The sequence below is a fragment of the Procambarus clarkii genome, chromosome 41, assembly GCF_040958095.1.
Source record: "Procambarus clarkii isolate CNS0578487 chromosome 41, FALCON_Pclarkii_2.0, whole genome shotgun sequence".
Taxonomy (NCBI): Eukaryota; Metazoa; Arthropoda; class Malacostraca; order Decapoda; family Cambaridae; genus Procambarus; species Procambarus clarkii.
In genome coordinates this window covers 28,635,876-28,707,964 of record NC_091190.1, presented here as the reverse complement: position 1 = coordinate 28,707,964, position 72,089 = coordinate 28,635,876, and the positions used below count along the sequence as shown (strand labels likewise).

The following is a 72,089-nucleotide window of genomic DNA, read 5'->3' as shown; positions in this document are numbered from 1 at the left end:
TGAGGACTATAGGATGAGGACCAAAACAAGAGGATGAGCTGTAGTGTCATAATTGATATGTTTATCCGGCACACCGCCCCTCCCCCCTGTCAGTGGGCAGTGATAGGTTACAATCACATATATTTACTGCTTATAGTTAACAAACTGGGGGATATTTGATTACAATTTTTAGTAGGTCAGTTTGAATAAAATATTTACAGATTTCCTGAACACTTGATAAAGAGCTGTCTCTAAATTCAGGTATATTTTCGCACTCCATCACACACTGACGGAGGGTGTGATAATAATTGTGTTGACAGTTTACATTTGGTCAGGTCTACATCGACAGATAATGAAAATTCCCATAGATACTTACAGCCGAGTCTAAGCCGAGCAGTATAGTAACATCTAGGAGTCTGCCGATTTTATTGGATGATCCATAGATGTGTGGCTTTTCTTGCATGAAAGTATTATAGATGGAATTACTAGTGAAGAATTCACTTTGCTTCAGATCTACAAGGTTTTGATAAAATTCTTTGTGTATTAATGATGTATAACGTTAAAATTATGGCACAATAATCAAGTTTAAAAACACCGTAATATATATGCGCTTTCTGAAGCTAATGACCATTGACATCTGCAGATCATGTGGGCTCCATGGGCTCAAAACGTTGCTGGTTAAGCAAAAACTGTTGCATTTTTGACGTTTCTAACTAGGCAAAATCGTTGTATTGTTAATGTTTCTGATTAGGCAAAACCACATCAAATGTGGCCCATGTCACATAGCGAGATAGGACTGTTGTGACAGTCCAAGCCTAAAATACTCGTAGAAAATACATTAATAAGTCAGTGTCTATCTAAGCTTTTATGGGTGTGAACAATGGAACCTAAAAAAATGCTGACATTGTAAGCTTAATTATGAATGGAGGAGAGTGTAGACGTCTAGAGATAGTGGTATTGACACCAGCTGGCGCACCTGCTGTCAATACCACCATCGTCACACGCCACACATGGTCACTCGCCACACGTCGTTACACGCCACACGTCGTTACACGCCACACGTCGTCACACGTCACACATCGTCACACGTCACACGTCGTCACACGACACACATCGTCCTGAGCCGCTCGTCAACCCGCTCGTATACTTTATTTACCCTCAACTTCCCGGTTTCACGATGTTGGCCACTTATTCTCAAGCCGGTAATTATGTACCAGGTACAGGGTCCTGGAACACTTAAATGCCCACCTACGAAAACTGTACAATTTACCTCAAAAAGGGTCGCTTAGCTTGTACTAACTAAACAGTTTACGGGCTCCAAAGCGCTACGAGGTTGCCATTAATAATAATAATAATAAACTTGGGGTCACGATCGACCTCGTAGCGTTTCCCAGCTCGTAAACTTTTTCATAAATATAGACTACCTTGCCGTGATTGAAGTAAGATGTACAGGTTTGTAAGTGGACACATAAATGGTCGATGAACCCTAGTGCTGGTCCAAGAAAACCTGCAGGAAATTACTTTGTAAGTCATATTAAGATATCTGAAATCCTGTCATCGTATCTATATTTCCATTAAGCAGATATGTAAATTGTAATTACTAAATTGTAAATATGTGTAATTACTTAATTGTAAATATGTGTAATTACTTAATTATACTGCAGCGGTCGACCCCAAAAATGCAGTCATCAATTTTAACATTCTGTGCATTCAAAACAGGATTTTTCTCAAATATAAATTAATATTATTTTATATTACCATATTGTATATATTTAGGCACTGTTTAGGTTAGGTGTTTAGTTCTGTTGGAGAGTATTTGTATTTGTAGTACGTGGGTGAAGCAATTACAGCGTTGTGATTCGAACAAAATTCGTCAGTGAAGCACTTGTTCCGGAAGTGTTTGAACGAATTCAGTTGTAAGTCGTGTGTAAACCGTTTTTCATTCATAAACGGGGGGGGGGGGGGGTTTGGCATGGAATCAATTTTGGGTCTTTGTTCAGAGGACGGGCTGGCAATAACAGCGTTGTGGTTCGAACAAAATTCGTCAGTGAAGCACTTGTTCTGGAAGTGTTCGAACGTCATCAGTTGTGAGTCGTATGTAAACCATTTTTCATTCATAAACATGGGGCTTGGCGGGAGCATGGAATGGACTATATTTGGAGGACGGGCTGAGTATATACAGAATTGCGATTCGAACAGGGCTCTTCGGCAAAGTACTATTCGAGAAATGTTTGAACGTCGTCAGTTGTGAGTTGTCTGTAAAGCCTTTTTCATTTATAAACAAAGGGTTTAGCGGCTGCATGGAATGAACACTGGTCATGCCTAAAGAAAAAATACTATACAGACAGCCCGTCCTCATCAACAAAGGGAAAATACTTGTTAATGCAGCCGCCAAGCCCTGTTTATGAATGTAAAACTGTTGACACACGACTCACAACTGATGAGTCAAAGGCAAATAATCACCAACGGAATCTAAACACCTAGCCTTATCTACGCCTAAATATGCACAATTATACCAATATATAATAATATTAATTTATATTTGAGAAAATTCCTATTTTGTATTAATAGTATGTTAAAAGTGGCCTGTGAAACTGATGAATCCGTCTTTGGGGTTGGCGGCTGCACGAACGCGCACGACTGGAGGATTGGGTGTTGACGTGTGATCCCACTCGCTGTTGTGGTGTGGAAAGATACATTTGTTTGTCGTTTGTCGCGACATCGTTTGTCGTTGTCGCGTTAGTGAGACGAGACGGCACTCATAGCCTGTGGGACTGGATGTCACAGAAGAGGAACGACTCGAGCCATGTTAGTGATCGAGAGGTCGTTGAGGAGTAATGGAGGTAGTTGTGTTTACCTGCTCCGGTAAGTGGTAAGTGCTCCGAGTAAACACACTGGTAAGTGCTGGTAGGTGCTCCGAGTATCCTGGTGACCAGGACAAGGTTGCATTAAGTATTTACCTGTCCACCTGCGAAACCTGTAAATTTTAATTTAATTATGACGTCTTAGTTATTATTTAGAAAACAGATTACGAGCCAAGAAATGTTACGAGGTCGTTCTCAACCCAATAAAAGCAGATTAAGCCTCCATGATCGATGAAAGATGCACAGGTTTCGTAAGTGGACACAATGTTTTACGAATCTTGGCCCGGGATTCATCAAGCACCTCAGTGTCCACCTAAGAGACTTGTACATTTGCCATCAATTATGGCGGCTTAGTTTGGTTTTATGAAGCACTTTACCAACTCTCACGGACTACGAGGTTGTCTATAACAATGCAAATCTTGGATTGCAAAGTTTCGAAGCTCGTAAACTGTTTAATAAATACAAACTAATTCGCAGTGATCGAGGAAAGATGTACAGGTTTCGTAAGTGGACGCATAAATCATGACCCACAAGATACTGGGGGACAAGCGCAAGTAACGCAGTGTACAGTTAGAGCATCAAGTTTAGAGACTGGCACGCCTGCCTTGTCTCAAGTCCTTGTCGTTGGAGTTTGGTGAGGTGGCCTCCACGAGGTCTTGTACCGGGTAGGTGTAGTATTTGCGGTGCGACATTGGAGCTGCTACTAAGATTTCCTCGTCTGAGGAGTCCGTAACATCCGTAGTTAGTGATTTCGTCTTTCGTCTCGCAGCCTGAAGTGCTCCACGACTCCACGAGGTAATCCATGTCTCAGGTGTCGTGGATTAGTGGAAGAAGCTATTTCAAAAGCGTTTGTAGTGATGTTAGTATTTGTAGACAACACGTCTGCTAGCGCATCTGCTGTAATGGTGATGGTAGGAGTGTTGGGAACTGGAGAGGGAAATATCTGTTCCGCCCGGGTCTTGGGTGGTTCTGGAGTCTGTGTTGAGAACGACCTCGTGGTCGTCCTGGTGGTAGTCTCTGGAGTGGCAGTGGAGGCAGTGAGACTTGCAGCCGGGGCATTGATGGAGTCCAGACCATTGCCTTGATTGATGGCCGTTGATTGTTTGGTCCGGCAAGCCTCTCCGCTAGTCGAATAAGACCAGGGATAATGCCTGGAAGTGATGCAAGGGACTGTGAGGGTGCTGGTTGGTTCTTAGGTCCCCAGTGTGGAGGCCGGGTGATCTGTTGTAGGTGATCATGTGTGGTGTTCCGCCGAGGATGAGAGCAGACAGTAAGTGCACGTCGAAGAACATTTGCTGTAAAACAACTAATCGAAAACCATTGCATGTGTAATGCCATGGGGTATTGCCATAGGGTATTGCTATGGGGACGGCTGGAACTCTTACCTCGGTAAGAGCGCCATGCACACGTGGACTTGATGGAATGTTTCAGGCGTAGGTTAGACATTTATATGAATGAGTTTGGGTAAATATAAATATGAAAGGCCTCGTATGAGCCAATAAGCCTTCTGCATTTTCCTTTATTTTTTATATTTAAGTGGTTACAGCTTACAGTACACGATAAGCTTGCACTCCTGTCAGCAAAGACTCGATTCATTCCTTGATCCTGGAGTCAGAATCACAACTTTATTCGTAATAACTTTATGCAAATCGTCACAACTCAGGGCCTTTAAAGTACCTCCAACTTCAAGATTTTTTTTTTTAGAAAATGAAGCTTTAAGTCATGAAAGTCGAGGTTCATGGTTGCATTAGTTAACAAGTAGACTGACTTTCCTAAGTTTAGGTTTTTCTTACCTGACGAGTGAGAATTTGGTGATGGAAGAGTCCTAGTATGTTGGATGGTCTCCTGTCTGGCTCCCTCTCGACCCCCCTTATCCTGCTGGGGACTCCTGCCGCCGGGGACTCCTCCGTGGGTGTACTATCAACCCTCGACCTTGGAAATGTTATGTCCCCGAGAGCTTGTGCTGCAGAAAGACCTGTCACAACGCGAGGTCTTTTGGTATAAAGTGTAGAGTCCACCACGGCTCCTGACGAAGGCGGCCACACCACCACCAGCAGTAGCAGGACTGCCGCCGCGGACTGACGTTGGGTCGCCATACCTCGCGTGACTGATGTTTCTTTGTCTGTAGCCAAACTGGACATAAAGATGATATCACCATCGACCACAGTTATATGTAGCTGACTCCATGCCCTTCCTCTGGCACCATGATGGTACTGGATGCCTCGTTCTGTCCCTCTACGTTACTTCTATCCGCCATCGTCTCTCATGCTCCTAGTAATTCTACTTTACTGATGTCTTCTTTCTTCTCTTTTCAAACTGGGTTTATATTCAGTTATTCTTATGACCCCCCCCCCTCCCCCCCCGCTCCTGACGCCTTCATCCACCCCATCCCTTCCCCCCCCCACCCCGTCCTCCACCCACAACACCCCTCCCCCACGTCCTCCACCCCCAACACCCCTCCCCCACGTCCTCCACCCCCAACACCCCTCCCCCACGTCCTCCACCCCCAACACCCTCCTCCGCGTCCTCCACCCCCAACACCCCTCCCCCACGTCCTCCACCCCCAACACCCCTCCCCCACGTCCTCCACCCCAACACCCCTCCCCCACGTCCTTTACCCACAACACCCCTCCCCCACGTCCTCCACCCCCAACACCCCTCCCCCACGTCCTCCACCCCCAACACCCCTCCCCCACGTCCTCCACCCCCAACACCCCTCCCCCACGTCCTCCACCCCCAACACCCCTCCCCCCACGTCCTCCACCCCCAACACCCCTCCCCCACGTCCTCCACCCACAACACCCTCCCCCACGTCCTCCACCCACAACACCCTCCCCCACGTCCTCCACCCCCAACACCCCTCCCCCACGTCCTCCACCCACAACACCCTCCCCCACGTCCTCCACCCACAACACCTTCCCCCCACGTCCTCCACCCACAACACCCTCCCCCCACTTCCTCCACCCCACAACACCCCTCACCCCCTCGTCCTCCACCCCCACGTCCTCCACCCACAACACCCCTCCCCCCTCGACCTCCACCCACAACACCCCTCCCCCACGTCCTCCACCCCCAACATCTCTCCCCCACGTCCTCCACCCACAACACCCCCCCCACTTCCTCCACCCCACAACACCCCTCCCCCCCTCGTCCTCCACCCCCACGTCCTCCACCCACAACACCCCTCCCCCCACGTCCTCCACCCACCCACCCCTGACACAATTTATGGCAGACGTCTTAAGGAGTCGTATGTTATATTTAATAAGAACTCGAACATTGACCCTTGGATCTACGTCCAAGATGTCGACCGTTGTTATGTCCACTACACTCTAATTCTGCCCTCTAAACACACTAGTTCTGTCCAGCCACCGGCATTGTCTTATACGCACCTTAGGACTGTCCAACCACCGGCATTATGTCCAATACGCCCCCTAGCACTGTCCAATCACCGGGGCTAAATACAATAACCCCCTCCTACCCCCTAACCTTACCCTCATGTGATGCAAACTAATGGATGAGCGTGACAAAGGTCACTTATGTCATGCTTAAGAATCGAGAAATGTCACGAGGCTGGTTTAAGTCTATTAAGACAGCCACTGACAGCTCCTGACAGGCAATAAGAGCGAGTGTCGGGAGTCAGAACACTAAGAGTGTGACACGGGTGTATTACCCTGCCCTACTCTCAGTATTTCTTCACTCTGTAAAATACCCAACTGTCTTGCCTGCCCGTACGAACCCAAGCAACCCACCTAACCACCACCAAGTTCGAGGCACAGACAACGTCAGTATTACGCTGCATTCTATTTTACTATTTCGTCGCATTTCTTCAGACTTTTGACAAAAAATGCGACGTATTAGGGGAGAGGTTTGTGGGGGATGTTTGGTAAATGTCGAGGCCGAGGTAAAGGAGGGGAAGAGAAGAAGGTAAGAATAAAGATTTTCTTTATTCATCTGTAAGAACAAAGATATTCTTTATTCTGCTTCGTGGGACAATAGGCCTTGTCCCACGAAGCAGAATAAAGAATATCTTTGTTCTTACAGAAGAATAAAGAAAATCTTTATTCTTCTTCTCTTCCCCTCCTTTACCTCGGCCTCGACATTTACCAAACATCCCCCACAAACCTCTCCCCTAATACGAATAAAGAAAAATCTTTACAAGGCCTATTTACGTGGGACAAGGCCTTTTGTCCCACGAAGCAGGTGTCCCCATACGAGGCAGGCGTTATTGTTACATACAAGGCAGGTGTTATCCCATACGAGGCTGTGGTGTTTGTGTGTTACTGAGGAAGTCTTGGTTGTAGGGTTGATGTAAAGTCATGACTTGGTTACTGACTTTAATACTTAATATGATTACATGACTAGTAGCTACCAAGCTTGGCGGGCGTCCTGTACGTTCTTGTTTACCTTCTGTCTCTCCCTGGCGTCCCAGCCGCCGCACATAGAAAACGGATTGTACCATTTTCTGTGAACATGACATCCCTCCTTTTCTTTAAAAAGAATGAATACAGGATGTCTACCATGCTTGTAGCACAAAGCAAAGTTATTGACACAAAGTAAGTTATTAACATATCAAGAGATACTGCATACATTTAACATTAATTAAGCACACAAAGAATTTAAACAACTTAATCTTTTCCACAAAGGATTTCAATGTTAAAAATACATATGCAATGTTAAACAAACATGAAAGAAACTGTAATACAAAGTTACAAAATATTGAATGAGATATCTGCATTATTCAAACAATATTAAATTTAGTTTAGCACAATAAGTAAATACTTTTCATTACATAGGAACACAATTAATCATCAAATCGTGTAGGGCGTTTAACATGACGTTTAGGACGAGAGTCCTTAAATGCAATAACATCCCTTGATGAATTGTTTGTCGGGTTATAACTATTTTTTTCTTTTTCTTTTGCACGACTTTGCACTTCATCATTTTCTACACTAGTTGGAATCACTTTGAAATAAGCCATATTACGTGTTATACTATGATCTCTATTACTAGCTGTTACCATAGTTCCTTTTACACTAATCACTTTATATGGTTTTGTATCATACGGCATATCTAACTTTCCCTCTTTTTTCTTTTTAACGAGAACAGTGTCACCAACCTTTATGAACTGTTCCTTTGCACGTTGATCATGAGCAATTTTCATTTTGCCCTTGGCTAGTGCATCCTTCTGAGCGAGACGTTTATCCGTTACCTCGGCTGGCATGACGGGTAGTGCGATTCTCATAGGACGTCCAAATAAAAGTTCGCCAGGCGACTTGCCCAGTGTTCCATGTGGTGTTGCACGGTAGTTCCTGAGAAAAGCATACATAGCTTGTTTCCAGGATCGTCCTTCGGCATGAGCACAGCGTACCGCTTTCATGAGAGGTTGCATGAATCTCTCAACTTCTCCATTTGCTTGAGGATGTAGTGGCATCACACGGCGGTGTTTGAATCCAATATGCTCAGCAAAGTTGACGAAGTCATGTCCATTGAATGGCGGTCCATTGTCTGTCTTGACAACTTCAGGAATGCCAAAGTTTGAAAAGATCTTGTCGAGTTTCGGGATGACGGCCTTTGCAGATGTGGAATTGATGATTTCTACTTCTGGATAACGTGAGTGATCATCAATGACTACCATCAAGTACTCTCCAGTTGGTAGTGGTCCGCAGAAGTCCATCGATACTTCCGTCCATGGTGCAGCAGGTAGTGGTGAAGGTTGTAGAGGTGTTGGTCTTGAAGTATCCACTGCAGCTCGGCAAGGGACACAGGCATCATGCATATCCTTTGCTTGACGATCAATGCCAGGAAACCACACCTTTTCTCGTAGCAGCTGTTTCGTCCTAACAAGACCTTGGTGTCCTTGATGTGCAAGCTTCAGAGCACGTTGCTGGAGAACAGCTGGAATCACGATACGAGTACCTCGCAGCACAGTGTCGCGTTGTTGCGTAACACTTAATTCTGTCTGGATGCGTTCAAGTGCTTTGAATGCATCTTGGTCAACTCCTGAGGGTGGGATGCGTGGAAACTTTTTCTTAGTCAATGCATCCACTGTTGCTTGCAGAGTTGGGTCCTCTAGGGTTGCAGTACGGATTTCATCAAGAGTAAGAGCCTTAGGGACTGCATCACAGGTTACAGAGTGTACATATTCCTCGGCAACTTGCTGATGCTTGGTGATGGTGAAACTGTTTGCAGGATGTCGACTGATGTAATCAGCGGGATTGCCTGCACCCGGCTTGTATTTCACCGTAAAGTTGTATGGTTGCAGACGAAGAGCCCATCTCTCAATGCGAGCTGGTGGTTTGGACTTTGGATTATTGAAGATGGTCTCCAACGGTTTGTGGTCAGTGACCATCGTGGTGAAGGGTGCACCAAGCAGATACACATTGAAGTGTTCACAGCCCCATACAAGAGCAAGAGCTTCCTTCTCTGTCTGACTGTATCGTTGCTCAACATCTGTGAGAGAACGGCTGGCGTAGGCAATTACTACTCTGGAATCTGGTTGACCAGGTTTGTGTTGGGCTAAAACAGCACCTAATCCAACAGGACTAGCATCCACCGTTAACTCAGTGTCCATTGATGGATCAAAGTATGCAGCAGTCGCATTCTCTACTAGTGCATCTTTCACAGCATCAAATGCATTTTGCTCGATATCGCTCCAGTACCATGATGCATTTTTCTTCAGGAGCTCACGTAGAGGCTTCGTAATGATAGCAAAATCTGGAATGAAGCGAGAACAGTAGTTTGCCATTCCCAGAAAACTATGTACTTCAGTGGACGTTGAAGGAGGTGCAGCATTCTTGATATCTGCAACTTTCTTAGGATCTGGAGACAGACCTTTGTCACTAAGTACATGTCCAAAGAATTCAATTTTATGTTGATTGAACTCACACTTTGCTCGGCTTAGCGTCAAATTCTTTTCTCGTAAGCGTTGCAATGTTGCACGAAGAGCTTTGTCGTGTTCAGCTTGGGTACGGCCATAAACAATGATGTCATCAGACATGTTGTCAGCATTAGGTATATCTTGCAATACCTGGCTGATGATGTGCTGGAATACCTCGGCAGCACTGTTGATACCAAAACTCAGGCGCTTGTACCTATACAGACCTCGATGTGTCGTAAACGTTGTGATGAAGCGGCTCTCATCATCAAGTTCAAGCTGATGATAGCCCTTGTTTAAATCTAACTTGCTGAATACAGTTGCACCATTCAAGCGGTAGATCATATCATCTACAGTCGGTGTAGGATGGCGTTCACGCATTATTGCCTTGTTGGGAACACGCATGTCCACACAAATGCGTATCTCATCTGGATTCTTCGGCTTTGGTGGAGTGACAATTGGGCTTACCCATGGTGTTGGGCCTGTTACTGGTTCAATGATATCTAGTTCTATCAGCCTATCCAGTTCAGCATCGACTTTCTTGCGAGTATGGAATGGTTGTCGGCGATGTGGTTGGGCAACTGGAATTACATCTGGGTTGATGTGCAGATGTACTTTGCTATCAGTATAACAACCTATGGATTTAAATCGATCAGAAAATTCAGCAACAATAGCATCAACATTGTTTGCAGATTCCACTGCTACAGCATTAGAAAGCTGAAGTAGCCCCAATTTGGTTGAAGTCTTGTAACTGAGTAGAGACTCCTTTGCATTCCTAACAACATGGAATGTAGTAGTGAGCATTGCACTCTTTGACTTAATCTCTGCAGTGAAAGTTCCAATCACTGGCAAGGCTACCTTTGAAGCATAGGCAGTGGCTTTGCCATTATAGTTTTCTAGCTTTGGGAACTGTTTTTTAAATTTTTTATAGTGGCACTCAGCAATGGTGTCAATGTTTGATCCAGTGTCAATGAGAACTTTGAGACAAATACCAGCAATGTATACACATGTCTCTGGGTTGTTTGGAAGATCATTCCATTCTGTGATTGCTTGTACTCCATAAGTATAATCACATTCACTGTCATCTGAGACTGGTTGTAATGAAATGTTGTCTTGTATATTATTAACATTCTGGATATGAGGTGCAATATTGTGTTTACCACCTCGACCCCTATGACCTGATCCTCGTACAGCGCTTTTATTCATTGACTGTGGTTTCTTTAGTGCAGAACGACACATAGCACCAAAATGACCTAGTTTTCCACACTCATAGCACTTCTTACCTTGAGCAGGACAAACACTACCTTGGTGTGGGTAGTCTCCTCCACAATTGTAACATTTATTGTTGACACCTTCTGATGTGGGTCGTTGTGACTGCTTGAGTCTTGTTCCATGACCCCAGTTGTGACGTGGTTCTCGGCTAAATTTACTGTTAGGTTTGGCATATCTTCTTTGATTACGATGTCCTCCCTGAACTTTACATACCTCATCACTGTTAGTAACAGTGGCAGAACCGTTGTTGGCACTGCACTCCATGACACGAGCATCACGTGCAGCATCTTCCATTCGACGAGCCATATCCAGTATCTTGGTAAGAGAACTGTCATCATCAACAAGTTCTAGAGCTCTTCGACGAAGACGTGTAGATGTGCATGATTCAATTATTTGCTGTTTGATTTCTTTGTCAACATCAGCAAACTCACAATGGGCTGCTAAACCCTGCAGACGGGTGTGGTATTGATCCACAGTTTCATTAGAGAGTTGTTTTGCTCTCCTGAAATGCATAATTTCCATTGCAGTATTTTGCCTTGGTTTGAAATGCTCTGTTAGTTTGGCTTTGGCAGTGTCATAATCTTTGGCACAACCAGTGTCTTTCAGTGTATCAAAGATGTCACAAACTCTATCACCTGCATAATGAAGTAGAAAGGCACGCTTTCTTTCAGCACTTTTGATGTCAGAAACTATCAACAAATTTTCAAACTTTTTAAGCCATTTGACCCACCTCTGTGACAGGTTTGTCTGGTCACAGTCAGGATCAAATGCAGGAAACTGAGGTATATTTGCCATTTTTACTGAATAAATGTAACTTATCACTTAAATGTTCCTCAGAATATTAAACACTTACTGCACTGTATATGTTAGTCAAGAATTCACTGTAATTACTTTAATTTTGCAAAGCACACAAGCATTTTAATGCAAAAGTTCACAACAGTGCACAATATAGCAGCAACTGACTTCTTACCTAGCCCTTGTGTACATGTGTTGTTCCTACTCACAGCAGCAGCACAGCAGTTGGCACAGCAGTTGGTACAGCAGTTGGTGCAGCAGTTGGTACAGCAGTTGTTACAGTGTGATGAATTTTGTAGCACGAAGCGTCGTTTCGTAACCAAAACATCAGGTTTTGTACACATCAAAGCGTCGTTTCGTACATAACGTCGGCAGATTCCTCAGTACACAGTTTCTTCAGCACAGCTTGGGTAGCACACAGCTTGGGTAGCACACAGCTTGGGTAGCACACAGCTTGGGTAGCACACAGCTTGGGTAGCACACAGCTTGGGTAGCACACAGCATAGGTTAGCACACAGCATCGGTTAGCATACAGCATCGGGTATGGCGCTCACAGCTTCTCTTCCTCCTCCAGGCAGCATGCTTCTCCCTTGTGTTTGAAACTGAACAAATACCTGCGTTCACAGTTCATCCTCGTCGCCAATGTGGTGTTTGTGTGTTACTGAGGAAGTCTTGGTTGTAGGGTTGATGTAAAGTCATGACTTGGTTACTGACTTTAATACTTAATATGACTAGTAGCTACCAAGCTTGGCGGGCGTCCTGTACGTTCTTGTTTACCTTCTGTCTCTCCCTGGCGTCCCAGCCGCCGCACATAGAAAACGGATGGTACCATTTTCTGTGAACATGACAGAGGCAGGTGTTGTTATCCCATACGAGGCAGGTGTTGTTATCCCATACGAGGCAGGTGTTGTTATCCCATACGAGGCAGGTGTTGTTATCCCATACGAGGCAGGTGTTGTTATCCCATACGAGGCAGGTGTTGTTATCCCATACGAGGCAGGTGTTGTTATCCCATACGAGGCAGGTGTTGTTATCCCATACGAGGCAGGTGTTATTTCAGGAAACTGGACAGTGGCTTCCTTAAAACTTCACTGGAGGTAATACCAATGTGGTTATCTTCTGGGTTGGATAAAGAGCTACCTATTCAACAGGCGTGCTAGTGTTTTATTAAAGGAATTAAAAGTACAAGAACAGAGGTATTCGAACTAGGCACACCTCAAGGTGGTGTCCTAAGCCCTATGCTCTTCAATATACTTATGCACAAACTTATCCATGACATACCTGTACAATCTACTAAAACTGTTATATGTTATGCTGATGATATTTGTATTATGGCACACAGCAAACCAAGGCTACAAGTGTTACTTTATGCATTTTCCAAGAAAGTAGTAGAATGTGGCCTCATAATCTCTGTTGATAAAACAAGGGTTCTTATTCCCCATTCACTTCATGTTAACTATACTATTAATGGAGTGCCCGTGACGACTTGTGAGTCTTATATATATCTTTGAATCAAGGTTAATGATACAAATCTCATCAGTAATCTTCGCAAAAAAAAAGACTTGTTGAGCGTCTTAAACCTCTCAAAACTCTTGTGGGCAAAGTATTTGGCATTAACATAAAATATGCTCGTAGTTTTTATATTGCCTTTATACGATCTGTTGTTGATTATTATGCCTTGAATCTTGTTAATTTTTCTCCTAAACAACTACAAGACCTAGATGTAGTACAAAATGATGCTATGAGCATCATCCTTGGTTGTCCTAGAACTGTCAGAATTCTTAACATGAGAAAGGAACTAAGATTTCCTTCTATTTACGAGAGAATAGTTCTCAATACAATGTTTCAAAATTTTGAAAAAAAAAGTTCCCCCAGATCTGTTCAAATTAAGTTGAGATCCATTCTAAACAATTCTGACTGTTCACTCAATCTACTGCAAAAAGCTCCTTACAGTGTGTGGCTCAGTTGCAGTGCCAATAATCTTATGAAACTGAATGTCTCTTAGTCCTGAAAAAACTGTTCACTATAGTGCAGGTCACTATACATTGTACAATCATCAGTGTAAAACAAATCTATAACACTGAAACTATGAGATGTATGACACTAGAAGCTGTTGACAGGCATCTTCAAAATCTCAAACCAACTGAATCCTATGCCTTTACCGATGGCTCTGTGCAATTAAGCACTAGTAGAACAGGTTATGCATGTGCAGTATATAAAGGGAATGAAATGATAATGTTTAATACACAGAGATTGAACGACTGGGCAAGCCGACCCAGACTGAACTATTGGGTACTTGTCTAGCCACTGAGTACCTTAAGCTCAACGGGGGTGGAGTGATATTTTTTGACAAAGTACTCTGCAGTCCTTTAATACCATTCGCAATTTATGTCTGAAGTAGCTTGTAATATTAAATGGAATGGAATTTGTGCCAATGACAGGCGCCTGACAGCTGGGTGGACAGCGTTTCGGATTAAATTATTAGTCCTGAGGTTCCGGGTTCGATCCCCAGTGGAGGCGGAGACAAATGAGCAAAATGTTTCTTTCACCCTGATGCCCCTGTTACCTGGAAGTAAATGGGTATCTGTAATTTAGACAGCTGCTACGGGCTGCTTTCCGGGGGGGGGGGTGCAACAAAAAAGGAGGCCTGGTCGAGGACCGGGCCGCGGGGACTAAGCCCCGAAATCATCTCAAGATATGATGATAACTATTGTATAAAATTTGTGTGGATCCCATCCCATTTTGGAGTTGGAAAACGTGACTTTGTAGATCGATTGGCCAATGAGGCTTGCAGGAAAGAAAACACTGATTATGACTTTGGACTATCTAATGCAATTATTAGAAACATACAAATTAAAGAAATTACTTCAGATTTAGAAAAACTACAAAATGCCCAGAGATATGAAAGCTGCAGTATTAAAAGCTATGACAACTTTTGTTGTATTTTGTATAGGTCATATACAAAATATTGCATATTTTGTATTTTGTATGGTCAACACAGTAACCGGACCAGGCAATGTTATGTAGTCATTGCGCGAATTCGCCTTGGCTATAGGCATATTTGGCAGGTTAGTGAGGCTGAGCCACTACCAGAATATTCAGATTGTAAACTCTGTGATAAACCTTTAATGCATTCACTAGAACACTACTTACGGGCTCACCGTGGCCCGTGTTATTTGGAACTTTTTGTTTCGGGTAGTGAATCTTGAACAACAACACTAGAACATTATATTGCTGAATGTAAAATCGTACAAGATTTTAGACCTCTCCTATTGTACCACCAACTGTGTAACGATATAAGTGAATCTGGTGTACTGGACGACATCCTAACAATTTATCCACAATTTGAACAATAATAAAACAAAAGAATAATGCACATGATGGCGAGAGAGAAACAAGCAGGAATAACAGGAAAGGCACTGGAGAGTACGGGAATTCTTTTATATATATCTTTACATGCCAACGGCATGCGACATAAATACAATAAAATATTTGATACCGAAGCACCTCGCAAAACAGAACACAGAACAACACATCACAAAACACAGCACAAGTACATGAGAACACAATTTTTTTCTTCACAGAAATATATAAATAAATAAAATAAATGTTTATTCAGGTAAGGTACATACATACAAGTGATGTTACATTAATGGATCGATATATAGATAGAGCTAGTACATACAATGCCTAAAGCCACTATTACGCAATGCGTTTCGGGCAAAAGAACATAAGAACAGAACACCAACAAAGAACATAAGAACAGAACACAAACACGGGGGTACAAAGTACAATAACAAAAAGTAACATTTCGTTAGTCAGGGAAATCAGTGGCAGTTATCTGGACCATAGGAATGTGTATTATAAATACAGCAAAAGATACAAAAATGATCACAGAAAAAAATCACCGAAGAGCCAAAACATCACAAACACACTAAACAGAAAACACAGAAACGGCTGAACACATCAAAAACTTAAATTAGGATACAGAACGACGACGTAAGCGTCACACACAGCCCACAATTCGTCCGTCTGGGAGGGGGGGGGGGACACTGTCACGCGACCGATACATAACTCCCGGTGGAGTCCGGGATCTCCACCCCCCGGCAGATGCAAATGGGAATCGAGTCCACAACGTCCCAACCCGGGGATCCAGCAACCAGGGATACAGAGGCAACCGGGGAAGACACAGTAACAGGCGAAACGGCTTCCGCACCACCAACCACCGCCACCACGGGAACACGCGCGGCATCGACGTCCCCCACCAGCGCCACCACAGGACCCGCCGCAGCCCCCCACACGGCCACAAAAGCCGCAACAACAGCATTCTCACCACCCACATCAAAATCCTTGGAAGACTGCGAATCGGCCAAGGACACACCACTATGAGGGGAGACACTCCGAGCTCGCCTCGAACGCTTGGAGATAGGCCGCTGGTCGTCAAAGCTATCACACCCATCCTGAGGCATCGCAACAGAACCCCCAGAGGGGAATGCGCAACACCACGTATAGCAGAATCCTGCAGCACCGCAGCTTCGACAAGTGGGGGCATCGAACCACACACAATAGGAGACCGCACATCCACATCAACACGCAAAGAAGACACCTCATTAGGAGACGGGGCAACCACGGGCGCCAGAGGCGGGGAAGCCGGCGATGTGGGCGGGGCCGCACCGTCCACTACCACGACCCCCCACATCCCAAGCCAGGTGGGGGGGACCTGCAGAAACCGGCACCACAACATCGGAAGACCCAGCAGCAGCACTCCGCGCAGGCACATCATCCTCAGGCACACACTCGCCACCACACCCAGAAGGATTCGGCACCTCCAGAAGGGAAAAATCATCCACCCGAAAGAGATTCACTCAGTCCACGCTCCCTGCGCTGCACCCCGCAGCCTGGTGCCCCGACAAACCGCAACGAAGCTCGTATGCGGCTGCCGAACGTAGAATGGCAGCCGCATACGGTGGGGCTACCACAGCCGCTTCCCTGATGTAATGCCCAATCAGCTTGGCATAAGAAGGGCTATTAGCCTTCAGTCACATGATCAGCATGCATATCCCATTCTGGGCACCCTTCAGCCGTCCAGACGAAAGAACGTTCATCCCGACTAAACTGTCCAAAATAGCGCCGCAACAGCACCTCGGGAAACTCGAAGGGAGCTCCGTGAACGCTGACATACATGGACGTGCCACTACGGTGCGAAATAACCACAGAACTCACATCGGAATGCAGCTGGAAGGAGCGCCCAGCATAGCGCTCGATGAAATCCCTGTAGACAACCGGGGAACACAGCTTAACGACCGCATGGTGACTGTAAATTAGCTGGACACCATCTACGTCCGCCACGACAACCGTCAACACGTCAAACAAGGCTACATCCACGAGCTGGTAGTCCACATTCCTGGAAAATTCAAGTCCAAAAGTCAATGAACGTTGCACCGGGGGAAGACACTCCCCCCCCCCCCCATCTCACAGTTGAACGCGGGCTCAAGCCCCCGCGAACCACACCACCAATTTTTAAGAGAGAAGATAGATCACTTGTGTCAAACTATCGGCCAATTAGCTTAACGTCTATTGTGGGAGTTACTTGAATCGATAATTGCAAATTCGTCATCATCTTGAAAAACATAAATTAATAAATGATTCACAACATGGATTTACAATTAGGATAAGGAAAATTATCAGGATAAGGATTTAGGGTGGGACGGGAGGAAGGAATAGTGCCTAACCACTTGAACGATTGGGGATTGAACGCCGACCTGCATGAAGCGAGACCGTCGCTCTACCGTCCAACCCAAGTGGTTGGGCAGGGCGTGGGGAAGATAAATAAAACAGTGTACAATATACCTAATAAAGATACGAGGGGCAAAGGAACGAAGGTTCGACTGAAAAAATAGAGGGGCAAAGGGAACATTATTCCGGACCAAGAAAACGGTAGAGTTAGGAACCACCAGAAAAAGCTGAAGGGAAGGGAGGTATAACCATCAGCTCCTGGAGACAGATCAGAAGTTAAGAGTTCAGGAAAGTACGCAAAGAAACCAAACATATTTCATTGAAGAACATAGCAGACAGGTGAATAAAATAACGGAGAAAACTAAGGCAAAGAACATAAACTAGGGAGGATCAGGAATTGCAGTAAATTCAAGGTGAAGGGAGGGAGATTGGGGGAGGAGTCACAGAGATAACTCCAGCAAACTAGACCAGATAAATCCAGAGTTGAGAGAGCAGTAGGGAGGAGCAGAGGCGAACTCATGGGGGTCTGGAGAGGGAGGAGGTAGTGGAGAGAGGGCGGGTGAACAACGACAGACAACCTGTCCTCGGGATACCATAATACTCATGTCACATAATGCTAATAGTTCCTATGCTGCTAATGTTCACAGTTTCCCTATGGTAGATTTACAGTTATTAGCTATCACCAGGCACCAACCCGTCCTCACCAAGCCATTGAGGAATGTTCCATCTGTAGAACGTCCCATAGTACCCGTCCCGTCGCCGTAGACAGCAGAACAGTCGGATCAATTTTGAACGATAATTATTATTTTCCATTCTTCTGGTGTCCTCACCTAGTTGTGCTTGCCGGGATTGAGCTCTGGATCTATGGTCCCGCCTCTCAACTGTCAAACAACTGGTGTACAAATTCCTGGACCAACTGGGCTCATATCTACCTTACCTTGAGGTGATTTGAAAATCACCTAAAGATTGATCAAATGTGATCTACATTTGAAACTGTGTATGGAGTGTGCCTCCACAACATCACTGCCTAATGCATTCCATCTGTTAAGTACTCTGACGCTGAAAAAGTTCTTTCTAACGTGCCTGTAGCTCATTTGGGTACTGAGTTTCCACCTGTGTCCCCTTTTTTGTGTCCCACCAATGCTAAACACTTTATCTTTATTTACCCTCTGAGAATTTTATAGGTAGTAATCATGTCTTTCCTAACTTTTCTGTCTTCCAGTGTCGTGAGGTTCGGTTACAGTAATCTTTCCTCGTAGCTCATTCCTCTCGGCTCGTGGAATAAACCTGGTGGCATACCTCTGAACCTTTTCTAATTTCGTTTTGTGTTTGACTAGATGTGGCCTCCACGCTGGAGCCGCATATTCCAGTATTGATCTGACATACGATGTATACAAGGTTCTGAATGATTCCTTACACAAGTTTCCTAAGGAGAAATTTGCGTAATTTCCATCTTATTCGAATAGGATCAGCTACATCTTATTGAAGGCTCATAGTTTAGTTCCGAGAAATCTTGGTAGTTCTCAGTAAATAATAATAATTATTCCATGAGTTATTATATATAAATATTTCAATTCTGTAATTCGACCTTGTGGAATACAGAGCTCGGAGGACGGCACGGAGACCTTGTGGGACTGAGCAGTGCTCCAAATTTAGCTAAATCATTTGCTCGTAAGGAGGGAATTGATTACCATCTCTGATTGCCTCTGAGCAACCTGAGGGCAGCAATATTCCGAGAAAATCAAGAAAATATAATTGATTTGAGGCAATGTTAAATAATGAATAATAATAATTAGTATTATTAAAATTATTAATTAAGTTTTATAGTTCACCTATGTATTCATAGCTACCACTTATGGCTCCTTATTTTAATATGTGGATGATTTTTTGGATAGCTTAATAATGAAGATTGTAGTGAAGTTGTCAGCGAAAATGATAGCTGTTGACGGATGAATACTCTCTGTACTAAAATAGTTTACTCTTTACTGAAAATAGTTAAACAAAAAAGTTATAATAAATCTCCATTCTGTGTCAACAAATGTTTCAACCATGATTTAAACCACTATTCTACAGTGCATCCTGTTAAAGGTTAGCACTTAGGAAAAATCTTGGTACTTCTTAGTAAATTATAATAAGCACTCATAAATTATTACTTATAATAATGACGCTTTCGCTAAACAACATTATATACAATAGTGTATGCTTTAAAATCTTAGAGAATGAGTTGTAGGGATGTCAATAGAAAACGATGTGATGTTGGAATGTCTATAGGGTACACTACTGCAAACAGGATGGATATAGAGGCCACAACAAGTTTGTTTATTTATTCATTTATATACATACAAGAAGTTACATTGGGTTTATGAGAGTATATAGCCTGATGTGTTTACAGTCTTGTAAAGCCACTAGTACGCACAGCGTTTTGGGCAAAAGTTTCAGCCCCGCTCCTATGCCAGGTAAGTCCATCACGGGCTCACCATAGCCCGTGCTACTTGGAACTTTTAGTTCCCAGTAGCTGAATCTTAAACAAGAAGAAGTTTCGGGCAAGTCACGCAATGTTTGACGCTACTTGTGCCGAATAATATTCTGAACAATGTCATCCTGGACCTTAATAATTATTATAACGCATATAAATGTCCACACACTTCAATAGGTTAAAATCACTTAATTTGTCATTAACGAGCAATATCTTAAGTCATTTGAAAGCAAATATTTAACACCATCCAGTGTTGTGTTAGGAACTTTGGGTTGTTGGGTTTCTTAGTCTGTTATTTCATACATTGTATATTGTAATTGTTGAGCGGCCATTAACAGTTCTTGACTGATAAACGATTACTACTTCACTGCCAGTCTTACCTGGGACGCGGTCGGGTCAAGATACCTGCTCCGCACCTTCCCCCCCCCTCCCCCCATGCTGGGTACTGAGATGGAGACTCAGTCACCAGAAGACATGGCTACTTCTCACGGCGTTATTAACATGGACCCTGAAAGCAGCCAGTCAGACGAGGAGGGCGAGTATCTAGAAGTTCTGACAAGGAATAAGAAGAAACGAAGAAGACAGGAGGCAAGGCGTAGTGTGGACAGTAATACACTTAACGGAAACGATAAAAGAATGAAGAACGACGCCGAGACTGATGCAGACAAACGGACGGAACGATGTCAGGAAGGTGAGGATCAGCGGAGATGGAGGCTTCTCTTCCCTGCCTCATGCACGCTGGCCTATCATCAGAAGCTGCTGTGGACCGTCAAACTCGGAAGAGAACACCGCAAGTTCGAGCCCCTGCTGAAGGAAGGTGTAAACAGACCTTACTTAACGGTAGGTTCTATGGAGGCAGTGGAGTATCTTACCCAGCAAGGATACGATGGAATTCTTATGGAAATACCGGAGGGGAACGAGAAGCTGACGAAGGTAATTATCTATAAATACCCTCAGATTCTGGACCCCGAGTTTATACTCGACGACCAACGATTTGTGTGGGCCAAGCGTCACCTTATTAAAGGTGAAGCTAGGAGTCAGGTGGTGGCTCTAGTGAGAGGTGACGTACCCGAAAAAGTGTTCATCACCGGGGCTGGCTACAGGCATGTAGCAAAGTATGTGGAAGAGCCCATAATATGCCTGAAATGCTGCAGATGGGGGCATAAATCCTGGAGATGTCAAAATGATCCACGATGTCGTTTCTGCGGAAAGTCTCACCTCTCTACTGTGTGTAGAAACAGACTGAATCTGGGTGAGAAAATAGTTCCCAGATGCTGCAACTGTGGAGGTGTTCACAATGCGAGCTCGGCTGTGTGTAGCAAGAGGCCGAGTATGGCTGTTCTCCGGCCGGTGAATGTTACAGAGCAAGCAAGAGCTCTTACCCAGACACCGGGAGCACAGCAAAACAGTCTGCCCCAAACAGTGCCAGTGAACCGGACGAATGCGTGGGTAAAGGAGTCACCTTTACTTAGGCAGGCTCCAGCAACAAGCAGCCACGCCACCACTCAGGACTCCGGCAGTGACAGTGTAACGGTGAGTGAAGTGGCTACTGTGGCTCAGAGAGAGGGTCATAATAATATGGTCAAGGAAGTGTGGGCTGAACTTAAAAAAGTTGGTGAGTTCCTCCAAAATCTGGGGCAGAGAATCGAGTCCATCGAGGCTAAATTAAACGTTCAGGAGGTCAAGGAAAATCACAAAACGGTGAAGGATAGTCAGGATATAGTGGTTGAGGACAAAAATGAAATATTGAGTGATGAAATGAAGGAAAGTGAAGTGTGTGTGAATGATGGTAGTCGTAGTGAAAGGAAGAACCCTATAATTACACATAAAATGAAGGAATCATTTGGGCCAATAATGGACATCTCAGGGCTGAAAAAATCTCTTGAGAATCGCAATGTCGCTTTTACTGGTGAACTTGGGAGGAGGTGGGAGATGTTATACAAGGTATGGCTATCATTTAGTGAACTTATTGGGGATGACTTAGGCAATGAATTGATTAATAATGGATCACCCTAGACTGAAAGTGTTGTCAGAGGACCCCGAAGGAGAATTCATAGACAGCAAACACCATAGTAAGGCAAACAGACTGGAGGCAAAGCGCCGCCATTTATCAGAGGTAAACAGAAATGAGGCCGACGCCACGCGGCCTCAATATCCACACCCACCGCTCAACCAAGGTAGGCCAAGCTCTTCGGAGTTACAAACCTTTATCATTGCTTTTGAGGGCGAAAATGAGAATATTTTCCGAAATAGTAGGGCACAAAGCATCCTATATAATGCCATTCCCCACAAATTCGGAATCGACGTGCACGATATCAGACCAAACAAACTAAAGAACCTGATCGCAGTGGATCACAAACACAGCGCGGAACTGGAGATTTCAAACATTACTGACATCTGTGGTTACAAAGTTAGGTGCTATAAACCACTAGGAGACAGATTAGTGAAATATGTAATCCGGCATGTTGTAGACATCAGCGCAGAAGACATTAAGGCACAACTCGACACAAATGGCATCCCACTCTATGAAATAAAAAAATTTATGCGACGAACGAACGGAGAACTGAGTGATACAGGCACCGCCCTGCTTACTTTTCTGGACTACGTTCCCCCTGATAGGATTTGGTTAAACGGCTTCCTCCACAAACTAGAGGTGTATGTTCCGCGTCCCACCCAATGTTTTAAATGCAAGGGTTTTAACCATACCTCGAAGGGCTGCACTAAAGATATCAAATGTGGGAAATGCTCTGGTTCCCACTACACACAAACCTGTGCATCGGATACACTCACCTGCTCAAACTGTGGTGGCGAGCATGACATCACATTTAAACAATGTCCCTCTTACGTAGCAGCAGCAGCGAAAATGAAGGTTCCCCCTACCACCAACCTGCTATACAGCAGCGCATTAAAAAAACCTTCCTCAGCTCATCACCAACCTCTACCTCACACTCAACCACAACCTTCGCTTGTACCGGATATCCCTGTCTCCGACAATCCCGCAACCCCAGGGTCCAACCACCTCTCACAAAACGCGCAACTGAATCCTGATTTAGTTGAAACTCTCGTCACTCGCCTCGAAAATGATCTTATTGAAACGATCGTCACTCGCATCGAAAATGCACTGGAAAAGACCCTGGACCGACTCCTAACAAAATTTTTTGCCCAAGTACCACAACCCACCCCTGAGGCTGACCCAACAGACCCCCCATCAACAGTTACGGACACTGACATCCGCCCAAATAAAGCTACCAATGCTGGACACACATTGTTTGATCAGATGATGGAAAAACTCCTAATTACCTCCTTAGCGCGCCTCACCAAAACCACTCCCCAGGCTGACGTGCCACAAACCCCAACCACCAGTACCAAGAGTAAGACACAGCCCCCATCCACATCTAGGTATCCAACTCGTACCACTATGAGCGCACCAAAGAAAACAGACACATCCACAACCCAAACATCCTAAATGGCTCCCCTAACCTTCATGACTTGGAACGCAAAAAGCATCAAAACATCCCTCACAGAACTTAAACAATTCCTCTACTCATCCAAACCGGACTTAGCATTCATCACCGAATCCTGGCTCACTCCCAAACAAAATCCCGTATTTAAAAACTTTCAGATGCAGAGACTGGACAGACCCAACCGTATGGGGGGTGGTATTTTCCTTCTAACACGAAGTAATATGACATGTAAACCTGTAACACTAACGTATTTTGTGAACGGTAAATTAGAAGTTCTAGCATGCCTAATACCTTATAATGGTACACACATATCCTTTCTGGGTATATACAACCCTGGAGGCACCATAAACTCAAATGAACTGGAATTTTATCTTAACCAATTACGACACCCGATCATTGTTACAGGTGATCTCAATGCTAACCACCCCACATGGAGTAGAGGTACCCAAAATACTGCAGGCACCGATTTGTACAACTACTTGGACACTACACCATATACTCTTCTTTCGCCGCCCTACCTTGCAACCTACTTTAACTACAGAACCAATTATGAAGCCTCACTGGACATCTGCTTTGGCTCTGCACACTTTCAACATGAACTACAGTTTCATACTGGACCAGATATTGGTAGTGACCACAAACCCCTCATAATAAAATTTACTAACTTTCACCCACCAACCTACCCGCTTACGCTTCCCAAGTGGAACATAAAGTACCTAGACAAGAAAAAATGGGCTGATATTGTCCGCCTCCCAGACACAGATGAAGTAGACCCTAACAAGCGCCTGTCCACAATCACCTCGGCCATAAATTCTGCAGCCACCCAAATGCTTAAGAAAACTTCAGGACATAGGTCCAACAAACCACTTAAACCGTGGTGGAACGCGGAATGTGCACGAACAGTCGCTTTACGCCGACGAGCCATTCAAAAACAAAGACGTCAACCCTCCCTACAGAACTGGGTCAATCTCCGGCGGGCTACAGCAGCGGCCAAAAAAACCATACTATCAGCAAAACGAGCATCATGGGCAACATTCTGTGATAGCCTCACACCCACAACGCCGCACTCAAAAGTCTGGGCTACTTTTAACAGCATTAAAGGTCGCCCAACATTCCCTTCGTTCCCCCTGATGATCAACGGTTCACTCTGTCAAACACCTCAGGAGCGTGCAAGTGTTCTCGCTGAATGCCTTAAAGTTACCCTCTCAACACCCTTCCTTCATGCCCAAGAACTCTCTCTCAGACAAGAAATTGACCGTGCCATACCGCTGCCCATGCTCGGCGTCGACAACGTGTACACCTTAAGCGAGCTACGATTGGCCTTAAACCGCCTACCTCTTGGCAAGGCACCTGGAGAGGATGGAATTCCATATGAGCTCATCAAATATCTTCCACCGACTGCACACAGCACTCTTCTAAACTATTACAATCTATGCTGGACTCACGGAAATATTCCTTCACAATGGCAGACCAGCATTATTCTTCCGTTCCTTAAACCAGGAAAAGACCCATCCCAACCTGCGTCATACAGACCTATCTCCCTACTATCATGCCTCAGTAAAGTCATGGAAAGGCTAGTACATACTCGCCTCCAATGGTACCTAGAGTATAACAATATTATACCTTCACTCCAAGCTGGATTTCGACCGCAATGCTCCACGCTAGATCAAATACTCTGCCTTGAACATGAAATCCGCACCTCTCTCAGAAGCAGTAAATATTGTCTTGTTGTCTACCTAGACCTCAAAGGAGCTTTTGATAGCATTCCTCATACTTGCCTCCTCGCAAAGCTTGCACGTTTAGGCGTACAGGGAAGATTACTTTTATGGTTACAGTCCTATCTCACAAACCGGACCTCCAAAGTCTTTATACAAGGCGAGTTTTCCGATGGCATCCCAATACAAACAGGTGTCCCACAAGGCTCCATACTAAGCCCAACCCTATTTGCCGCATTCTTAGCAGATTTGCCTAACACCCATCCTGTTCACCTCTCGGCGTACGCCGACGATTTAACATTGTATTATTCAGACAATGCCCTACCAAATACAGTCTCTACAATGCAAACAGCACTGGACCACCTCATAGATTGGACACAACAATGGGGCCTTCAAGTCAGTACTACCAAAACCTGCTATCAGATTTTCACTAAAAAAAGACTACTTCATCTACCCACCCTCACAATACACAACACTCCCATCCAACACGTACGAGAACATAAATATCTTGGCATGCGCTTAGACTCCCCCTTACTTACCTGGAAAGCACACATTCAACACCTTAAACAGACGACACAACCTCGACTCGCCATACTTAAAGCCCTCACTGGCACCACCTGGGGAGCACACCATAAAATCTTGCTCCGTTTCTATACAACCTACATTCGCAGCCAACTAGACTATTGTTGCCAGGCATATGCGTCGGCGGCGCCCACTAACCTACAGAGCCTCGAGGTCATACAAAATAATGCCATGCGACTTATATGTGGCGCAATGCGTTCAACTCCAATCCTCGGACTTTACGGGGAAACAGGCCTCACAAGCCTAACCACCAGACGAGACATTATGTGTGCCAACTATCTGTCACTCTGCACCACTGCTCACCAGACACACCCATACAGATCAAAAATTAACCCAACAGTTAACCCATATAACCCCCGCTCCCCAACCATTCACTCGCAACCTTTCCTCACACGGGCTACAAATAACCTCAATATAGACCTCTCCCTACTTCAAAACTGTGAAACCCAACCTCCTGTTCCCCCCATTCCACCTTGGCTTTATACAACTCCTAATACAGCAATACAACTCGAGGACAACATTCCAAAATCTGCACCAAACTCAGCCATAGCCTCAGTCTTTGTCTCAACAATGAAAAATTGCTACCCAAATACCACAGAGATTTACACAGATGGGTCTCGCATCTTCACGAACAACGTACCCTCGGTCACTTGCGCTGTATGGATACCGGAATACCATCTCAAGCAGGGATGGCGGTTACCAAACCAACTATCTATTTTCACAGCGGAATTATATGCCTTGTATCAAGCTCTCCAAATCATCACAACATTACCAGTTGGGATATATACAATCTGTAGTGACTCCAAGAGCGCGATTCAAGCAATTTCGTACTCTTCGAAAACATGCAAGGAGATTGTCTACCCATGCCTTCAACTTCTTCACAAACATCAATTGAACGGTTATGACACCTCTATCCAATGGGTCCCAGCACATTGTGGTATTCTCCATAATGAACTTGTAGACCAACTAGCCAAAGCAATGCACGACACGCCTCACCTCACCCGTCATCCAATTCCCCATGTTGCACGTAAAGGAGCCTTCAAAGATACCATCTCCCAGGATTTTGCAACAAACTGGAAAACGTTATGCTCACCTTTGCACTATGGGTCCATTAAAAAGAAATGGGAAACTTGGAAACATGTCCGATATAAAAGCAGAGAAATTGATGTAACGATGACCAGATTAAGGCTGGGACACACCAAACTAGCAGCACACAGCTCTAAGTACAGAACAGACATCAACGAACTCTGTACTCACTGTCAGGTGCCTGAAACAGTCGAACACTATCTCCTGCACTGCTTCCGACATTATAGTGCCAGAGTAAATTTCAAACAAGTCTTTATCGCACTTAAAATACCCTTTACCATCGAGCATATATTAGGAGGCGGTGACCACTCGTCACAAGAAAAATACCAAATAGTCAGAGCACTGGCTAAATATCTCCAATCGACCAACAAATTGGGTCACATCTGACCCGCGCCACATTTATACCTGGCGCCACCAACAGCTAAACACAGAAAACAACTACCTCGTCGCAACACCAAGGATCAGCTGACGCCATAAACACAACACACCGCCCTACGGTGCGGCAAGTCTCCCTCTAACACACACCTCTGTTTTAATCACCGTTCCTCTATCTACAGCACAAAGCAACAAGCACCTTGGTAGCTCCGATCGTCTTCAACATAAAAGCGTCCAACAACATCAGTACTGGTGCAGTCATCGGGAGGACAAACCCTTCATGCAAACTGCACCTACTATCAACAAGAAGAAGAAGTTGTCATGGAATGTTAATGGTTTGAGAAACAGGGTTACAGATGTTCATTGTTATGTGATGGGAAATGATATTGATGTTGTAGCTCTCCAAGAGACAGGGGATAGGAATGAAGGATTATTGAAATTAAATGGCTATAAAGGGTTTCACCTCTTCGCTGCAAATAACATCAGAGGCACGTCAATTTATGTTAAGAACTCCATACCAGCAGAGTTAGTAGAACCGCCATCAAAAACGCAAGGTATAGAGAGTGTCTGTGTTAAATTATCATTAAGGGAAGGGGAATTTATTGTAGTTAATTTGTATGTATCCAGGAACTGCTTCGACGCTAACTATTTACCTGACTGCATTTATACTAATCCTTCACTGGTCATTGGGGACCTTAATGCTCGGCACACAAGCCTTGGGACAGTGGGTAGTATTAATACTAATGGGGTCAAGTGGTTACAGTTTCTACAAGATCATCCAGATACCTGTCTATTGGGAAACAATGAACCAACTCACATCAGGGGAGGACGGCTTGACTATGCCTGCGTTTTAAACTCTCAGGGGATTATGGGGGAGGCTCGGGTTGTTCGGGAACTACTTAGTGACCACTTTGCCTTGAACGTTGAATTACCACTGGGGAAAAAACAAGTCCACTTTCAAAGGAAAAGGCTAAATATTAAGAAAGATATGAAAAATTATTTTATTCAAAATATGGGAGATTGGTATCAACATTACACGCCGCTCTGCGTTGATAGTTTTTACGAGGACATGGTCGAGAACATAGAGAAATTAGTACAGAGGGAAAATAACGGGGGCAGGGGAAGCAAGACGCACGGACCTAAGAAATTTAAATATTCCAATGATCAGCAAGTCAAGGGATGGGAGAGAATGCTACGGGGTGCGCATAAAGCATGGTTAAAAAATGGAATGAGGGATGAAGAGAAAAATACAATGTTGGAAGTGGCTAGGGAATGCAGTCAGGTGAGGAAGGAGGCGCGGGACAGATACTGGCAAGACTTTGCTCAGGCCATTGGTAATACTAAGAACCTTAAAGACATATGGAGAGCAGTAAATAAAGTCAGGGGTTGTAAGACTAAATTCATTGCTCACTCAGATCCAGGGAAAGTTGCTAATGAGTTAGTAGATAAATGGGCAAGTGCTGCTGGTATGGAGTCCTTACCTGCAGACACGAGAGTCACCATTGAGTCATGGGAAAATATTAGAAATGGAGTAACTTTATGTGCCTTAAATACAAGATCTATAGCATGCACTGAGATAACCCACGATGAGCTACTGGATGCTATAAAAAGTGGCAGCTCCACTGCTCCGGGAAAAGATGGAGTAACGTATGACATACTTAATTATTTAGCCGGTATGAAACCTAATCCCTTACTTGATTTGTTTAATATGAGTTATAGAGAGGGAAAGTTACCAAGAAAATGGAAAGAGGCTGTCATCATTCCTATCCCTAAGTCAAACGGAGGCTACAGACCTGTCTCCTTAATATCCTGCTTTTGTAAAATGATGGAAAGGATTTTGTTAAATAGGCTACTCTACCTTGTAGGTGATAACATGTCCAATAATCTCTTTGGTTTTATCAAAGGCAAAAGTACTGCGGATTGTCTCTTAAAGTGTTTGTCTAATGTGGATGACAATTGTAGAGTTTTTGTTGATCTACAAGGAGCGTTTGATAAAGCCAATGGGGAAGTAATCTTATACGAATTAGCCAATCTGGGAATAACCGGGAGATTGCTACACTGGATAAGGGATTACCTGCAAGGCAGAAAAGGTCAGGTGTATTACCAGGGATACATGTCTGAGGAACGGAGGTTTCAGTTAGGTACCCCACAAGGGGGAGTATTAAGTCCCACCTTATTCAATGTATTAATGAACAGATTAGCATCAGAGATGTATCCTCCAGGGGTCACGACGATCATATATGCTGATGACATTCTTATACAAGGCACTTCTGGGAACAAAATTCAAGATGCTCTTAACATACTTGGTACAACCTGTCACAAGTTAGGCTTAGTTATAAATGCAGATAAAACCAAATACGAGTATAGGAAACGAAGAAATATAACACTTACTCTAAATGGTGTGGAACTGAGCCGTGTACAGAAGTACAAGTATCTGGGCATGTATGTTGGATACACATGTGAGAGTAAAAATGCTGAAATAAATCATATCAGCACCTTATGTAAAGCCCGTCTGCATCCTCTAAAAGCACTGGCTTTTTCTGGTAAAGGTGTTGGGGTACCTATCTTGCGGATGTTATACATAAGCACTGTTCGATCCCTGATAGACTACGCAGCACCCGTATTGTCTTACACAGGCCAAGGCAGAATTCAAAAAATAGAGCTGATACAGAACGAGGCTATGAGGATTATTCTTGGATGTCAAAGAAATGCAATGATTGAAATAATGAGAATGGAATTAAATTTACAGAGTGTGTGTGATAGAGTCCGTGACATTAACACTAGAGTATCTATTCGTTTCATGCGGAGAAAAGGAGGGGATAAGCTGTTTGAGAGCGTTCAGACCTGCTTGAGTGACGTACACACTTCCAGGAAACTGAGGGAGACTCGCTATACGAGAGGATTAGCTCATGACCTCAGGGAATACGACGTACTTGACTGCTGTAAACCCTCTCGAAAGTGTAATATGTCTGCTCCCTGGAAAGTACAGAAAATAGACGTCGAAATTGTACCCCTCAAGGTGAAAAAGATTCATCATGAACCGGGACAATTACGGTGTTTGTATGGAAGCATGATATCTCGGTTACCAAGAGGCAACAGTTTACATGTATATTGCGACGGGTCGGTGGCGGAGGATGGCAGGGCAGGGTGTGGTGTCCTAATAAGGGATTATACGGAGTTTGGGACTGTGGACAGGATAATTGAACTCCGGCTTAGTAATTATATATCATCCACACAAGCTGAACTGCAGGCCATTCTGGCGTGTTTGGAGGAAGTACGTCATGACGACAAAAATGTTTTTGTATTTGTCGATAGCCGAGGAGCACTGGAGTCCTTAAACAGTAGAAACCCAGTCTTCATGTCTATAGTGGAGGACTGTAAGAGAAGAATAACTGAGATACAGCTGAAAGGTTATAGTGTGAAATTCATGTGGATTCCATCTCATGTTGGAATAGTGCTCAACGAGGTGGCGGATGACTTGGCCAAACGTGCCACATCAAAACCACAAGTTGACATTGAATGTGAATTCACAATGAGACAAATAAGAAGCAAAATCAGAAATATTCAGGCACAGGCGGGAGTGGAGAGGAGAGAGATAATGTATGAGAGTAGTCAAACCATGCAACACTACATGTATGTGAGTCAAAACACCCATTTCACTTATGGTAAAATGAGAAATGCTTGGAGTGACTCTGTGTACATGCGGCTCAGGCTTGGGTACAAATATTACTGGGAATATGGGATAGATGTTCATGGTAATGACACGAAGTGTAAACTATGTGGCATGTTAAGGTCTCACACCCTTGCCCATTATATTCTTGATTGTCCGTTGATTAGTGTATATAGAAACACTGAGATAAGGACTGTTCCTGAACAAATAGCCTGGATGTGTCACAACGGAAAGGTTGATGATATTCTTGAGAGATATAAGAATTTTGCACCAAGATTGTAATATTTTGTTGAATTATCTGCAGGTGTCTTGCAAATCGTCTATACAGTATACCTAGGTCATAAAAGTATTTGTGTGTACGTCTGATACCATACTCCTTGTGAGGGAGGAAATGTATATTTTTACCTCTCAGAATGTTTGGTAATATGTTTATTTGTGATGTGTGTCTATGTATGTATTAACACGTTGTACTGAACGGGGTGAGAATAGCTTGAGCTACCTCATCCCTTTGTGTGTATTTTACCTCAATAAACTTATTTCAATTTCAATTTCACTTCACTGCCGATTCTATTGCAAATGTTGTTCTGTTGTACCTGTTGTTCTGTTGCAACAGTTACAATAAAATGTTCTATTTGGTTTGTGAATTAGATCCTGGTTTAGAACTATGAATTTAGTTCTATAATTAGTTCTATAATTTATTTAGTTCTATAATTAGAACTATGGTATTTGTGCTTGGGGCTCTACTACCCAAAATCATTTACGTCCTCTAATTACTCAACACAAAGCTGCTATTAGGACAATATCCAATTCTGGCCCCAGACATCACTCGGTACCCCTATTCAAATCCCTGAATATGTTAGACATTAAGTCACTGCACATTCTCTCATGTGTACTATACATATACAAAACGCTAAATTGTAATGCTAATCCTGATCTCAAAAGCTTCATAGAAGGTTGTAACAGAACCCATGAGCATCACACCAGAAATAAATACAGTTTTGATATTCCTAGAGTACGACTTAATCAAACCAGAAATGCTCTACAAATCAAGGGGCCCAGAATGTGGAATGACCTTCCCAACCATGTTAAAGACAGTACCTCTCTCAACCAGTTTAAGATAAAAACTAAACACTACCTAATAAATTCCCTGTAACCTACCTCACTCCTCTATTGTCAACCCATGTCTGTTATTTTCTTTTTTTTTAATCAACACTGTCAACCTATTGTATTTGTGCTGCTTTTTCAGTCATGTTCCCCCTTTTTTTATCTTTATTTGTATTTGTTCTCAACACTTTTTATTCTTTATGCTCAATTAGTATTAAGTTCTAGATATTAATGTTTTTCTTGCCCGAAACGCATTGCGTAATAGTGGCTTTAGGCATTGTATGTACTAGCTCTATCTATATATCAATCCATTAATGTAACATCACTTGTATGTATATACCTTACCTGAATAAACATCTGAATCTGAATCTGAATCTGAATCAGATTTTGAAATTAACAACTTCAAACATTCAAGCTGGGGATCATTATTCAACCCGTCCTCGACTCGTCAAAAATTCAAATTAAAAAATTCAAATGTTTATTCAGGTAAAGTACATACATACAAAAGGTGATACAAAAATTGATAGATTTATAGATAGAGCTAGTACATACAATGCCTAAAGCCACTATTACGCAAAGCGTTTCGGGCAAACGCAAAACGCAAAGCGTTTCGGGCTGTCAACTAATGTTTCAACCCATGATATAAACCAATATTCTGCAGTGCATCCTGTTAAAGGTTAGCACTTAGGAAAAATCTTAGTACTTCTTAGTAAATTATAATAAACACTCATAAATTATTACTTATAATTATTACTTATGCAGTCTCCGTGGTGTAGTGGTAAGACACTCGCCTGGCGTTCCGCGAGCGCTATGTCATGGGTTCGTATCCTGGCCGGGGAGGATTTACTGGGCGCAATTCCTTAACTGTAGCCTCTGTTTAACGCAACAGTAAAATGTGTACTTGGATGAAAAAAACGATTCTTCGCGGCAGGGGATCGTATTCCAGGGACCATAGGATTAAGGACTTGCCCGAAACGCTACGCGTACTAGTGGCTGTACAAGAATGTAACAACTCTTGTATATATCTAAAAAAAAAAAAAAAAAAAAAAAAAAAAAAACTTATAATAATGACGCTTTCGCTAAACAACATTATATACAATAGTGTATGCTTTAAAATCTTAGAAAATGGATTGTAGGGATGTCAATAGAAAACGATGTGATGTTTGAATGACTATGGGGTACACTACTGCAAACAGGATGGATATAGAGGCCACAAGAAGTTTATTTATTTATTCATTTATATATATACAAGAAGTTACATTGGGTTTATGAGAGTATATAGCCTGATGTGTTTACATTCTTGTAAAGCCATTACATCCAGCGGTCGACACCACAGACGCATTCGTAAATTTTTACGTGCTGTTCATTCACAACGGAAATTTTCTCAAATATAAATTAATATTATAATATATTAGCATATTATGCATATATTCGCACAGGTTAGGTTCGGTGTTTAGGTTCTGTTGGCGATTATTTGTTTTTGTAGTACGTGGGTGAAGCATTTACAGTGTTGAGGTTCAAACACAATTTTTCAGTGAATCACTTGTTCCAGAAGTGTTCGAACGTCAACAGTTGCGAGTCGTGTCAGCTCGTCCTCCAATCAAAGACCCAAAAGTGATTCCAAGCACCCGCCTGGAATCGGCATGTGCATGGAATGGACTTTGATCTTTGTTTGGAGACGGGCTGTGGAAGGTGGTAAATGATCATCGGAGATACATGAGGATTACTTGTCGCCACAAATAGAAGTGCAGAACGGGAGTTAATGGAACTGTCGAGGTTTAAGTTTGAAAATTTGCTGAACAGAGGAAAGGCAGAGGTCGAAAAGTGTCGCAACGCACGATACTTAAAAAAAAAAAAAAAAAAAAAGGTAACTATTAGAACGCATAAAGCCGTTATGACTATTGAGGGAATGTGTGTGCAAGGATTTATGATAATGATGCCTGACCACTTAGACAGACGAAGATTTAACGCCAACCTGCAAGGAGACACCATCGCTGTACCTTCCAGTCCAATGTTAGTGTTAAATGTTAAAGACAGCTGACGTGGCACAAACACTCGGGGTAAAAATGTCTTCTCTCCTGAGAAGAGACCGCAAGTGCGCCAGTCAGAGGAAGAGGACGCGAGACCCTCACCATTTGGCCCTTCTTATGGGTTTGCCGTATGAAAATTCAACAACGGTCCTTAACACGAGGGCTGGGGTTGGAGGAAAAAAATATTGATGTAAAAATTAATCTTACACACCTGAGTGCATTACCACGGTCCGATAATATTTGTCCATTTGAGGTATTACGCTATTGCTATTTGTGTATTGAATTAAGGGCAGAGGTAGAACACCTTGACAACCCGGATGCATGCGGGAATTGTGTAAAATCCCAGTTTTTCCCAGAGGCTGCGGGATCCCTATGAGTGCAGTAGCACTCCATGTTGCAATTCTTTTGACCATGCCGTTGCCCAACCGACTATGGCGCATCTGGGATCATCCCAGACGTTAGGTTTGAACCCTCATCACGGCCCTTGTGGATTTGTTCATTTTTTTTTTATCAGAGTCCCTTACTCTCTTCAGATTGGAAAAACAAAAGGCAGTTGTACACAATGTTTATTCTGGCATCCAAAAAGTCTTTAATTATTTACATAAAATTTTCTCTATCATCCATATCCATAATTTATTTATTTATTGCAATACAGTATTATAAATTTTTCATTAGAGCCTATTTCAATTTCTGGCACTTCATTACACCAAACTAAGAATAAACTTGGTTCTTTTCATACATAAATAGAGTACACTTACATTCTAAAGCATTCATACCAAACAAAAAAAAAAAAATAATAGAATTCAATATATCTTAAGAAAATATTGAAATTGCACAGGTTCCTCTGGTACAGTTGATTGTACACAAGCCCGAGGACTCAAGATGCAGGTTCAATCCAATTGTATGACTATTTTCTGTTAAACTGTACTGTAATCATTATGAATGGCCATATTGCTTGTAATATAAAAAACAAATTTAAACATTGTCTTTATATAAAGGTTTTATGAACAAATCCACAAGGGCCGTGACGAGGGTAGTGGATGTGTTCATTTGATGCATCGACGCTATTCTGTGTGTAAAGGTTTTATATAAATGATCTATATTAGGACAGCTGCATGTACATAAAACCACTTAGAAGTATTCCACACACATTCCCATTCAAATGATTCTTACATACATATACATACCAAGAATAATTCAATATGTAACACCCAATGCTCTTCCACATCAACATCTGGAACACCAAAAAAGTTGCAGAAAGGATACTGTAGGAACTGTAATGGCCATCAATAAGTCTCAAATGCCTAAACCATTGACGACTTCAAATTAACATTATTAGATTAAAATAAATAATTTAAATTACCATTTATGATTGTGTGAAAACCATGCAAAACTAACAATTTTCATTTTTTTTTTTAAACACTGGGATAGTATTGCATGAATTAAATAAGGTACCCCTTATTATCCTGCAAAATTTAATTGCATTAATATTATACAATCGGTATCTCGAATGCCCTACTGTATACATAACAGAAATTGGTATACAGGTATATATATTATCCTCAATATCCTTCCAGCACCATAAAGGTTAAGACATACCTCGGCTACGTCAGTAGTAACCACTATGAAATGCCTTCAGTAAACAAAAATTAGTTACAAAATGTATTTAAACAGATATGAAGTTTTTCCTCCCGGGACTAACAATGACTTGCTCAGATTTCATAATTATGGCCAATTATCAAGATATTTAATAACACGCGAGACTTCATGGACGGCACAATCCCATGATGTCTAAAAAGCTTTGCGTTATGCATTTGACAAACTCTCCACTTGTAGCGAATTAAATTATTAGTAAATTTATGGGGGCAAATTATTCTATAATTTCCATGATAGACAGATGCACTATTCCACATCTATACTACAGTGAATTGTTTGGCATTTTCTTTAAGTTGGTTTCATTAATCCATCTTAACCACCCCATCCTCTCACCTAATACTACTGTACATAGCAGTTTTAACAGAATTGATCTGTTAAAAAAAGAGAGGCATTAGTAAAAATTAAAGTAACGTAATAGTAACACTTTTTAAGCCTTGGTCTTGATAGGTTAGGTGGGTTGCTTAGGTTCTGAAGATTCAGGTTAGGTAAATTTAAAGAAAATAACCGACGCTATGGATCTTCAATAATTCCTTCGGCACAACAACGATTAGCTTGCTCCGAACTTCAATTTGTCAATTTATTTATCTTGGCAAATGAAAGAAATATGCAAGAAATTAAAATTCCTTGAGTTTGAGAAAAAACAACAAAACCTTCCTAAACTACATCCTTAATAAATTACACAGTGGGTGTAATTTTTAAGAATTCACACAAATCTCAACCCAGTTTCAATGGGGTGTAGAAAAAGCAGCTGTACTAATGTGCTCTAATATGATGCGAACTATTTTACATTAGCTTGTGTGTGCATGTTCATTACTTTCATATTCTATAATAACAGGCTCCCTGGGGAACAACAAGTATACTGAACATTGCAGATTAGAGGTTTTGCTTTATACGGACTGAAAATCAATCTCACTGCCAAGATAACAGCAATAATGACTGGTTCGTTCTTCGATGCCTAGGAGGAAAATCTTTCAAATGTCAATCTTATAATGTATTTAACATTAAAAATATATAATTCCTGTGTAGCCAAGGACTTTAAAAATGCTGGGAAATATACATCATTTTAATCTGAGAGATGATCATCCAATTGTACTGAGAGCAGATACATAATCCACAACCAGAGTAAGACTCTGATCTACTTTTCTTCTTCGGAATCGGTCTCTGCTGCTGCAGATTTTGAGCGACTACGTGATTTTCTCTTCTCTGGGGTAGGGCTATGGGAACGAGACCTGCAAAGAACAGAAAAATAAGAAACTGCAGGAAGTGTATTGGCTCATATAGAGGTAACTTAAATTTATATCCACCAGAGCTCATTCTACATCTTTTACCCAGTAATTTGCTCCATAAATCAACTCTTGCTTCCAAATCTGTACTTACTCAGGGTTTTTTCCAATTCTAAACTTGCCCAATTTATGGAACAAATCATTGGTTAACAATAGAAGTAAGTAAGTAATTATCAAAAGAAGGCACCAAACCGGGAAGGCTATGTAGCACCATCAAATACGCAAAATAATCAGAGGGCGCTAAATATCACCAAGGATGCCAATACGAGAACAAAAACGCATAAGGCGAACGATATCAAAAGTATCCGAGTCACCAAGAATTCTATCGAGGGACAGGTGACCGCGAGGGGCGGTCGGAAAGCAAGACACACGCTCGTCCTGGAAGTCAGGACATTCAAGAAGGACATGCACGACCGTAAGAGGGACAATGCAACTAGGACAATAAGGAGCAGGGCGGCGCTCCATCAAGTGACCATGGGTTAAGCGAGTATGGCCAATACGCAACCTCGCTAGAGCTGTTTCCCACCGCCGGTTACGGTGGAAGGAGGACGGCCACGAGGAAACACAACATTTAAGAGTACGGAGCTTGTTACCAGTAACAGACAACCAAGAAGCCTGCCAACGGGTAAGGACTGAGGAATGGATAACCGGGTAAAAGTCGGAATACGGAATGCCTTTACGAGAGATGGGACAAGAGCGGACAGCTTCCTTAGCGGCAGCATCCGCACGCTCATTTAAAGACACGCCAATATGGCTGGGAACCCAACAAAACTCAACCGACTTAAATTTACTGTGAACGAGAAACAGCCAACGCTGGATCTCGACAACTACCGGATGAACTGGATTAAAGCACCCGAGAGCCATGAGGGCACTACGAGAGTCAACAACAACCACAAAGGAAGACTGACAACGAGAAAGCAGGAGACGAAGAGCATAGAGAATAGCATAAAGTTCCGCTGTAAAGATGCTAGTCTCCGGAGGCAAGCGACACATATAAGTGCGATCAGGAAAAACAACAGAGTAGCCAACACCGTCCGCTGACTTAGACCCATCGGTGAAGACAGAAACGGAGCGGGAGTGAGAAGAAAAGTGCTCGAGGAAAAGGCGTTTTAGAACTGTAGGAGGGGTAAAAGCTTTAGTGATACGAGTCAAGGACGTACAAAACCGCGGAAGAGGGACCCTCCACGGGGGCAAAGAAGGAACAACACGAGGAGAAACATCAGAAATACGAACGGAAAGAGAATCCTGCAGGCGAGATAACCGGACAGAAAGAGGGAGGTGGTGAAGAGGAACAGGAACCGCAGGAGGGGTAAAAGTTAAAGCACGACAGAGACGAGAGGAAGGATGTTGCAAGGACCGCGCAAGATAGCGAAGACAGTAGCGATCACGGCGGTCCTGGAGAGACAGGAAGCCAGTGTCAACATACAAGCTAAGGACGGGAGTCGAACGAAAGGCACCAGAACTGAGGCGCAACCCAGTATGGTGCAAAGCATCAAGACGGCGAAGAGTAGAAGGAGAAGCAGACGAGTAAGCAGGGCAACCATAATCGAGCTTAGACAGGACGAGAGAGGAATGTAAAGCAAGGAGAGTGCGCCTATCTGCCCCCCAAGAAGTATGGGACAAGACCCGAAGGAGGGTAAGGGACTTAGAGCACTCAACACGGAGGTAAGAGATATGGGGAGACCAAGACAAACGAGTGTCAAGGAATAACCCCAAAAGCTTCGCGGAATCTTTGTATTCAAGGGGATGACCATAAAGTGACAAAGAGGGACGAAGAACAACCCGTTTCCGCGTAAAAGTCATGGCACAAGTCTTAGAAGTAGAGAACTTGAAGCCATGACCTGTGGCCCAAGACGACACGGCATCAATCGCAAGTTGAAGCCGGCGTTGAAGGAGAGGCGAATCATCACCCTGACAACAAAGGGTAAGATCATCGACATAGAGAGCGGAGAAGACACCAGAAGGAAGAGAGGAAAGAAGACCATTGAGGGCAACCAGAAAAAGAGTAGTGCTCAGAACACTACCCTGGGGCACACCTTCGTATTGCTGAAAAGGGGGAGAGAGAGCGGTACCAAGGCGCACCCGAAAGGAACGACGAGAGAGGAAGCTGCGGAGAAAGAGAGGGAGATGACCACGAAGGCCAAAAGAATGAAGTTGAGATAGGATATGATAACGCCAAGTGGTGTCGTAAGCCTTTTCTAGGTCAAAAAGGACGGCAACAACGGAGGTCTTCGCAGCAAAAGCAGTACGTATATAGACCTCCAAGTTCACCAGGACATCTGTCGCGCTGCGGCACTTGCGGAAACCAAATTGAGAAGGGGAGAGGAGGTGATGGTGTTCCAGGAACCACATCAGACGAACGTTAACCATACGTTCAAAGAGTTTGCAGACACAACTTGTGAGAGCAATAGGGCGAAAGTCCTTAGGGGAAGTACCCAGAGACCCTGGTTTGCGAACAGGGAGGACAACGGCATCGAGCCAGTCCTCAGGGACTGACGACGACTCCCAGATCCGATTATACAGACTCAGTAAATACTGAGACGTGCTCGGAGGGAGATGGCGAAGCATCTCATAATGAATACCATCGGAGCCCGCCGCCGTAGAACCGCAGAGGGCCAGGGCAGAACGAAGTTCAGAGAGAGAGAAGGGATCATTATAGGGAAGCTGAAGATGAGTGCAGAAATCTAAAGGACGAGACTCAAGGACAGGTTTACGAAGAAGGAAAGATTGGGGAAGATGAAGACCAGAGCTAACAGAAGAAAAGTGGGAACCCAGTTCGGAAGCGACCTGCAACGGGTCCGCCACAAGAGTATCATGGAGGTGAAGGACCGGTGAAACATCGGGAACGAACTTACCCGCTATCTTGCGGATACGCTTCCAGATCTGGGCCAGAGGGGTTTCGGACGTAATTGTCGAGACATAAGATGCCCAACATTCACGTTTAGCCGTACGGATGGCCCTACGGGCCACCGCACTCGCTTTCCGAAAGAAAAGAAAAGAATCGGTCGTCTGCCTACGGCGGTGCTTCTTCCAGGCTGCACGCTTACAGCGGACAGCCCGAGCACAGTCCGCATTCCACCAGGGAACGCACTTCCGTGGACCCCGAGAGGAAGAGCGAGGAATAGAGCGGAGGGCAGCGTCGAAGACAGTGTCATGAAAAAGGAGGAGAGCGCGAGAGAGGGGCAGAAGGGAGAGGTCAGAGAGAGTAGCACTGAGGGAAAACAGGGTCCAGTCCGCCTTAGCAAACTGCCACCTAGGGAAAGAGAGGGAAGGGCGAAAAGAGAAAAAGGAAACAAGGATGGGGAAATGATCACTTCCATGGAGGTCATCAAGAACCTGCCATGTGAAATCTAAGTAAAGAGAAGAAGAGCAGAGAGAAAGATCAAGACAAGAAAGGGTGCGAGTTCGAGAGTCCAAATGAGTGGGCTCACCAGAATTCAGAAGAGACAGGGAAGAAGAGAGGAGAAACGGCTCAAGGAGGCGACCCCGGGTAATCGTCAGAACGTCACCCCAAAGAGAATGACGACAATTGAAGTCACCCAGCAGGAGCACAGGCTCCGGCAAGGAGTCTAGGAGGTGTTTCAAATCAGGAAGAGAGAGCGGGACACCCGGGGGGAGATAAATGGAACAAACAGTGTACCATTTCCCCACAAAGATACGAGCAGCAGAACAATGGAGAGGCGAAGGAAAAAGTAAAGGAACAAAGGGAACATCAGCCCGAATCAAGAGAGCAGAAGAATTAGAAGCCCCAGCAATGGCTGGGGGGGGGGAGAGAAAGGAATAGCCACGAAAACGACCAGGACGAGCACCAAGCATCGGCTCCTGGAGACAGACACAAAGGGGCGAAAACCGCGAAACCAGAAGTTGGAGTTCGAGGAAATTGGCGTAATAACCTCGAACGTTCCATTGAAGAATGGACAACGACGAGAAGAGAAAGGACAAAAACAGAGAACAAGGAAGAAACAAAGGCGAAAGACCAACAGAGCACGTTAAAGAATATCAGGGTCGGGATCAGGGTCAGCAAAGTCAGGGTTAGGGGGCATGGGTAAACTGAGCAAAGACGGAGGGAAGGAAACGGGAGAACAGATCAGAGGTGGGCGGGCAGGGTCCGGAGGAGGAGGAGGAGGAGGAGGAGACAACGGAGAGGAGCAGTCAAGGACAGCAGCAGGAAGAGGGGGAGTAGAAAGAGAGGAGTGCACCCCAGCAAGAGCAGCAACCGAAAGGGAAGCAGGGGCCAAAGAAACCTCCATAGCAGGAACAGGGGGCGCAAGCACTGAAACGGGAGTGGAAGGAGCAACAGAGCCAGAAGGAGGAGCTGAGGAAGAAAGCGAAGCCTTCTTACCCGCCGGGGAAGAGGAAGGAGAGGAGCCAGGCTTACGCTTCTGACTTAAAGAGACCGGTGTCCCAGCAACTACGTACCGGGCAACGGATTCCAGTGTCTCAACAGGAGAAGCCGAACGAGAGCACACACGACGGCCGTTAGGAGAGCGATGGACATCCGCCCGCACCGACAGGCGGCGGGGAGAGCCGATAGATGGAGGAAGAGGATGGGAAGGAGGATCGGAGGGGGACGAGGAAGGAGACACAGAAGACACGACAGACCGGGTAGAAGGAAGGGGAACCCCAGACAGAGGACCAGGAGGAGGATCCTTCGGGAGAGAACCCAAAGGGACAGAGGAGGGGGCAGTGGGCGCATCAGGGTCCAAGGCCTGGAAACGGTTGTGAGTCTGAGGAAGGCGGGAAGGACGAGGAGAGGAAGAGCGCAACACGCGAGCATAAGAGATATTAGCATAAGGCGGGAGCCGGCGAACCTGGCGCCTCGCCTCAGGAAAAGATAAACGCTCCCGGTGCTTCAAGTTGAGGACGGCTGCCTCAAGCTTGTAATGGACACACGCACGGGAGAAGGTAGGATGGGCCTCACCGCAGTTGAGGCAACGAGCCTGGGGAGAAGCGCACTCCGACTTAGAGTGACCTTCGCCACCACACAAAGGACAGAGAGAGACAGTCCCGGAGCAGCGGAGGGCACCATGCCCAAACCTCCAGCACTTGTTGCAGAGCCGAGGAGAAGGAATGTACTCCTGGACAGAGCACCTGGCACCAGCAAGAATGACAGAGGGTGGAAGGGTCCTACCATCAAAGGTAATCTTCACAACCCGGAGGGGTTGACGGCGACTACCACGAGGGGGACGAGTAAACGTGTCCACCTGGAGAATAGAATGGCCCTGGGCAGCGAGGATATGTCGAATATCGTCGTGGCAGTCGCGTAGGTCCCGAACACCGGTCGCAACATGGGGCGGGAGCAAAATAGTGCCAACACTGGCATTCAACTGGACGTTCTTCGAGACCCGAACGGGGGTCTCGCCAAGGCAGGATAAGGCAGCCAAGCGGGAAGCAGCATCCTGAGAAGGAGCAGCAACGACACGCGTACCGAGACGAGTGGGGTTAAAAGTAATGGAGGCATCCACGGAATCAATGAGATGTCGATGAAGGGAGAAATCGTCAGGAGGCGCAGAATCAAGAGGGAGGAGATCAAAATATTTGGCCCACGAAGCGGGACCAAACAAGGCTTGATAGGTAGCAGAACTGGAAGGAATCGAGCGAGGGCGGCCGTGACGAGAACGGCGGTGAGAACCCCCAGAGAGAGAGGGGTTAAAAGGCGCAGTAGTAACAACTAGAGAAGGAGCCGCGCCAGGGGACGAGGTAGTCACCACTGGGGGCTTGGGGCTCGACCCAACCACAGAGGAGGGAGGGGAGCCAGGGGAAGGAGTCAGAGAGGCCAAAGGAGGAGCAAGGTCGGGGCCCAATGCAGCGGAGGCTACAGAGCCCGGTCTTCCAATACGGACCGACTCGGGGGCTTGGTCGCCCACCCCACGAGCCTGAAAAGGTAAGCCAGAAACAGCCGAAACAGGGGTTATCATCTTGACGAAATTACGAATTCACTCACGAATGTGCCCCCACACCCACCATGGAGCCACAATTAGAGGCAGGACACCCAACAAGAAGCTATCGCCGATCTTGTCGGGGCCTCCTAGGGGTGCGTCGTGAGTATACGCCCCACAAACGCCACCTTAAGAAACCGACAGTCCGTCGAGATCGGGTTCAGTGACGAAGTGGGGATTGACAATAAAAGGTTCCCCTCGCTCTCGACGTCGGGTACCGCAGTTCTACGGGTGCAAGAGTATGCCTCCTCAAGCACCCGGGCGTCAAAGTAGAAGAAGTCCAAGGGAAGAACCAGAACGAGCAAAAGGTCGGCAGGAAACGGCAAGCAGATAGGAGAAGAGGGGGGAGAAAAACGAAACAGAAGGAAAAGGAAAAGATGCCCAGCAGAATTGGAGAGGACGGCAGCAGGAGCACAAGGCTAGAAAAGGACAGAGGACTGTCCCAAGGAGCATCACACTCCGGCAGCCGCCCACTAAGCCCCCAGACGGCGACAACGAGCTGAGCGGGGAGGGGGGTTAACAATAGAAGTGGAATTGCTCAATTGTTCCAAACATATGCCAAACACACAAGTTGAAGTGGACACAAGTCACCTCTTATGTGCCAAATCTTAAAATGACACCATTCACAGAAAATCTCAAGTTTGACTAACAATCTTGACAAGTCATAGTATGTGCTAACCTAATTGGCTAAACAATGACAGTCTAGCTCTTGACTGTCCTGCCTAGCCTTGTTATACCTGCTGCATTTTTACTTTAAATTGTCTTAATTTAAGACAATTTAAATTAAGTTTAAATTTTGTTCTGTTCAAAAGCTTTCTCGTAACAGGTCCTAAAGTTGTGGATGGAGGTACCATTAAGTGTGTTGACTCCTGCAATAGGTATTTATTTTGGCAGTCTCTCTCCTCCCCATTTTTGTTCTTGCTGTGATTTTCATATTCCACTTAATGTTCTTTTTGTACTTAAAAGTTTACCTGTAGTTGATTATGAGTTCTATTCTCCAAGCTGTGATGACTAAAAGGCTGATGCTTGGAGTGGTCCACAAGGCCTACACACATCCATTACAACCCGGTTAGTCCGGCATTTCCTCCAGAAACATGTCCACTTCTTGATTTTTTTTATCCTACTCTTCTCAATTCATGGTCTATCCTTGTCACATCACCTACTTGCATCAGAAATGTCAATGTAGTGATCATATCCCCCCCCCCCCCATGTTCCTTCTCTCAGGTGTTATGATATTTAGTTTTTTTAACATCTCCTTACTGCTTAATTAATAGGATTAAGCCATGTAATTATGAACAGCACAGTAAGTAATCAAAGAAGGCACCAAGCCGTGAAGGCTACGTAGCACCATCAAATGTACCGAATAATCAGAGGTTGCCAAATATCACTGAGGATGCCAATAAGAGAACAAACGCATATGGCAAACGATATCAAACCTATCCGATTCACCAATAATTCCATCGAGGAAAAAGTGACTGCGGGGGGACAGTCGGAAAGCAAGACACACGCTAGTCCCGGAAGTCAGGACATTCAACAAGGATATGCACAACTGTAAGAAGGACAATGCAGTTAGGACAATAAGGAGCAGGGCGACGCTCCATTAAGTGTCCGTGAGTTCAGCGCATATGGCCAGAGAGGGTAGCACGGAGGGTGAATAGGTCACTATCAAAAAGAGAAAGGACAGCAACAGAGAACAATGAAGAAACAAAGGTAAAGACCAACACAGCATATTAAATAAGCTCAAGAACAGGAAAATCAGGGTTAGGGTTATCTTCTTGAGATTATCTTGAGATGATTTCGGGGCTTTTTAGTGTCCCCGCGGCCCGGTCCTCGACCAGGCCTCCACCCCCAGGAAGCAGCCCGTGACAGCTGACTAACACCCAGGTACCTATTTACTGCTAGGTAACAGGGGCATTCAGGGTGAAAGAAACTTTGCCCATTTGTTTCTGCCTCGTGGGGAAGACAACCGAGAGGGGCTGTCAAGGACAGCAGAAGGGGTGGAAGGTGCAGCAACTAAATTTCGATGAGTGTGTGGTTCGAGTTGTGAAAACTGCTTTGTATGACCATTAATGCTAAACAGACTGACATTAAACTAGTGAAAAAGTAACCAATTACCTGGAGCGTGACCTGGATCTTGATCTTGACTTGGACCTCTCTGAGCCTGACCTTGATCTTGAGCGAGAGCCAGACTTTGAACGTGACTTGGACTTTGAGCGGCGTTTCTTGCTGTGGCCACCACTCCTAGAATGGATCAAAAGTTAGCTTTCTACATAAATTAAGAAACAATTTACTTAAAAAAGCTCTTATTTTTTAATGACAAAGGGCAAGATCAATGATTCTAGCACAAATCTTCTATTTTTCTTCACTTGAGAAGGAAGTTGAAAAATTCCCTCCAGTTATTATTTTATTTAACCCAACGTTAAAAGGTGAACTTCATTAATTCTTGTTAACAGTATCAAAGATATTTTGAATGGTTAAATGGTGGTGGTAGTTTCAGATTCAGTTACTCTGAACAAAATTTCCATGTAACATGGCTATAGTGAGACGTATGATTACATGGTGCTGGTGTTATAGACTCGGCTACTGGTAACAAAAAGTTTCAAGTAGCACGGGCTATGGTGCTACTTGGACTTACCTGGCACATGAGCGGGGCTGTAACTATATGGTGATTGATTGAGAGAGATTAAGCCACCCAAGAGGTGGCACGGGCACGAATAGCCCGTAAGTGGTACATTTTTTTTTTCAGTAATTCTTTTCAGTATTCTGAGGTGGCATATAATCAAGCTGTTATCGAGGGGAAGGATACTGCTTCACAATCTTTATGAGGGTGTCCAGCTGCTGGACACCTTTGTTGACCAGGAGAGTGGCTGTGTTGATGGCTTCAGGGTGGCCACTGCAAGATTCAGGAACTCTCTTAAAGTTCTGCTAAGGTCGTTGGTTGCTTCACATTCCAGAAGATAGTGAAGTAATGGCTTTTCTGTGACAGTTTGGCAGAAGATGCACTCTCTGTTGGGGTTCACCAATCTCCCAGTTGCATCTGTAACCTAGACGTAATCTATATAACCTAACTGCTATTTCCCTGTGGATTCCTGTTGGGATATTTATCCTTTCTAATTTGGTTGCCTGAAGATACCATGTTGCAGAGGGCGAACCTTCAGCTATTCTCTGGTGCAGGTAGGCTTTGTTGAGATGTGAGAGTTTTTTGGTGATGATGTTTTTTATGTTCTCTAGGCTGGGTTGAATTGTTTTATGCATCACTGGATGACGAGTTGCCAATTTAGCAATTTCATCAGCTTTCTCATTTAATGGGATTCCAACATGGGATGGGATCCAGTTTAAGGTTATGTCGAGTCCTTTGCCTTTAGCGAATGCTCCAAGATACAAAATGGTGGTACAGTAATTATTTCCACGTTATCTTTCCACCGTTTTTGTCCTAGTATTTGAAGTGCAGCTTTTGAGTGTGTGTATGATTGCATTTTGAGTGTTTTGTGCAATCACATATGCGAATGCCTGTTGTATGGCAAACAGCTCAGTTTGGGTTGACAATACTAGTCCTCCCAGTCTCCAATATGCCTGTACGCTGGCCGTGCAAAGAGCAGCGCCAGCACACTCATATTCTGTGTCCACCGATCCGTCTGTGAAGATGTGGGTGGCTCCTGCTACTGCTATGCTATACATTTGCTCTTCTATTATGCGCCTTAGGTTTGTCGGATCATAGGCAGCCTTTTTCCATTGGGAGACTTTCTATTACTATTTTGAAAGTAGGCTCTTCCCACGGCGCAGGAGGAGTGTAATTTGGGTGTAGATGATCACCCTCTCTTATCAAGTCATGCTTTTTAAATGTAGTCTGTTTAGGACTTTTCCTGCTCTTGCAGCCCAAGAGTTTCCATTGTTTTGGCCTAGTCCAACCACCAATGCCTGCCGTACTGGGATTGGATCAGAAGAAATAATTATCTTACTGATAATTGTAGCTGTCCTTTGTGATATTCTCTCTTGTAAAGAGGGCAAACTATATGGTGTTATTGCTGTTGGATATAAAGCCAGGAATGAGGTGAAGGTGATGAGGCCCCTCACCTATGGGCCAATATGACTACAACTTTTATATCTTTGCTTCCCAAATGACCAAAATTCAGTCACTTAAGTTTTCAGATTGTAATCCATTACGATGATTTGCATTTTTAACACTATTAAAAATACAAAAAATACAACTACAAACCTTGAACGAGAGCGGCTGTGAGAACGGGAGTGGGAGCGCGACCTGCTGACAAAAAATCAATATAGTGTACATTACTATTACTATGCAATACAGTAAAACTAAAAATATTCTCAATAAAATTTAAGGGGGCGTCTGGTTGGCATCTGGGTCTAAAAATGAAAACTCGTTCGATTTCAATCAAACTTTTTTGACAAGTTCTGTATGAAAAGTGTTTCATCTGGTCCAAGTTTCAGCATCGTAGCATAAATAGGAAGGGAGAAAAAAAATGTTGAAGTAGTTGTGAAAATTATGCAAAAATGGTCAAAATCGATTATCAATCAAAAGTGTCAACTGAAATCATAACTACGACTCTTTGCTATCACAATAGCATATATTAAACAAATATTATAATTAGTTTAATTGGAAAAAAATGTTAAGAAAAAAAAAAGTTTTTTTTTCTTTTCTTTTTTTTATATTTTTTTTCTTATTTTTTTTTGGGCGATTTGCATCAAACTTACACACCTGACTGTACGTAAGCCTATCTGTAAGGATGCCAATTTTGGAGAAAATTGGTTGATGTCAACCTCAGCCACTGATTTTAGAACCTTAGACTTTATTAATTTGTTTTTTTTTCAATTGACACAAACGTTTACAAAACTGATTCCTTTTTTATTCAATTTACATGAAACTTACACAGTATATGTGGAGGGCATGTCTCTACATTGGGGGGCTTTCATTTTTCTCTAAGTTCATTTATTGATTTTATAATAGCAATAAACATGCCATATTTGCAAAAAAAATTTGGGGAACTTTGAACATTTGTATTAGTAAAACTAAAGATGTTTTGGAAATTCTAAATCCCCAAATCCTTTATTATATGCTAATGTGTCAGAAAAGTGTCACAGAATAATTATATCTGAAACGTGTGTTCTGAAGTGTGGACTTGAAAATGTGTAAAAAACGTTGAGAAAAAAAAAAAAAAATCCCTTTCTATTTATGCTGCAGTACTGAAACTTGGGACAATTTAAACACTTTTCATATACAACTAGAAAATTAATATTGGTTGACATTGAACAACTTTCATTATAATAACCAGGTGCCCCCTTAAACAGTATCCACAAACAAAAGGATGCAATTACTGTAGACACTCGATTATCCGGGATTCGAACATCCGGAAAACGCCCTTATACGGCCAAAATTGTGACTGGATAAAGTTCTCAATATCCAGCCAAAACGTCCATGGGAGCCGGATAAAAACTGGTTTAGCCAGATAAAAAATCGGAGCCAGTTTGCCTAGCGGCAGCATCCGAACGCTCATTTAAGGACACTAATATGGCTGGGAACCCAGCAAAACTCAACTGTCTTAAATCTACTGGAGATAATAAACAGCTAATGTTGAATTTCGACTACCACATGATGGACTGGATTAAAGGACTCCAGAGCCAAGATGGCACTGCGATAGTCAACTACAACAATAAAGGAGAATTGACTGAGAAAGCAGTTGACGAAGAGCGTAGAGAATAGCATAAAGTTGTCGTAAAGATGCTAGCCTCTGGAGGCAGGCGACATAGGTGAAGTCGGGAAACAATGGAGTAGCCTACACCATCAGACTTAGACCAATCTTTAAAGACGAAGATGGAGTGTACGTGTAGTGTAAGATGGAGCAGGAGTGCGAAGAAAAGTGAGCATGGAAAAGGCATCTCAGAATTGTAGGAGGGGAAGTAAAGCCTTATTCATGCAGGTCAAGGTTCTACAAAACTTAGGAAGAGGGACCCTCCATGGAGGGGGGGGGGGGGCACGCTCAAAATGACACGAGGAGAAACATTGGCAACGTGAACCAAGGAGAGAACCTTGCTAACGAGACAACTGTAGAGAAAGGAGAAGGCAGTAAAAGGGAACAGGAGGGGTAATGGTCAAAGTACGACAAACGAGAGAGGGGGTCTTGAAGGGCCCGTGCAAAGTAGTGAAAACAGCAGCGATCAAGGCAATCCTGTAGACAGGATGCTGGTCTTATCATTCAGGCTCTGGATAGAGGTTGAACGAAAGGCACCAGTTCCAAGAGGGAGCCCAGAATGGTGAAGAGCATCAAGATGAAGGGCGGAGGGAGTGGCAGACAAGTAAGCAGGACAGCAATAATCAAGGTTAGACAGCACAAGAGAGGAATGTAAAGAGGGGAGCGTGCATCTATCAGCTCCCCAGGTAGTATGGGACAAGGCCTTAAGTTAAGGGCCTTAGAGCATTCAACTATGAGGTAGGATATATTGAGGATCAGAAGGTAGGACCAAGACAAGCGAGTGTCAAAGATTAACCCCAGAGGTTTAGCAGAAGCCTTATACAAAAGAGGTTGAAGAGGATTACCAGAAAGCGACAGACCGAAGGATGACCTGCTTCCGAGTAAAGGTCATGGCACAAGTTTTAGCCAGAGAAAACTTGAAGCCATGATTGGTGGCCCAGGACGACATGGCATCAATCGCAAGTTGAAGCTGCCATTGGAGGAAAGGCGAGTCATCACCTTGAGAGCAGAAGGTAAGATTGTCAGCATAAAGAGCAGAGAAAATGTCAGAGGGAAGGGAGGAAAGAAGATCATTAAGGGCAACCAGGAAAATTAGTGCTCAGAACACTACCTAGGGGCACACCTTCATATGGCCAAAAAGAGGCAGAGAAAGCGGAACCAAGCCACACTCCAAAAGATTGATGAGAGGAAGCTCTGGGGAAAGAGAGGGAGATTGCCACGAAGGTAAAAAAAATGGGGCTGGGACAATATAATATCACCAGGTGGTGTCAAACGCCTTTTCCGGGTCAAAAAATATAGCAACAGCGGAGGTCTTCACAGCAAAGGCAGTACGAATATAGACCTCAAAGTTCAAGAGGACATTGGCCATGCTGCGACACTTGCAAAAGCCCGAAGGAGAAAGCAGATGATAGCGTTCCAAGAACCACATCAAACTGACATTGACCATACACTCAAGAGTTTGCAGACGCAGCTAGTGAGAGCAATGGGGTGGAAGTCTTTAGGGGACGACTCTCGAGAATCAGGTTTCCGAATAGGAAGAACAACCTCATCATTAGTCCCCGAGGACTGGTTTGAGGACTCCAAGACACTATTATAAACACACTGTAAATACTGAAAAGTGCATGAAGCATTTCGATGAGTATCATCCGAGTCCGCCGCTGTAGAACGGCTGAGAGCCAGGGCAGACTAGTTCTGAAGGATTGTTATAGGGAAGCTTAGGAAAACTGCAAAAATCTATGGGAGAAGATTCAAGAAAGGTCTAACGAGTGAGGAAAGGAGGAAGATGAGAGCTGGAGCTAACAGTCGAAAAGTGAGAATCCTGTTTGGTCGCGATCGACACCGGATCCGCCACGATAGAACCACGGCAGTGGTTCTATCATGGAACGTGGAGACATCTGGAACAAACTTACCTTAAGGTAAGTTTGCTATCTTAAGGATCTTCTAGATCTGGGGCAGAGGAGTGTCAGATGTAATTGTGTAAACTAAAGATCTCCAACCTTCACATTTTGCTGTACAGATGGCCCACCATACTTGCCCTCCGAAACAAAAAAGAAACAGCGTCTTATGGAGGCGGTGTTTCTTCCCGTCGTAAGTAGGAAGTTGAGGAATACATCGACGCCTTCTTACCCGTCGGGAAGGAGAGGAGCCAGGCTTATGTTTCTGACGTAGAGAGACAGGCATAACATGAGCAATATACTGGGAGACTGCCTGAACAGTTTTTTCAGCACCGCTCCTGTGCCTGGTAAGTCCACTACGGGCTCACCATAGCCCGTGCTACTTGCCCCGCTCCTGTGCCAGGTAAGTTATGGGCTCACCATAGGCCATGCTACATGGAACTTGTTCCGAGTAACTGAATCTATAACAACATCGACAGTTTCAACATGAGGAGAATGGGCAACATAACGAATGCTGGAAGAAGGATGGACAATGGCTTTAACAGACAGGTGGCAAGGAGGACCAAGAGACAGAGTGGGGCAAGAAGGGAAGGTGGTCACAGGAGACGAAGAAGACTGGGAAGGAAGGACGGAAACACCAGACGGAGAACCAGAAGGACCCTCTGGCCCAGAATGCAAAGGAGCAGACAAGGTGGGTGGTGGTGGTGTTTGGGTCCAAGGCCTCGAAACGTTGCGAAACTGAGAAAGCAAGGGCGGGCGAGAAGGGGAACGCAACACAGAAGCATAAGACATATCAGAGAAAGAGGAGAGATGGCGAGTGTATATAGTAGGCCGTAGGCCACACAAGAATACTGTACTGGACGCAGTGACCACGAGGTCTACATTGCATGCTTGATCCTCGTTATCTACTCCCGTGTCCGGGCTGATCTAGGAAGGATTCATCTTTTCAGCTAAGCCACAAAGTTCTCACTATTAACCCATAACAGTAGCCTACTAATTCATTTAAATAACTATTTCAACTTTCTAGTTTAGCATCATTAGTCTATCCCCGCAAATTTGTGCAAGTGGTAAAACCCGACAACGCCAAAAACTCACACAGTCCACTCTTTAAATCCAATTAATATTGAATAGCAATCTAAAGAAATATGGTTGGGAAATTCCCACACTCTACTGTCATTCTCGGGCATTTGTAAACCAATCACCCAGCCAGTGACCATGCTTGGGATCACTTACAAAATACATTCACAAAAACTATGCAGGAGCTAGATGATCTTAGCAATAAACACACATTACAAGTAGTAACCTTGCGTATTATCAGAAGACAAATTACTGACAGGGGGAAACAGGGAATGAGGAGCGCAGGTAAAAACTCTATACAAAGCAGCACTACCGACACTTATCCTGAATTACCAATTGAAGCACATTGTATTTGATGTTACCAGTTCAAGCTCTCATGGTTTCACATCAAATGGGTTGATGTGAAATGGTTGATGGGTTGATTGATCTTAGTTAACCTTTTTCCCCAAGAATATATATTTTTGTTCTACTTGGCATTATAATTGCATATAATATTCAGAAATATCCCCTAAAATAATAAGAGGACCTGCTATAAGTCTATTGGAGAAAAAAAAAGGGGGAGGGGGGAGGGATTTTTATTAAATTGAGTACATACCTGGAACGAGTACGTGATCGTGAACGAGATCTCGATCGTGAGGATGATCTTGACCTGGATCTACGTGATCGTCTAGAACTCCTCGATTTCGATTCATCTACAAGATGAATACGTCTTCCATGTAGTTCCTTGCCATCTAATCTGTGAAGGGCATTCTTCATGTCTGCATAGGTAGCAAATTCCACCACACTGTAAAAATATATATACACTATAAGGAAAATTGTCATTCATTTTTTCCCTTAATAATTATTAAAGAAAAAATGCAAGCCCTTTAACCACTGAACTGCACCAACCAAGTATTCTCGGTCGGTAGGAAACTAAGCCAACCGAGAAAACTCGTTTTTTTTCGTACCCATTCTAAATGTGTGCACGGTTGATTATGTACGAAATGGACTCTTAGGACCTCCAGTGAGAGGCAACCATCTTGGAAAATATTCCCAAAATGTCCTAGGGCTGCTGGCTGGGTTAGTACTGAGTGAGCAACCATGGGTGGTGCATGCACCTCTGGCTCCCAAACACCTGTCTGACGTGGTGTTGAAAGATGGCACGCTGTCGGTGAAATTCAAACCTTATTGTTTGAAGAACATAAGGGTCATAATATTGGTGAAGCTAGATGCAATAAGAACCTACACAAAGGTTGGATGCAAGTGATACAGCACCTATGAGGACAATACAGCGAGCGTATCCAGTTGTAGCTCTGAGCGCTACCCGTGCCCACCTATGCTATCTCCAATTTATATAGATGTCCATAGATGAATCGTTTTCTGCGTTCAGTGATGATGCATCTGATACAAGTAGCATAGATGAACAGTGTTAGCGGCTTCCATGGTGGTGTTTTCCACAGATATTTTCAAGAAAAGCTGAATCTCTTCTTGACACTTATCGAGGCTGGCTGAATCTCTTCCTGTGTGGGACCTTACAAACTGATCTTTCCCTATAATCTTTTCAAGGTTACCTCACGCCTATTTATTGCCTGTCCCTACCACCTCATCACAATCTACTTGAGAATGGTCCAGGACGCACCGAAACGTCGTCGTCCCTTCAATTTCTAGTGTGTGGTCTGGTCAAAATACGCTTTACAAGATTGGCTACATACCACCTACAGGTACTAAAGCCATGGGTGTATGCGAGTGCCTTATTTGCAAGCACACAATGAAGAAAAGCGAAAATCTATCTGTACCGGGTGCAACGAGAACGAAATCACGCTGTGTACTATGGACTACAGTACTTCGTTGATTATTACTCACTTCCAAAGTACTGTGTAATACAGTGTGTTACTGTGTAGTGTGTGAAACTGTACATATTGTAATTTTAGTGAATTTTTAACAAGTAATATTGTGACAAACATTTATTGTGGACACATTACTGACATGTATCACAGTTCCATGGAACATTATGAACGTTCTTTATTGCAGGACTTTACATTTTTCTTTAATATGTAGTGACTATAGGGAAGGTTTCAGGATAGGACAAGGTGAAACCAAAGTTGTAGATTTATGCAACAAATTTCCAGGTAACAAAATAAACATTGGGATCCCTCGATTAAGTGCATCTTGGACATGTACACAAGCGAGTTTGGGTGGATCTAAACAGAACTGCCTTATATAGGCCAAGGCTTTCTGCAGTTCTATTTAGGGTCACCCCATCCCTCTTAACATCTTGAGGTTATCTGAAGATGATTTCGAGGCTTAGCGTCCCCATGGCCTGGTCACAAACTATTTGTAACTTTTCCATGCCTCAACACACTGGCAGTCCAACCTCTCCACATATTCCCGACTGTAAACGTCCTGAATTTCCCAGGCCATTCACCTATGCATAAAATGCTTGCAACTATTTTGCATCTTCAAAATCATCTTTTGGGCTATACCTATAAATTTGGTACAAAGATATTGCAAAGGAGTTATCTAGAGAAGACAAAAGTAATTATTACTTAAGATTATGTATAACAGTAATGAATATAGAAATGTCTATGAATAGCAATCTGATTGTATCACCATCAGAAGAAAAAGTAATAAAAAGTCACAATCCCCCTCTTGTAACCCCTACAATAATTATTTTGTCCTGATATTTTGTTTGATCAAGTCTCCCCAAAATACCTCAACCTCTGAGATGATGGTAAGTTATTAGTACATTTCCTTGCACCGAACACTTGTGCCTATGATAAACAAATAGGTAAACACCACTATACATCCAGATCATTGCCAGGAGTATATAAAGTAAAATTATGCTCAATCAACAGCACAAATAGACAAATTTCAAAATCTTTAACATGTTTGGTAAAAATTATGTTTATAATTAAATAAAAAAATTTATCACTTTTCGTTCAAGATTAATGATTTAGAGGTGCAAACCAAAATTTCACACATTTCAAATATCAAGACTACAACTTGGGATCGATTTAGAGCCGATCTTTTAGAGCCGATTAATAAAATTTACATTTTATATGTTATAAAAACAAGTCTCTTGCATATCCATGTACAGCAATTAGCCGTAGCATATAATCAGATTATGACAAATCCAGAACACATTTCACACAAGTGGGTTGCATTATTTGTTCAAACCACATTGATATGCAGTTAATCTACCTGCTTAGGTAGTACTTATAATAACAATGAGGACCATCTTACATACAATGACACAAAAGGCAATTAGAAACTAGAAATCAGTACCACTGAATTGGACAAACCGGAAATGTTTTTGTACTTATGTTTAAATTAAAACGCAATCTAACCTAATCTTCCTAAGCCTAACACAATCCAAGGCCTAATATAGTACAAGTGTTATACTAGGCCTAGGAATATTGAAGTTTGGTTTAGCTATATTTTAGCTATTCAGCTCTTATTGTGAATAATACCAAAATTCTACCACAATTGTCCATTATATGGACAATTTAAATTGTGCATGATGGTCACAGTAACAAAAGTACTATCTAAACAGAAGGATGGGTTGTGTTATGACATTCTATAATTTCTTAAGGATATTCCAGAGCAATTTCTAAGCCTCTTAACTAACCTGGGACCAGATTCACAAAGCAGGTATGCTAGCTCTTACGAACCTGTAAATCTTTTCTCAATCGTTGGCGGCATTATTGACAATTATTAAACAGTTAAAAAGTTCTGAAGCACCATGAGGCTGTTAATAACAATAACAGTTGATTGGAAAGGTTTCATGCTTGGAAACTATTTAATAAACGTAACCAAAGCCGCCAAAGATTGAGGAAAGATTACGTGTAAGTACTTGAGTAACTGCTTTGTGAATCTGGCCCCTGTTCTGTTACTAAGCAGTGGCAGTGTGCATGTTAAAAGCATGCAATTGTGTACTTCAACTGATTTAATACATGCAAAAAACCACCTAGAACCAATAGACTACGAATTTATGAGGATATTATTTAGTCAAATGAATCTTACATTATAAAAAGTTCTTGGATATAATGTATTAATATAGTTTATACATAGTTAGGACTAGGTAAGGCAGTTTTGTTACAATAATTTTGAGTTTAAAATGCAGATTGAAAGTGAACAATGAAGGTTTTTGAGTAATTTTTGAGTGTCGAGGCAAGTTTGGCTTTTCCCAATACACTGTAAACAGCCCTTTGTTTTAATGACTCAATATACCTGCCTCTCACAATGCACTGCAGTTTAAATGCTATAAAACACAGCAACCAAATTCTGGTGCTTTTTGGAAATGAAATTCACTAAAACATTGATGTTTCCTCTAATGAACGTGAGTTAGTTGTTTAGTTGGCAAGATTCCCACGCTTCTGGTTAAACAAAAGCGATTCAAATATGATGTTTATAAAATACAAGTGAGCTAGTCTTATCTCTATACTTCAACTATGGTTAAAAGTTATCACAATGGTTCGTATTATGATGTCCAAAGTAATTCTGGATGTAAAATTTCTTTTAAATCTATATTTGATTTAAATCAAATTTCTATACTGTAAATCTCTTTCTTATTCTGGACAAGTATGAGCTACGTCAATTAAGTTGAAGCCCATTCACACGACTCCTTGCCTTATGAACAGCAAGAAGCATGTGGAAAACATACTAAATCACACAAAACTAATCCCAAGATACTGTACTTATCAATTAACACTAATATGCAACTCAAATTAAAGCACGGTTAGTTACTAAATTCAAACTGTTTACGTTACCATTCATAAAGAAAACTGCAATTCTTAATCAGTAAAGTAGATCCAATGCCAAAGCACTTATCAAAATGAGCAAGAATGCTACTCATTTCTTGAACAAATTTATTATTATGCATCCAACATTAAGCCTTTGACTGCCAAATTAAATTATTCTTTACACTAATCAATTAAATAGATCATATCATTCTCTCTCCGTATAAACTACCGAGGTTAAACTACTATTATGTTTAGAACTATGATCATCTCCCTGAGCAAAGTGCAGAGTACACACACAAAAATAAAAAAAGTAGAGAGGGGGGCCTTTGGGCACTGTTAATAACAGACAAAGGGTTAAAGCAATAACCACCAAATTATCATGAAATTGCTCGTAATACTGTATATTGCTAATTTTGTTTAATACTTTACACAAAGAAAACATGATTGAACTAAAATATTTAAATCACAAAACATACTTTAGTCATAGCTATAAACAAAAATACTTACCCTTCATTTCTTCGGTATTTGTGTGCATCTGCGTACGTGACCTCACCAGCTTGGCGCATAAAATCTTTGAGATCCTGCAGAAAAAGGCAAAGAATTACACTTCCAAGGTTCAAAACAATTGGTACACAGAAGCACAAAACATTTAGTGGCTCCCTCTAAAAATCATCTCCCTGACCATGGACATATCCTCCAAGGAAGCCTAGAAGGGTAATGGCAGGAAGAATACATCCTCGGGATGTGTTTTCAGGGCATGATCGTTACCTTCATACCCCAGCTCTCCTTAAAGGCAAATTGCATTATTGTTGATAAACTATCTCTGCCCATAAGAACAAATTTATATTAAACTAAGATTTTTATAACATCACATGATTCCATGACAAGACAATTTGGCAGAAAATTATGAAGAAATGCATTGACAAAAGACAAAGAAGAAACTATGAAATACGCGTATCAGGCATTTATTGTTATACCTTAATTATAAATATGGGCTTCATATATCTCCTATACCTCTAAGCCAAATAGTGTTGACCCCACTGAGCATTTCAGCCTTGACCTCAGCGGGCCCCTGCAGCGTGTTAAACCGGCCAGCCACTCAGGACAAGATGACCGAAAGCCTGGGACGGAAGCCCCACTTCATGACACGCCTAGCACGGACCCTGCAAGTGGTCTGAGGGAGGGGGAGGGAAGGCTGGGCAGCAGATGTCTCCGCTCCAGCCCAACGAGGTGTCCTCACACCCACGATACGTTGCAGGGAAAATGTGTCCCACGTCCTCGTTCCCAACTTTCGTCCGTACGTTCCACCTGGGTCCTAGGCAGACCCAGTCCAGATGGTACCCTCGCCTCGCAAGACGAAACCCCACGTCTCGCCAGAACGACCGGCCCATTACGACGCTCCTTCGTCCTTGCTTGCGCGACCTTGCGCGTCCCTTCTCCTCTCCCATGCCTCAAGCTATTTCTCCTGCCCTCTCTTACGGTGTCTTCAAAAAGACATCGGCAGAATGTTAGGGTCTGTTTTAACAATGAAATAGCAACTCCGCTACTTGCTACACTCTCAAGAACCTTGAAGACAGTAGGAAATCCCTTTTATTTGGTTCTATGCTATTTCCAAGGCATATGAAATTTGTCCCTAGCCCTCAAAATAAAATACTGTACCTATTCCCAATAATAATTTATAGTTCAACTATTTGTTCCATCCCAATACTTACCCTTCTTTAAAAATGCTTTAAAGAATTCTTTTTTTTTTAACTAATTGTACTTAGTCTGAGCAATTTTGTTTAGCTATCTGATACTCCCAAATATATTACCTAATATCACACAAGATTATGTCTTGTTCTCTACAAAGATCTTTATAGAAAAAGAGTATCAGCAATGCAGAAAATAAGTCGCAAAAACATGGCTGAGAATTAGTAATTCAACCCCTCTACACATGAAAAAAGAAGGATAGCGACTACTAACAAGGGGCCATTTCTAAACGACACAATAATGCTTTCCTTTCTTTTCGTGTGGAGGTTGGGTTACTAAGTTACATGTCCAAGTTATTTTTAATACATCTGCATCAAAATAAACTAAATTCTGTAAGACCTCCCCACTATGCTAAATATCTGCCTTGAGAAAAAGTACCACCTAAGATGGAATATGAACCAATATGATAAAATATGACCCATTATGAGCAAATCCTGACAGTCCCTCCCACTATCGGTAATCAGCTGATCTACCAAACATCAATAATATACATCCTTGTATATAACCTGGTACTTTACACACCACCATTAATAAAAAAAGGTTAGTGTTCAGAGCGAGGAACGAGGTCAGTTTTGAATATATCACAACTTAATCTATAAAAACAAATGCAAAAAAGAATATTAAAACTTTTGAATAAAAAACAAAACATATGCCAATAGTTTAAAATTTGTATTTCATGAATTCCAATAAACATTAAACATTAAAACATGAATTAAGAATAAATCTTACCTGCCAGGACACTCTACTAGAGAGGTTCTCAACAGTTAGACGGTAATCTGTTCGGGCAGCCATGCCAAATCGACTGATAGAGAGAATAAATGGGATATCAATTACATAAGAATTAAGGATACGAGTACATTTATTATGTTCAATGTATTAGTCAACGATTAGTTACCAATCTTGATGCACCATAACAAATTACATTAAAACACATCTCAACCCTTAAATGGCTGTCCTACATTGCATTGTAGCATGGCAAAACATAGTTCACACACAAAATTAGCAGTTAGAGCCATTTAAGGGTTAACAATTATGAATTTGAAGAAATTTGAGTTCATATTTAAGACAATTCTACATATAAAATAAAGATAAATAAAAACTAACATGATAATGTTTACCACATGGAACAAATCTACCCTACTCCATGCAAAGTCTTTTATTCCCATTTATATTGAGAAAACAGATTCCAATTATTAAATGATAACACAAACCACATCTTCCCTTTACTCGTTATATCTCTAGTGGACAACGATGGCTTGTTTCAATTGCAAGCCTATTCTACGTAGAAAATAAGTCACAAAAATGTGAAAGAGAAACCAAACCACACAATATCAAGTAAAGTGAATATAATAGTTCATCCTGGACCCTTAAGTCATGACAACACTCTTTGACAAGGGTCCAGGACTAACCGAATCTTCAATCTTTTTATATTCGAGTTGGGTTATTAATATATTGAGCCTTTCTGCCATAAAAGGGTCTTCAGTCTGTACCATATACATAAAATGTTCCTTTATTCAATTTTGGAAAAGATTTACCTGGAATGAAATCCTCTTGGTGGTGGTGCCCGAGGCCAGCGCATCCGTGGAGCAGCACGTGCCTTCTCCACTGTTACTCTGTAATAAATCAGAAAATATCACGTTGTACTGTCAGAAACGAAACCAAATAATATGGTATTTCTAAGATTTATTGAATTTTTGACTACGAAAAAAGTGTAGGCATTACAGAACTGATGAACATGTAGTAGCAAAAGGATTAATACCATGATTCTAAAGATGCAAATGTTTCAGCACTGGAGATCTGAAGTGTGACAAATTAATAAATCCCAAAAACTTAGAGAGACCTAACTGACAAACTACTGTATTACAAAAGATAACAGACTTGATTGAGACAAAGCCAGATTATTGGTGCAGTGAAACTAATATCTGAAGATTGCAAAGCTTACTAGACAAAAATTTAAGAACTAGTATATTTGTGAATCTAATCCTAGAAGCATTTATGTACAGTATCGGTACATTTAACAGGCCATGAGAGAATGAGAAAGGGGGTGATGGGTAGATAGCCACATCATTGTTGGAACCAAGTCCCACCTCCCCAAAATGAGGTTATTTTTTACCTATAGCACCAACTTCCATTAAATCCTATTTACTGACCAGAAATTGCAGAAAGCAGGATATTCCCTTTAAATTTGAGTTTCCTGGATGTTATACAGAATTAAGCAAGAAACACCAATTGGTAGGATTTGTTTAGAATATGCAAATGAGAATGCAAAATTATATTTATAATCGAGGAATGCAAAATTTTTTAAACCAAAACAAAGGATTGAAAACCAAGATGGGTTCTAATTAAAAATGATTACCCATATACTGTACTGTAAATACTAAGCTCATGTTGAACACTACACCACACACCAGAAAATGAGACATTTAACTCATGTTGTCCAATACCATTCAAATTTAAGCCTACTTGAATAATTATTCATAAGGGTATAGCACCACCTTAACTTATCAGACATAACATAAGTACCTTCCACCAAGAAGCTCTTTTCCATTCATCTCGTAGACAGCATCATCTGCATCACGGTCATCGTCAAATTCCTTTAGAAAAAATACAAAAAACATCCAGAAGCTGAGAGCAAATAGCTTACAGATTTATCAGGTCTAATTACTAGAAACAATACCAAATAATTTGGCTCTTAGCTTTTTAATTGGGATTAATACCGTTAGTTATTTCATCACAAAAGCATCTGAAAATCAACAAGCTAAAAAATTTTTTTTTACTAAATGCAATCCAAATGTATATAAATAAAACATTTTAAACATTCAATATCCACAGTTAATATGTATAACATTGACCTCTAATTATCACACTATACTCTTAACCAAAGAAATATTTACTCAGCAGAGCACCTTTTAATAGTGATGGGATGACATTCTAATACCAATGCCAATTCCACTAATAAAAGTGATACAATTATCAATTCAGACTCCAATTTTAACAAATTTGTTTATTTTTCTGAAAAATTTCACACTTTAGTTTGGAAAAATTAATGATTTAATTTACTTTTAATGATCAATGAGCATGGTAAATGTATTAATATAATTGATTTAAGCATAGAAAACAACTGATAAATTAGTTGACCAAACCACACACTAGAAAGAAGGGACGTAATGGGACGGACCGAAACGTCGTCGTCGCCCCTTCACTTTCTAGTGTGTGGTTTGGTAAACATATTTCAGCCATGTTATTGTGACTTCTCGTTTGCAACTGGTAAATTAAGTGTAAATTGGTAAATTCAATGTTGAATTAGCTGTACTACTGGTCCTGCAATCACTAGTAAAAGATAAATGTACCACTTAATTTTCTTCTGTATCTTGTGTCTAACGCTAATATATATATATATCCTGCACTATATATTCTTTTAAATATTTTCTCGAAAGAATTCAATAATTTAGGCAGATATAGTTCACGAGTATTATAAACCCAATATCTTTAACAGAGAAAGTTTGAAGTACACTGCCATCATTTTTCCAATATATTTATGAATTTTGTGCTGTGGTCATTTATATTCCCACCCAATTTTACGTTTATGAAGTCAGCTGCTAGGTCGTAAAATGAAACTTTAGCTTACAGTGTAACGCTTGATAGTTTGAATTATTACCGAAAACAAGTTTTTTTATTAAATGTTAGAATCTTTTCAAGACTGAAATCATTGATTTATCTCAATTCAGATACCAATTCCTGTTCTGAAAATATTCAATTCTTGATACCAATTCCCATTAATCATTCTAGCATTACCTTTTTTTAAACCACACTAGCCAATCAAGGAATTTTCCTGACCCGTATAATAATTATATTTCCTCTGGCTGGAAGAATGGAGATGCACAGTCTCGGAAAAGCACACGCAATGCATTGGAGGGGATTTCTGGATCCCCTCCAAAAAGTTTTCATGTTCTTTTCTACAACCCCCCCATTGCCCTTGTTTGTATTTTTGCTATGCTTTATTATCTACAGTATTTAAAGATTATAAATTTAAAGATTTATAAATATATATTTAAAGATTATAAAGCTGGTGAATTATATTTTATCTTTATAGTTTATTATTATTATAAGCATTGGTAACAACGCGAATATGGGATATTCTTAAAACTATCTATTCATTTTAAATGTCAAATGGTACCAATGACATTCCTCATTGGTATAATGACTACACATTGTTCAACCAATATTATATAATTGTATAATTACTGTACATTATTCTTTATGTCTCAGCATGATCAAGAATCTTTATACTACAGTATCTGTAGAAATCTATGTAGCCCACTACTGTAAGTTTCAGTAAAATCATTTAGCCATCTGCCAGAAAATGGAGAATCTAGCAAGCATAGCTATCACTTTCCAAAAAAACTCATTTACTGTACTGTTCATAAGCCAAATAAAAATGTGAACATTAATTATGAATGTACTGTAACAGTATTTATTTATGTACATTTGTAGTTTCACTTTATTACGAGTTCTTAAAACTAATATATTTGAATGCAGTAGAAAGAACTGTAGCACAATGCCCATAAGACACCTGTAATCTGATTTTCATGCAATAAAAAACAGTATAGGCCTATTTAGGCACAAGAAAATTGAAACTATATACTTACCACAAAACCAAAGCCATTCTTGATAACAATGTCCCTTAATCTGCCATATGATCTGAAGAATCTGTCAAGATCCCTCTCCCCAACACGGTAGCTGAGTCCACCAACATACACGCGAGTGCCTACCATGGCGTCCTGTAAGAATATATTTTTTAATAATTCAGCATTCAACAGGTAAGACGAGCATTGAAAATAACATTCCAGAAAACATCTGGTATGTTATTTTCTAACATACCAGATGATCAGATCAAACTTGATCTGGTATAAACAATACCAGATTAAGCTTGCTTTTGCAAAATTTGTTAGGGAAAAAGCATAGTACATTTGAAAAATCATAACCAAGCCAACATATCTAGGAACATGAATAATGTTTTATCAAGTGCAAATGTCATGTACCAAGCACAGGATAGTGTAAAGAGTGCAAGACAAATAATGAGAGGCTAACATAACACTGACTCGAGTGAAACCTAGCTCTACGACCCACCTACATACTATCTGTCTCATACCTGATACACTGAACTTCTCTTACACTCCAATTGTGTCATATCTGCTCTTGTGGATGGAGGTGGCTTCAACAACTTCCACTTTCAGTGTATTCAAATTATTGCCTGCCTGGACAGATTTCAAGTAGTTCTTAAATTTCTTTGACTTAATGATGTATCAAGTTCCCTAAACCTATCTGTATAGCAGTCCCTTTTTTATAATGATGCAACCTCTCCTCTTTACAAGTTTATCTTTAATGACAATGTATTGTTCTGCAACATCTGCACATTTCTGGTTCATCAATTTTGCCTCCTTTTTCTCTATCATTGCACTGTGATGGAAGTCACAGTATTTAAATAGCCTGTCAGCGGGAGCATTTCCCTCCTAGTCATACCTGCTTGATGGGGTTCTGGGAGTTCTACTCCCCAAGCCCGGCCCGAGGCCAGGCTCGACTTGTGAGAGTTTGGTCCACCAGGCTGTTGCTTGAAGCGGCCCGCAGGGCCACATACCCACCACAGCCTGGCTGATCCGGGACTTCTCTTAGAAAACAGTCCAGTTTTCTCTAAGATGTCCACGGTTGTTCCGGCAATATTTCCAATAGTCGCTGGGAGGACGTTTAACAACCGCGGACCTCTGATGTTTATACAGTGCTCTCTGATTGTGCCTATGACACCTCTGCTCTAAACTGGTTCAATCTTGCATTTTCTTCTTCTACCCGACCGTCGTTGGCTGTACCTTCTCCCTGGGCAACTTGCCTCCGGCAGAAGAGACCAACCGTTCCAAATTGTCCATATCCTGCACTTCTCTGCTAGTTTTGGGGCCTGCATTGGCTTGCTGGTTTTAATTAAGAGGTCATTTCTGTAACCCTTCTGCTCTCACATGGTGGACCCACCATAACTAGTATGGTACCATCACTACAGCACTTATCTAGGCCCTTATCATCCTATAATCCCCACATCTTGTCACTAATCTTCCTCAACCAGTTTCATGGTCTCTCGCTTCCTTCAGCTTCACACCTTAGCATAACATTAGTCATGGTTCCATCACTACTTGACATTCTTGAGTTTCCTTTACCTAGTCAATTGTCCATTGATTTAAATCACCATCATTAAAACTAATCCTTGGTGCTCGCTTTTTCATTACCTGCAGCAAGGTCTCATTGCAATTGTTATATTCCTCCCTTGGACTTCTGGTATTTCAGGATGTAAATTATTGAAACCTCCACTTTCACATTCTCCACTATTGTTATACCAAACATGATTTTGCTGTATGGATATCTTTGGTACTTCTATATCCTCCAAAGGGCATGGTTGTGTATTAGCATGACTACACCTCCACCCTTGATCACCCTCTCCTTATTGCACGGTAAGTACTTATTGCATGGTAAGTACTCCTTTTTTGCATGGTAAGAGTGCAAGTACTTTCTTCAGATATCATCTGCTTGATGGGGTTCTGGGAGTTCTTCTACTCCCCATGATTTACGAGTTTGGTCCACTAGGCTGTTGCTTTGAGCATGCAGGCCCACATACCCACGACAGCCCTGTTACTCCGGCACTCCTTGGAGAAAATTATCTAGTTTTCTCTTAAAGATGTTGAGATGTTGCTGGGAGGATATTGAACAACCGTAGACCTCTGATGTTTATACAGTGTTCTCTGATTGCACCTATAGCACCCCTGCCCTTCACTGGTTCTATTTTGCATTTTCTTCCATGTCATTCACTCTAGTAATGTTATATTACTGTGTAGATTTGGGACCTGGCACTCCAGTATTCTCCATGTGTATATTATTTGATATATCTCTCATCCCTTTCTAACGAGTACATTTGGAGAGCTTCGAGACGATCCCAATAATTTAGGTGCTTAATCGCGTCTGTGTGCCGTACAAGTTCTCTGTACTCCATTTCAGCAATCTCTCCTGCTTTGAAGGGGGCAAGCGAGTACTCAAGACGGGACAACATCCTTCAGAGAAAAGTACTGTGGTAGTGGTGGCCTCCGTGACTTGTCAGTACATTCCATCTTGTTACCCATATAGCCTAAAATTATTTCCTAATCAGTATGACGTTAATACAATTGTATTGTACAATTCTGTAAAATTTAAAGTTTCCTTGAAAAAGTGTTTACATACATACAAGCGGAAAATAGTAAACGACAGCTACAAAGTTTGTCAGAACAGGGAATATTTGTTTTGCCATTATCATAAAGGTATAGTAACAAGATTTCACACATATATATATTGAGAAAATATTGAAGCTGTAAGTGTGATCAAATCCATATCCCTGAGTTTGCATGCCTGTCTGATGCCAGTTCAATATGGCTTCAATATTTTGTCATCACATTTTTATTTTATTCATTCATTCATATTTAAATACACTGCTATAATACATTTCAACTTTCTAGTATCTTTTATGCAACATTTATTAAATATCCCAAAAGAAAATGTGTAATGTAAACTGTTTGCTGGGTCATTAAAAAAGGTGTTGCATATGAACACCTGTTTTTGGTCAATCTTGAAATTTTAAAAGGTTTTTGTTATGGCAACTTTTTTTAATGCAATTTTTTTACATACAGCTTAAATATTTTAAATGAACAATTGTCTACGTGGGAAGCTTTGAAAATTTATAACCCCCCCCCTCCTCTATACCCTAGGACTGATGCTAGTGCTTGTTTTTCAACAAAACTACACCCTTATTTACCTTATGAACACGGCTAAAAAAAATTTTTTACGCTAATCAAACCTGCTCTTCTTTTTACCCATAAAGTATTAAACTATTTCTGATGACAAATATCCCCCTCAAACCCTCCCAGTACAGTTCATCATTCTTCATTTTACTCTTCATAAATGTGTATTTCTTATTTATGCCATGTACCCCCTCCACCCCAACATAGGCTGGCTGGTAGTAGCTGCAGTATCCCAGGAAAAATATTAAATGCCTTCATGCCCCAGCCCCCCAGAGAAGTACAATAATCACAGAGCCCAGAGAATAAATTTATCAAATGCTGAAAAATAGATTTTATCCAAAAATTAAAAATAAAATAAAAATTAAAAAGATAAACTAGAAAATTAATAAAAGGGCAAAAACTAGAAAGTACCTAGAGATGCCAAAGAACCACCACCATATTCTTTTTTATAACCACTGAGGTCACCACGAGAAGGTAGAGCGAGACTGTGATACCTAATGTAACCCACAATATGGGTCATATTGGTACCCAAAGCTTCAACCAATTTCTTTAAAGTTTATTGACATATTGTACTATTTCTCTAATTCGACTAACGTTCACAGCAGCTTAAATTTTTTGTCCCTAGTACCTTTTTTGACATCGTAACCAAGTGTTGAAATGCGCGCCAAGCTCGTCTGACGCCTTATTTACCAGCTGTCTCGTCTGTCAAAGAAAGGGGCCATATTTTGAGGTAAAATACAAGTTATTAAATTTATTGATATCTACTAATTTAGATACCAAAAGTTTACGTAAATATCAATAAAACGTGAGAGGGCCTTTCCCAAGCAATGGAAAACACTAAGGTAATTAATTACAAAGTATACACATTCGAAGTCGGATATAAACTTCACGGTCAATTATGCTGATAAAAAAAATAGGTACCCGGTAATTATTCTACTGAGAATGGAAACCTTCATTGGCTCCCCCTTGAAATCTATGATGCAACAAGAGGTCAAACATTTTTCAGACAAATAATAGCAAGACATTTTCAACTCGAGAAGAATGGTTTCTGTAACAGGCCTACGCAAAGTCCTTGTCAGTTAAATACCAGCACTGCACTGTGTAATCAACAAAATGGAATACAGGAAACAACCCTCCCGCCCCCCCCCCCCGTCCCCCGAGTTCTAAAGTAGATAAAACTAGCTGTCTACAGGATTTGTAATTATAAATGTTTCAATTTATTTTAGCATTCCATAGACTTCAAAGTTACAGGAAAGTAGTTCTCAATATAAAAATACACAGTGCATACACAAATTGACTCAAGCTATGATTATGTTCCAGAAGCATTGCCCTTACTTGTCAAGATGGGTTTCTTTCAGTCCTTAACAGACTAAATTTCAGTAATAAAGAATAATACAACACAAGACCATAAAAATCAATACATCAACCGAGGCTTAATTAAAAGTTTACAATATCAATATAATAGTTATACGAGTAAAAATGAGTTAACACTGAAATGAAATAATTTGTACAATATATTATATTTCTGCCCAGTGCTGTCAATGTCAAACGAAGAACTAACCATGCATGGTTAATTAGCAGGAGCATAGTAATCTACTACCCCTATCAAATCTGGGGTATGTATTACAAGATGGATATTAATTACATGTTAATGACAATATAGAAAACAAAATGAATCTCTCTAGATTCAGAGAAATACTCGCTAGAAAATAGGGTTGAAGATTTATGGAAGTAATAATTACAAAGATTAGTCATATAAATGAGTGTGGTTGACTATAACTAGTGCGCTCTCAGACTAGTATAGCTTCTATAGTTTCATACAGTCTTCTTAATACTGTATACTCTTGGGATTGGTTAAGACTTAACTGTGATATTACTTATATATTAGTCAGATATTACTGTGGTTTGCAAGCTATTTAAAAGATATGCCAGTCTTGCCTAGCCTCTACTTAACATACCGAAACCTAATCTAGCACAGCCTGTGCCGACAAGTCAATAATGGTCAAAAACCAAACCTCACATACAGTCAATACTCACAGTACAGGGTATTTACAAATTGTAAACAAGCCTTGTCTAAGCACCTGTGTACAATTTGTTCATACCCTCTAGGCTTGGTAAGAGATTCGGCCGCAGGGACCTTGACCCCTGAAATCACAGCAAGGTAAACCCTCCTAAATTTACATTACCATTTCTAGCGACCTTGACTGGGACAATTAGTAACACCATGAACTTAATAAATGTATGCCAAGTTTGATTCCTGGGTGTGATGTTTGGCAACTTTCCTTATGGCTAATGCTTTTCTTTCCTATAGTAAATAGGAACCCGAGAGTTGGCAAACTCTTGCAGCATTTCAGTAAAGCTTTTAAAATTTATCATTGAGTTAGGTTGCTTTAAAGTTGCTCTAAGCATGTTCGGTGGAACTGTCCAACTGTCTATAACTGTTTGTAGCCCAACTGTCATGGCTACAAAGTAACATGTCATAGAGACTTTAAAACCTATCTAACCGAACCAAACAACTTAAGCCAAAACATCTTAATCTAACGATATATACAATTTTGACAATCTGAAAGCGAGCCTTGTCAAAATTTCTTGATATTTGATTGTATCTTTAATCCAACTTTACTTTTATCCAACACCACCAATAACATGGTAACTAGTTAGGTTGCTACATTAGCTCTTAAAATTTATATGGAAACTGAATAAAGTTTCTATAAAAAAATAATCAAGCATTCTGAAGTCAAATCATTTACACGACAATTCGACTACCAATTTTCAGATTGTCCCAAACTGTACATAGTTAGGTTTAGCAGAGTAAGGTTTTAAAACTCGTCTTGGGTACGATATGGCTTATCTTTCTGAAGCCATATGGAGGAAAGAATTTGGCTTCCATGTTCTCAAAATTTAAGAACTCACAACAATTTCGTGCAGTACCTTTTCGATCTTAAATCATAAATGCACCTTAAAATAAATAACCTTTAAAAACCCACGTGCAAAAAGAAAGCTTGTCATAAATGGCAGGCCTGGAGGAGACTGGAGGAAAGTCATAAAAATTATTAACAAAATCAGAAATCAATCACATCTGCGGTCCTTTACCTCTGGAAACAACACTAGGAGCCACACAACACCTTCACTGTATACTAATCCAGTATACAAATCCCTGTAGTATGCCAGTTTATTGATTGTGTTTACCGATACGAACATTCAATATGGCGACTGGAGGAGGAGAAGGAAATACCAGCGCAGGCCACGACTATATTGGCCGAGGGGGCGCTCTCCTGCCTCGCCTCCGTCGTCTCTCCTTCCTCCTCGCTCTCACGGGGTCGTCCACCCACTTAATAAACTACAATGGCTATCATACTTACTCGGAATTCACTTCATAAACGGGAGTTTGTATGGCGGTGTGGAGCTAGTACTCGTGCAGGCTGCGTGTCACTGTGGGACTGGGACGCTACTGCGCACCCTCCTCTTATGCTGTCTGCGCACCTCACGCCCCCACCTTCTTCACCCCCCCCCCCCATTTGCGCATCTTCCCCTACCTGCTCACTCTCTTAAAGAAGCTTGGTATAGCATAATTGGTTACTGGATACTATTGATTATAGATGCAATAGACTCCTAAGCCTGTGAGTCTCGTCTCACAACATATACGCACACAGCCCCCCTCTTTTATGCGTAGCTAACCTCCAGTGCGCATCCACTCACATGCGCACTCTCTAAACAATGTATAAATCTTCTCAATTAGCATGTATAACTTTTAAATGACTACTCAATACTACATAGATTCAGTAGTTTCCTTAGCCTGCGCACCTTCCCCCCCCCCCCTCCCCCATTGTCTGGGCATCCGTACACATGTGCACTCTCTTAATTTACTTGAAAAGTAAAGTCAACCATCTCTGCAGTGGTCTCGACGGGGACAGGAATTTGGCGGCTAAGAATATAAGAAAATTATATCATAAGAATTAAAGAAACTGCACAAGACCTATATTGGCTCACAAGAACATAGGAGCTTACGAATGAAGCTAATTGCAGAAGGCCTATTGGCCCAAACGAGGCAGTTCCTATTTATGTTCACCGAAACGGTAATGATGATAGTTACTAGATGCGACCTAGATGGTGTGGAGATTGCGAAAGCGATCTGGGAGTTATGATTAGTAAGATATTAAAATAAAAAAATCAAAGCATAAATGTTCGTAATAAAACAAATAAGACACGGGGATTTATTAATCGAAGCGTTATATGTAACAAAACTCCTGGTGTTGTTCTTCAGCTATATCTTGCTCTGGTTAGGACCCATTTAGATTATGCAGTTCAGTTTTGGTCGCCGTACTACAGAATGAATATAAGAACATAAGAACAAAGGTAACTGCAGAAGGCCTATTGGCCCATACGAGGCAGCTCCTATCTATAACCACCCAATCCCACACATATACTTGTCCAACCCGCGCTTGAAACAATCGAGGGACCCCACATCCACCACGTTACGTGGCAATTGGTTCCACAAATCAACAACCCTCTTACTAAATCCAATTTATACCCATTGTTTCGTGTTGATATTTTTAATACCCTATTAATATCCCCCCTGTTATGTCCATTCATCCACTTGTAAACCTCTATCATGTCACCCCTAACTCTTCGCCTTTCCAGTGAATGCAACTTAAGCTTTGTTAATCTTTCTTCATATGAAAGATTTCTAATTTGGGGAATTAACTTAGTCATCCTACGTTGGACACGTTCAAGTGAATTTATATCCATTCTATAATACGGCGACCAAAACTGAACTGCATAATCTAAATGGGGCCCTAACCAGAGTAAGATATAGCTTAAGAACCACACCAGGTGTCTTGTTACTAACGCTTCGATTAATAAATCCCAGTATCCTATTCGCCTTATTACGAACATTCATGCATTGATCCTTTTGTTTTAAATTCTTACTAATCATAACTCCCAGATCCCTTTCGCAATCCGACTTCCCAATCTCAATACCATCTAGCTCGTATCTTGTAACTCTATCATCATTACCTAGCCTCAGAACTTTACATTTATCAGCATTAAACTGCATTTGCCAATCCTTTGACCATTTCAAAACCCTATATAGATCATCTTGAAGTGATAGTGAGTCCTCCTCCGAATTAATTTCCCTACCGATTTTCGTATCATCGGCAAATTTGCAAATGTTGCTACTCAAACCTGAATCTAAATCATTTATATATATTATAAACAACAGAGGTCCCAGGACAAACCCCTGAGGTACTCCACTAACAACATTATCCCACTCTGACTTAACCCCATTTATACTAATGTAACACTGTAAAAGTGTTTGGGTTAGGTTATTTAAAATATATATAGAGTACATGAGTCACAGACAAGGATCTGAGAGGCGCCAGTTGTCTGCCTGAGATCTCACACCTCAAAGCGTTAATGACCTCAAGTGACCTGAGGTCAGATCATGAGAATTTCACCTTGCTTCCGCTAAGCTCTTAATTGTAGTCTGGTAGCCTTCAAACAAGCCGACGTTTAAGGAGTGGCTTGGTAGTGCCGGAGGCTATCTATTTGTGGGCGGAGTTAGCTACTAGGTTCCCCAATATAAACTCGGAGAGCTATCCAGAAAGAAGCATTAACAGACAGAACGGCAGTCAGGAGAGCAGAGCAGACGGGAGGCTGTCGGCCGGCAGGGCGGGAGTCTCCGTCAACTACAACCCCCCCCCCCCCCTCTCTATTCAACTTAGACTCAGTCCTCGGTGAGTGAACATTTAGGTGACTTGGTCGTGTTTACATATGTTGTGTGATGATCAGGGGCAGTCAAGTTGTAGGGTTCTCGAATTCTTGGATGATGACTCACTTTGCATATTAAACTGGAACATTTTAATTGAATTGCTAAATTATGATACTTCATGTGAAATATAATTATGAATTTATTATTTAAATTGTGTTTAACTTTGTTCCCTAGAGCTTTGAGTTGAGGATTTGAGAAAGCCTCTGTGGTTACTGGGTTCATGATATAAATGAGTGCATTTTTGGAGTTGATACATGGTACAGAGGGAACATACTAATAATGAACTCATGATAACATCCTTTGAGAATTTTGTGATACAGGCAAGTTCCATTCCTTGTCTTGTATGTAATGATCATGAATGGATGGTGGCAGCATTTCGTCTTCTACTATCTACTCTTCTACTTCTACTATCTACTCTTCTACTTCTACCTATCTACACCTCTCCCTCCACCCTTCTCTAA

At 42.1% G+C, this 72,089-nt stretch overlaps 1 protein-coding gene across 7 annotated transcripts; it reads right to left on the bottom strand.

Annotated features, from left to right (window-relative positions):
* Positions 1-34,575: 34,575 nt before the first annotated feature.
* On the bottom strand, positions 34,576-69,370 carry LOC123761006 (serine-arginine protein 55). Of its 7 annotated transcripts, none has more exons than XM_045746815.2 (11): positions 69,221-69,366; positions 66,487-66,560; positions 62,700-62,831; positions 60,574-60,644; positions 59,586-59,663; positions 58,780-58,852; positions 56,809-56,882; positions 52,176-52,364; positions 47,117-47,161; positions 45,016-45,141; positions 34,576-36,907 (listed from the first exon to the last, which is right to left on the bottom strand). In XM_045746815.2, exons 2-11 carry the CDS (start codon positions 66,496-66,498, stop codon positions 36,814-36,816), a joined length of 894 nt encoding a protein of 297 aa, XP_045602771.1. In that variant the 5' UTR covers positions 66,499-66,560; positions 69,221-69,366; the 3' UTR covers positions 34,576-36,813. The 7 variants fall into 7 exon arrangements, with proteins under 7 accessions (XP_045602771.1, XP_045602772.1, XP_069195598.1 ...); XM_045746816.2 differs by having other exon boundaries at positions 47,117-47,158; positions 69,221-69,364; XM_069339497.1 differs by lacking the exon at positions 69,221-69,366 and adding an exon at positions 68,952-68,970.
* Positions 69,371-72,089: the final 2,719 nt, after the last annotated feature.

Coding starts and splice junctions, on each gene's coding strand:
- LOC123761006 (XM_069339495.1), bottom strand. CDS start 69,059: ATGTTCGTATCGGTAAACACAATCAATAAACTGGCATACTACAGGGAT. Junction 56,883..58,779: donor CTAGTAGAGTGTCCTGGCAG/GTAAGATTTATT, acceptor CTTTTTCTGCAG/GATCTCAAAGATTTTATGCG. Junction 52,365..56,808: donor AAATACCGAAGAAATGAAGG/GTAAGTATTTTT, acceptor ATATTTTTACAG/TGTGGTGGAATTTGCTACCT.